General features: G+C 45.7%; 1 pseudogene; it reads right to left on the minus strand.

Annotated features, from left to right (window-relative positions):
• Positions 1-45456: 45456 nt before the first annotated feature.
• Positions 45457-45864, minus strand: LOC147726215 (cellular retinoic acid-binding protein 2 pseudogene; annotated as a pseudogene).
• Between the last annotated feature and the right edge of the window lie 26225 nt (positions 45865-72089).

Genomic DNA, 72089 nt, shown 5'->3' on the forward strand with positions numbered 1-72089 from the left:
AGGGGAGTTTGCTAGTTCCGCTCTACAAAAAGGGGGCTAGAGACCTCCCTCAGAATTATAGACAAATAGCCCTCTTAGATGCCATAGGCAAAGTTTTTTCCAAATGTTTATTGAACAGCTTAAATGACTGGGTAACAAAATCTGCCATACTCCCGTTGGAACAGACCGGATTTAGGAAACAACATGGTACGTTGGATAATCTTACTGCTCTTCAAATCCTGGTGGAAAAGTATGTTACAGTTCGTAGAGGGGGTGTATTTGGAGCTTTCATCGACTTCTCTACGGCTTTTGATAAAGTGGACAGGCCCCTGCTGTGGAGTAAGTTAACCAAATTAGAGATACCATCTAGTCTATTAAAACTAATCATCGCACTTCATACAGATACTTGGTGCAGAGTTTTAATAGGTGGCGAGTGAGGACTATCTAGGGTTATACCCACTGGTAATGGTCTGAAACAGGGCTGCCTATTGGCTCCCCTGTTGTTTTCTCTATACATCGCCGACCTCCCAAAAGCTATCATAACAACTAGTGATGGTATTGCTCCACTTTTGGGGAGAGCTCCAATAGCGTGCTTGATGTACGCTGATGATATTTTAATTTTGGACCTCACCCCAAAAGGTTTGAATAACTGCTTACAAGCCCTATCCTCTTATGCTAAGGCTCACTTTTTAAAAATAAATATCTCAAAGAGCAAAATAATGTGCTTCCAGAGAAAGAGAAATTCCAAATACGAAAATTACTATTGGTCCATTGGGGGTGAAAGATTAGAAGTAGTGAAATCTTATCCCTTCCTTGGTAAGATTGTCATGAACAATCTTAGTGAAAAAGCACACACGGATATAATAGCAGAAAAGCCCTTGTCCAAGGAAAGAGCCTCATTTCTCTTTATAAAGCGACTGGCAGAAGGCATTTTTCCACATTGCTCGAGGTTTTTCGAGCAAAAATCCCAGCATCCCTAATCTACGGATTAGAAATAGTGGATATGGCTTGCTGGAATTTTTTGGATTCCAGTGAAGGAAAAATGCTACGCAGTTTAGTCTCTGTCAATACCGCAAATTCTACGTCCTCTTTAAGACGAGAATTTGGACTGCGTAGCTCTCGGGCACAGGCATCCGCGAGTGTGGTGCGTTGGGTTTATAACATTGCAAGAGGAATGCCTGGCACATTGAGACATCTAATAAAAAGTGAGTTGTTGGGTTCTTTTAATGCTCATTCCTCTATTGTGAGAAATTTCCGACAGGCTGTTACGTTACTACAGCTTGACGAACAAAGTCTCTTTGCATTATCTGATACTCAATTGAAGTTATTGTTAAAATCTGCTTCTTGGGAGCAGAGCATTAGAGTTGATAGTGGGACAAATAAAGCGGTGAGAGGAATGCTCCCCATTGGTAAATTTTGTAAAATAAAAAACCCCCAACCATACATAAGATGGAATCTTCCTCATGGAATTAGGTGATTTATGTTACTGTTAAGGTATAATTTGCTTCCGTTAAATTGCCTTTTGTCCAAATGGTATGGTAGCTCAGATATCTGTAATCATTGCAATCTCAATACCCAGGATATGTACCATGTTGTTTTTGTTTGTCCGGTTCTTATGCCATTCAGACGTAAATGGCTAAGACCTACGTGCCTCCAACTGGGTATTCGTACTGCTTATGATTTTATTGAAGCAATGCTTAATCCTCCTAATGAACAGTTTTGTTTTAAATTATTTTACTTCTTCAAATGCTTTTTAACGTTATATTGATTTTTAAATAATATGTATAATTTCTTTGTATTTTTTGTGTGGAAATATGTTGTATGATTTTATGAACTCTTATGTGGATCTCTTTTGAGTTCCGTTATCATAATAAATAAAATTGAAAAAAATATTGAGAGCGGAACTTCACTGAAAACTCTAAAATAAATAACAAAGTGCCCCAAGGAAGACTTTAAATATGGATCCCTATTAGAGGAAAGAGTTAATCAGGAAGCCGAATCACTAGAGGAGACACCAGCCTACGGGAGCCAGGAAGGCTCTGGGCACACCACATACCCTCTCAAACTGTGGCAAACCTCTTTATAGATAATTAATTGTCTTGCTCTATCTATATTTGTCAAAACAAGAGAAAGAAAACTCATACCTTACCCTATCACCTTTTTTTCCCAACAGAATATGCACAGAGTTGTCATTGTACAAATGAACGTCTCTGGCGCTGAAACCTGGCGCTGCATCAATCAATCAGTAGATTTTGAGTCTTTGGTCTATTTTACAGTGGGTGTATCAAAGGTTATATTAGAGCGTGAGGAGGTGCATCAGATTTTCACGTGGATGATTTCATCAGTGATGTAATTTGAGATGTCATCAGTGATGTCATCAGTGATGTCACTGACCATGTCATGAATGATGTAATATGTGACATCATCAGCAGTGCATTGCAGGGGCGCGAGTTATAGTTAGCTGAACTAACTATAACGGCGTAATTTCTATGGTTTTGTACAAGTGAAATGTCCAACTAACTATAAGGTACCTGAAACCTATGTTTTTTTCAGTGAATATATATATATATATATATCTCTCTCTCTCTATATATATATATATATATATATATATATATATATCTCTATATATATATATATATATATCTATATATATATCTCTATCTATATATATATCTATCTATATATATATTTAGATAGATATATATATTGATATAGATATATAGATAATATATATATAGATATATATAATATATATATATTCCAACACTCCGCCACTCGTCCTTAGGAAAGCAAAACAGGAACGGACCACGGTAATGTGCTTTATTCCTTCTTCATTTCATTAGGGTGCAGCATCTCGCCATTACGCGTTTCAGCCCGCTAGAGGCCTTGATCATTTGTATATATATATTTTCACTGTGTTCACTGAAGATATATATATATATATATATATATATATATATATATATATATGTCCACCGCTTGGCTCCCTTTCCCTTCACTAGGCGCTCCTTTGTTCTCGGTCGCGTTACTCCTGCGGTTGAGCCAACCGCTGACAATTACAACAGGTTTTCCCTGGTCCCGGGGAGAAGTGGAGTCACTGAAAAGATGGCTCTGACACGCTTATCTCAGTGAGAATTCAAGATTTATTTTCATCAATCCATGTGGGGGATTCAAACAACAAAAAGCAACCAACGCGTTTCGACAGCGTCCGCTGTCTTGATCACGGTCAGTTTGGTTTGTGAGGCTCACAGTTTTATGAAACATGCAAAACATTGAAGTTACACCCCCTGGTCTCTAGGGCCCGCCCCTTGGTTCCGGGTGTTCTGGGACTGGTAGTTTGGGAATTACCTGCCTTGCACTGGTATAGTTATTTTAAACATTTTCATCAGCGAGCGCCTGGGGATGCATTACCTTTCTTCTTTTTGTATGGCATGCTGTCCACATTTGTTCATTTTAACATTTTAGGTAAATTAACAATTTCATCGTAAATACCATTTCGTTATGGGAAAGCCATAAAGAACCCATTAGTATTGGAATCCCGCCCTCCAGTGGGCTATGACGGATATACCGTGTGGTGCTTGATGGGACTGGTAGTCCCCAAGGGCTTACATTGTGGCTGAGTTAATCATAAACCCTGTACTGTATCCTTTGGGATTTATACAGCGTTAGCGAGTCATAGCATTTCCTATTAGTCACATTAATCAAGCAACAATACAGTGTATAAGCAGAGCACCTTTGTCCCTGTACTCGGGTTCCAGTTCACCAGTTCCCATTCTATTGTAAAAAATACTGCCCTCTGGTGGGCAAGTTAGTGTACAGTGGAACAGCAGCCAGTTTCACACGTGAGCTTTAAATCAAGTGACAATAATGGGTAAGGTAGTGAGAAATTAAATAGGGGAGAAATCAAGTTAACATTGTTCATGGTCGGCGGGAGATTACAGAAAGGTTCAAAAGTTCAATTTGGTTAAAGGTGTATATATAGTTCCTCCGACTGATTGAGCCCGAAGGGTGTCATAGTCCTGAAGCTCAAGATATGTTTTGATTCCTTTAGTCGGAGTTCTTTCTCATTGTGTCCACCCCTTGCTGAGAGACTCATGATTTCAATGCCCCAGAAACGCAGTTTTTTCCAGTCTCCTTCATGGTTCAGTTCCATGTGTTTAGCAACCGCGTTGCTTCTGTCCTTGTGTACAGTGGCCCTTACATGCTCAAGTATACGTTTTTTTAATTCGCAGATTGTGCTGCCTATATATCTTAGCTTGCATGGGCACTCAATCATGTATACCGTGTTTTTACTGTTGCATGTGATACATTCTTTGATTTTCCAGGCTTTGTTGTTGGGCATCAGTATTTCCGTGGTTGCTTTTGCTATTTCGCAAATCTTGCAGTTATAGCATTTTACAAAGCCCTTAGTTTGCAGCCATGACTTCTTACTGGAAGTTTGAAAGTGACTGTGAATCAATTGGTCCTGGAGGTTTTTCGCTCTCCTGTATGTCAATATGGGGTCGTTACCCATTTTTTCTCCTATCACTGGATCCAACTGTAAAAGCTTCCAATTCCTTTTTAGTATCTGATTTACCTGCTTGGTTCCCTGACTATAATCTGTGATGAACCTGATTGGTTCTTCTTGTGTTGGGGTTTGGATTTCCTTCAACTTTAAGCAATCTTCCCTTGCTTTTTGATTGGCCCTTTCCCAACAAAGTTGTGTGGCTCGTTGGTTGTATCGTCTTTTGCTGAAGCGCTGCTTGGCAGTGTTACTTTGTTTTTGCCACTCCTGTTCTTCACTGCAAATTCTCCTCAGACGCAGGAATTCCCCGTACGGGATACTTGATATGAGAGACTGCTGGTGGAAGCTGGTAGCTTCCAATGTTGCATTTGTTGCAGTGCTTTTGCGATGCAAAGTCGTTTCAATCTGATTATTTTTTATGTACACCTCCGTGTCTAGGAAAACTGCTGTATCTTGACTGATGTTGTGGGTGAATTTTATGCCCGGTGTGCTATTATTTAATATTTGGAAGTATTGCAAGAATTTCTCTTTTCCTCCGTCCCACACAATAAACAAATCGTCTATGAATCTTTTCTAGACTCTGATATGCTGTGTGAACGTTTGCAGGTTCTTGTCCCATGCCATTGTTTCCTCCCACCAACCCATGGCGGTGCAAGCATAGTTGGGGCTAAAGAAAAAGCCCATGGCGGCTCCATTCTTTTGTTTATACATGGTCTCCCCAAACATGAATACGTTGTTATTTAGCAGATATTTGATCATATCAAGTAGCATGATGTTATGGTGTTGGTAGTGAATATTCCGTTCCTGGAAAACACGTTTGCATGCCTCAAGGCCCATATCATTGTCTATGTTTGTATACAAGGAGATCACATCCATGGTGATCAGGATATAATCTGGTTGCCACTTTATTTGTTTCAGATTGCACAGAAAATCCGTGGTGTCTTTTATATATGACTTTAGAAGTTTCACATGTGGATTCAGGTAGAAGTCTATGAAGTTTGATAACGGTTCTAGTAAGGAACCGTTGGCCGACACGATCGGTCTCCCTGGCGGTTTTGTGGCGTTTTTATGGATCTTGGGCAGGAAATAGATTGTGGCTGTCTTTGGGAAGTCTACTGTCAGATACTTTTTCTCATCAAAGTCCAGAAGTTCCTCTCTTTCCCATTGTTCTATTTTTCTGTCCAGTTCTCTCTTTATTTGGTCCATTGGGTTTTTTTCAATTTTTTCGTAATAGTGCGAATTGCTCAGTTGATCCATTGCTTCAGCAATATATAGTTTTCGGTCCCATAGCACTATGTTTCCGCCCTTGTCGGCCGCTTTGATCTCAAAAGTATCAATGTTTCGTAGTGAGGTTAGGGCTTCCCTTTCACTTTTGGATAGGTTGTCTCTGACATGGTTTTTCATATTGATTTTGTATAAGTCATGAATGACTGCCTCCTGAAACATGTCTATTTTATTTCCAGGTGCCAGCTGGGGGTAAAACTTGGATTTTGCTTTTAATCCGCTGGTTCCGGCTCCCAGTTGTGTTATGGCCGTCTCTAAGTTAATTTCCTGGTCCTCTTGTGCATTTAAATTTAGCACGGTCAGGTATGCCTCTGATTCCTTTGCTAGAAGTGTGGATGTGGGTTTAGGCTGATTTTTCAGTATCTTTGGTTTATTGTTTCTTTCAGCGAAGAACTTCGCAAGCTTGATTTTTCGAATATATAGGTAGAGGTCAATCCTAGTTTGTGCCAGGTTAATGCGTGCTGTTGGACAAAAATTGATTCCTTTCTTTAGTAAGAAAATTTCCGCATCGGTGATTTCTTTCCCAGAGAGATTAACTATTTGGAGTTCCTCATTTACTTCCCTCTCTTTTGTTTCATTAGTCTGGTTTCTGTTCCCACTTTTTCGCTTGTAACCGTTTCGCCTTCGGCCCCTCCTTGTGTGGACTTGATGAATCTTGGTTGCCATCCTCTTCCTCTGCCTCTCGCTCGACCGCTCGATCGATATATATATATATATATATATATATATATATATATATATATATATATATATATATGTATTCAGTGGTATATATATATCTATACTACTATTATAAAGAGAGAACTGTGTCCTTTGAGCCAGGTAAACTCGAAAAGTACACCACCAATCCAAACACCCAAGGCATATTTGAAAACCTCAGAGCAATCAGAAGGACATAAGCTATACAAAAATAAAAAATATACGTTGTTTAAAAAATTTAGAAATAAAAATAAAGTGGTGCCTTGCAAGTAGCGCCGGCCGCGACGTCTGCGTGATGACAGGAGCGCGGGGAGGAGCGGCGTTCAGGAGCAACAGGAAGAGCAGAAGACATGAGCGCGAGGAGGAGCGGCGAGCGGCGGTCAAGCGGTGAGGAGCAGCGAGAAGCAGAGGAGCGGTTGAGCTGTAAAATCAGCAGCGCGGGGAGGAGCGGCGGGTGAGGTAAGTGAAGCAGCCAAGAGCCACGGGTGCGCACAGAGGGACGGGCGGAGGGACGGGCGGGAGCCATGAGTGCACACAAGCCCAAAATGCTGCCCCCAGCCCCCTACTGCCCCGGGCAATGCCGGCGGGTGAGGTAAGTGAAGCAGCCAAGAGCTGTGGGTGCGCACAGAGGGACGGGCGGAGGGACGGGCGGGAGCCATGAGTGCACGCCAGCCTGAAATGCTGCCCCCTTCTGCCCCAGGCAACGCTGGGGCGGGCTACTAGTATATATATATATATATATATATATATATATTCAGTGAATACAGTGAAAAAATATATATACAAATGATCAAGGCCTCTATTGGGCTGAAACGTGTAATGGCGAGATGCTGCACCCTAACGTAATGAAGAAGAAGTAAAGCACATTACCGTGGTCCGTTCCTGTTTTGCTTTCCTAAGGACGAGTGGCGGAGTGTTGGAATATATATATATATATATATTATATATATTCATATATATATTATCTATATATATATATATATATATATATATTTTTTATTTTTTTTTGCTAATTCCTAACTATATAAGGCCTGGAACCTATGGTTTTTTAAGTGAATATATAGATAAATATATATATATATATATATATATATATAGATAAATATATATATAGATATATAAATATATATATATATATAGATATATATATATATATATATATATATCTATATCTATATATATATATATATATATATAGATATATATATATATATATATATATATATATCTATATATATATATATATATATATAGATAGATATATATATATATATATATATATATATATATATATATATATATATATATATATATATATATATCTATCTATATATATATATATATATATATACTAGCAGCCCGTCCCGACGTTGTCCGGGTATGAATTGCTGCCGGCCAGTAGTATATTGTTTTGTAGGATTTCGTTTTAATAGCATTTCTTATCTGTGACAGGCCTGTGAAACGCTCCGATTCACAGTGCACTGCTGATGCACTTAAGAGTGCGCGTTCAGTAGTGTGTGAACTTGAGTTTCCCTACTTTATTTTTCCTTGCAATATTATATAGCGCGAACTCGACAACATGGCATGAGCACAAATTACATTACAGAAGAACACATTCATTTGTGGTAGGCATGGGGAGACAAAGCGATTTGCCTGGAATCACAGGATGTTGAGCTGATGCCGAGATTCAAACGTAGCTCCCCAGCTCTAAAGTTCGCAAATCTAGAACTTGTGGTGGGAGGTATGTCTAAAAGTGTATGTCGGTGCTGGCCATCAATGAGAGAGACCTGCGCATTTTTGGGTGGTGAAAAATATGTTGCTGGAGATGTGGGCCGCCGTGCCACCAATGTACTTACCGGGGAGGGTAAACACCGATTTTTCTTCAACTTTCTTTCCGCATACCATCACTCTGCATACTTTCATTACGAAAGTAGTATAACTCCGCAATGCCATTATAATGCATGGCATTACATTTTATATGCTTTTACCACGCATACATTTACAACGAAATTCATTGTAAATGCATGAATGGTAAAAGCATGTTTTTTTTTTAATGTTTGGATAAGGTAATTATGGGTATATGTTTTGGGGTACTGAGGTATATGTTTTGAGGTGTTTGGGTATTTTAAGGGTTCAGATGTCGTTTTAGGTTATTGGGTACAGGGGTAGTTTTAGGGTTTAGGGATAAGTATAGGTTTTGAGGTACAGGGGTATTTTTAGGGTTCAGGGCTAGGTTTGGGTTTTGGGGTACAGGGGTATTTTTAGGGTTCAGGGGTAGGTTTGGGGTTTGGAGTACAGGGGTATTTTAAGGGTTCAGGGCTAGGTTTGGGTTTTGGGGTACAGGGGCATTTTTAGGGTTCAGGGCTAGGTTTGGGTTTTGGGATACAGGGATATTTTAGGTTTCAGGGGTAGGTTTGGGTTTCGGGGTACAGGGGTATTTTAAGGGTTCAGGGCTAGGCTGGGTTTTGGGTTACAGGGGTATTTTAGGGTTCAGGGGTAGGCTTGGGCTTTGGGGTACAGTGGTTATTTTAGGGTTCAGGGCTAGGTTTGGGTTTTGGGGTACAGGGGTATTTTTAGGGTTCAGGGGTAGGTTTGGGTTTTGAGGTACAGGGGTATATATAGGGTTCAGGGCTAGGATTGGGTTTTGGCATACTGGGGTATTTTTAGGGTTTAGGGATAGGTTTGGGTTATGGGGTACAGGGTATATTTATAGGGTTAAGATGGGTTAGTGTTTAAGGGTGTTGGGGTATTTTAAGGAGTAGGAGTGGGTTATGATTATGGGGTGCAAGGGTATTTAAAGGGAGCAGGGTGGGATTAGCACACGATATGAGACATGGCATGAAGGGCGGAACGTACCACACACCCCCAGCACACGCCCACAGCACAATGCAGACACGCCCACAAGGGACTACTTTGCTGGCACTGTTCTTTTGCCTTTTAAATCTATATGGGGGCGTCTGTATATATATATATATATATATATATATGTATATACATATATATATATATATATATATCCTCTAGTGCATACTCTGAGGAGAATGTAGGTGGGGGTCTTTAACTATGCAGACAATATGCAAATTCTTTTTGCTATCGATAGCTCACCAGACTCTAATATGTTATTTTAAAATACAATGCTTTTCATCTGGGACTGGATGAATTGCAATCAATGTAAACTAAACTCTGATGAGACAGAGATTGTCCTGACTGGAGGCACACAAAATCTTTGAAACTCCAATTTCTGGCCAACTGAAATGGGTTTTTCCAAACCGAAGAACTGAGTTAAAAGTCTGGGAGTCCTTGTTGATGATAAACTCTCCTTGAAGCCCTAAGTAGGAGCACTGGTGTCATCCACTTTTCTCCAGCTCAGTATGATTAGGAAAAACAGCAGATTCCTCACACTTGAAGCCCTTATCCAATTTATTCTTGCTCTAGTGATCTCACAAAAAGATAATGCAAACTCACTCTACCTTGGTCTCCCAGACTACCTGACTAAGAAACTGCAATTGGTACAAAACCAGGTGGCAAAGCTGATCTATTGACAACCTAGGAGATGTCATATTACCCCTTTGATGAAGACATTACACTGGTTGCAGGTGAAACAGCTTGTGGCCTTTAATTCTGGATGTATCATCTTTAAGTCCCTCTATGGCAACAACCCTGAGTTTATTTCTTTCCGAATACAAAAGTACACTCAATCCCCTAGCTTAAGTTCATAGCTTCTCAATCTTCTGGCCATTCCTCCCTGTAAGAAGAAGAGACTAGGGTGTTCTAGATTCTCTGTATTGGCTCCTCGGCTCTGGAACTCCCTTCCACTCATCATCAGAATGAACGTTGATTATCTTAGATTCATGCAACTCATAGAGACCTGACTTTTTACACAAGCATACGTTTGACATTGTGCACCAGCATAGCCCTATTCCTATACTTAAATGCCAAGAAACCGACTGCTGAACATGCGCTGTATAAATAATTTTAACATAACATAACACACAACTATCATCCTTATTACAGAGCTACTAGTTGAGGGAAGTTTCTCCCTGCATTGGTAAGGCTGGCTTTTGTACCTTTTTGGAAACTACATAGTCTGCCTTAGTTAGAGACCCTGTCATTCTCCTGAATTAGAAATATATGTGGGTGTGTAGCAGGACTGTAGTGTCCATGAGGGAAGAGGGTACAAGAGAGTGGCCTGCCAAGCTATTTCTGTATGTTGTCATCCATACCTTCTTCTATATGCATGCATTGTTCCCTTTCTCTCCCTCTTATCTGCACAGGATATTTTACCTGAGCTGTTATGTGCATGGGTTGGATCATCACACAATTTAATTGAGCAGAGACAAGGCCTTTGTAATAACCAAATTGCCTTGTGCAATTTTCATCAGAACCAACTAAGGCATGCAGGAAGAAACACCTACTAAATGTAAGAGGGAAAAAATGTAGCTATTGAGCTCACCTTCAACACAGCATGATCTGTACTGTGCATACACATATTTTCTGTATCCAAGTGAGTTAAGATGAATTGCAACCCCAGCAACAGCCTCTGATTGGTTAGGTCATATCTGGACTGAATGATCATTAGATGCTGGTATTCGCAATGTATTCTGAAAGATTTTTTAGTCAGATTGCCTGGTTGCTTGGGAATCAAGGGACCGAACTGTTCGTAAAGAATGAGGCACTGCTTTTGGCTGTTTCTCTAAGAATTTCAAGCTGTACCCAAGACTTCAGAGGTTGATTGGTCTGGTACCAAATGTCACCAGCATATTAAAGAATTGGACTCTGTGAGCCAGAGCCTCATTTCATATTTTTTTTTTGGAATTGCTCTGTGTTCCAGTGCAATGGAATTGATTTGATTGGGGCAGGCAGGACATTGTTTTATTTAATTTAGGAGGAAGGATAAAGACTAGAGGTCACATGTACAACAGTTTTTAGTGATCGTAAACACAAATCCGGGCTGTTTGTGACTGCTTTATAGGGTTGCACATTTATCAACCCTATTGAGTGAGTCAGTAACCTGTTACTGACTCGCAAAAGAGGGTTTGCAAGTCACAATTGGGAAGGAGAATGCCAAAGGTGTCCCTTCCTAATAGCAAGTTGCAGGGGGATGTACAATTATTTTGCAACCGTGATGCAGTCGCAAAACAATCACAGTTCACCGCCTACTTCAAGTAGGTGGTAAGCCAGTCTCAGAGGGTAAGGGGTCCGCAGGGGACCCCTTTCCCTTTGTGCTTGGCAGCAAAAACAAGTTTTAAGAGCAGGCAGTGGTCCAAAGGACCACTAGCTACTCTTGAAAAATTAAACTGAAACATTTAATGTTTCTTTTTGAAACACATCCCGTTTTCCTTTAAACAGGCTGCAATAAAAAAAGTTGCTTTATTTAAAATGCCAACACAGACATGAGGGTTTGCTGTCCTAAGTAAGCCATCATCCCTGTGTTATTAACCATCCCAAATAGGTCACACATTTCAACCTCCTCATTACTATTGATGAGACAGGTCATTTGCGACCCCATTGGAAATCACAAAATGTGTCTGAGACATATTAGTGTGTTTCCTTTTGTGACTCACAAATTGCGAGTCGCTAAAATTCACAAATTGGTAGTTGCGAAAGGAAATGCCTCCCAAGACTGAGAAAGAATGTCTGAACGAACAAGAACAAAGTGGTAGACTATCCTGCGTTTTGCAAGTTAGACATTGGGTTTTTGGTTGAGGGGGTGTAAACCCAGCTCAAGCAAGAGCCACAACCGTTGGGAGGGTGAACACTAAAAATTACTAAATTAACCTGTGCTAAAAACTTCTGGCAGCTTGGCACAAATTCAGTCAGGCTCAACTTAAAGGCAAGTTACTTTTTGTTATCTTTGAATTTTTTTTATTAAGAGTTTTTGTCTTCATAGTACAACATAGTGCATATGCAAGTTAGCCGTTATGTCAGGTACATACAGACAAGCAAATGATATAGACACATTATATGCCCACCATCCCATTATACATCGCCCACATCGACTGAGAGTTATCCCATCGGTCAACTATATTTCTCTGTTAGAAAGACTGCATTTGATGTAGTGGGGTGGCTGGCTGAGTGGGTTTCCGCAGGGTGCGGGTTATTATGTAGTCCCCTACTCCATATTGGTGTCCCTCCTTGATTAATGACCAGTTGTGTGCTTCCAATGTGTAGGTTTCCACTCTGCAGTGTCAAAAATGTGAACACGAAACTGTGAACAAATAATGGGCATGGGGGGGTTTTGGGGACCTGGGGGAATCCGGGGAATTTGCCAAATAAAGGGGACGAGAAGCACAGAGAAATGGGGGGATATGGTGTGTCCCGTGTTTATTCTGTGGTAGGTACCAGTACATCCGTGCAATGGCTACAGTGCCAGAATCTGGATGGGGGATATCTAAAGTGAGGCTATGTTTCCCTGCAGTAGCCTGTGAGCCTATCGTGCAGGCTCCCGATACATGAGCGGCTTTTTATATGGATCAGCTATTACTCTGTGGCATGTGCTCATTCTATCAAGGGCAGGGGTGGGGGTTGGGACTGGGCTGGCGTGTCATTGGGTGAATTGACTTGTGTGCTCTCTTGCGTGAACTGGAACAGGAGTTGCGCCCACTCCACCTCGATGGGGTGTTTGCAAATCCCCTCACCTCCTCCTCTCTCAATACAGCTTCTTCTGCTGCTCCCCATTTTTTAACCCCTCAAATCCAGGCTGCCTCTGGGGGTCCTGCTGGTGCCCTCCAGTACATGGCTATCCCTCGCTTTGCCAGGAGTAGGGCTAGGGACGCAAAGCGACACTGCACTTTTACTTTCTTCCCCCTGCGGATGATCCCCAGAGCACAGGCCTCCCATGAGGTGATATGCATCAGATGGACCGTCGCCTCTAATACCCGGTGTATACAGCCCCAGTATGATTGAAGCATGGGACAGTCCTAGAACATGTGCTTGAAATTTGCAGAAGGCGTTTGGCACCTGGGGCACTCAAAATGTATGTCTGGGTAAAAACGGTGAAGCTTATGCGGTGTTAGGTAGGCACGGTGTAAAATGTTAAATTGTATGTTTTAGAATCGCGCATTCCGCGACACTTTCTTTGAGTATTCTAGGGCCTTTTCCCAGTCCTTATCGTTAAGTTCTCGACCTATCTCGTCTTCCCATTTCTGGCACAGAGCCTGTAATGGGACCACTATAATTTCCCTTCTTGGTTTATAGTGCCAGATGACTAAGTGTCTGCCTCTGCCCATTCGCAGGATGGTGTGCAGCACTGGGTGTGTCGGTGGTTACCCCCTCTAATTTAGGTCCCAATATTGCTGCACACTACCTACTATCCGTCTGTCCTGCTGAAATTGTCCTGGGGAAGATCATAGCTATCGCACATTTGAGCATAAGTTTTCAGTTGCCCGTCCTCAAACAAAGCCCCTATCTCCGTCCATACCCGAAGGGCACCAGATGTGTAGCAGTTCTCATTCTGTGGGAATCCCACTAATGGGAGCAATGGGAAGTATAGAGGAGTACCCTTTGAAAGGCAGTGTATGCGTAGCATGCATTTGCGGGCTATTGTCACTAGTAAGGGGTATGTGCACTATGGTCTGGTTCCCGGCATCAGCAGTCTCTGGATGGCCGGGAGAGGTATCCGGCCGTCATTAATAAATGTTTCCTCTATGTGGCATTCTGCCATCCAATGGGACAACCACTGGATCTGAGCCGCCAGAAAACAGGCCTCGAAGGATAGAGCTCCCAGGCCCCCCTGTGCTGTGGGCAGGTAGAGGGTTCGTAAGGCCACCCTAGGTCTGCCGACCCCATATCCATGTTGTGAGTAATATATCTAGTTCTTGGAAAAAGGCCCGGGCCGTATCACTGGGAAATTAGTAAAGGCGTAGAGTAGCCTGGTAACCATTATCATCTTCGCCAATGCAACTCGACCTATAGGAGCCAAGGGAAGCGTCTTCCAGAAGGCTACTGCCGCTCGAAGTCCTGCCAACGTCTTACGGTGGTTCCCCTCGTAGAGGTCTTCAGGCGAGTGATACAGTCTCACCCGAGGTATATGGGTGCCGCAGCTCTCCACTCAAGTGCCTGTGGTCCTATCATGATCTCCGATGGAGCAAGGTGGGGGCTGAGCGGAAAGACCGGCGATTTCTCCCATTTATCTTTAAGGCCGAAGACCTCCGCGAAGGTATGTAGTATTGTCCAGATTGATGTGAGATCACTTGTGATATCTCGCACATAAATCAACAGTTCATCAGCGTATAACGATACGCAATACATCGTATCTGCAATTGGGATACCCCAGGCTTCACACTCCCGACTCAAACAAATGGCCAAGGGTTCCACTGCCAAGGCGAAGAGCAGGGGGGGATAAGGGGCACCCCTGTCTTGTACCTCTCTCCACCGCAAGTGGGGTCAAAATGTACTTACCTACTTTCACCCTAGTGATGAGGTTCTTATAGAGAAGTTGCGTATATGCCATTAGAGTCGGGCCAACAACTATCTTATGGAGGGTTGCGAATAAATAGGGCCACGTGAGCGTATCAAAGGCTTTTTCGAGGTCTAAAATAAGGCATGCGGCTCGCGGGAAGTGGTCCTGTGCCCTGTCCTGTATACGGAAGAGCCTACGTATGTTCTGGGATACATTACGCCTGGGAAGAAAGCCATTTTGGTTCGGGTGCATCAGTCCGGGAGGACCTGGATGTCTACTAGTATTTTCCCTAGAATTTTGCAATCTGTATTAAGTAATGTGATGGGCCTGTAGAATGCCGGGAGTGTGGGATCTCTGTTAGGTTTGAGGAATGCCACCAGGGTAGAATCCCTGAGCGAGCTGGGGAGCTTGCCCCTCTTCAATGCGTTGTTGTACATGACCACTAGTTGTGGCGACAACTGTCTCGAGAAGGCAGAATAGTATTCAAGGGGAAAGCCGTCCATTCCTGGAGCTTTCCTGAATGCTAGCACTCTAATGGCACCTGTAACATCCGGGGAGGTTATCTTTGTGTCTAGTGCCTTTCCGTCTGCCGGTGAAATGCCCAGTAAGGAAGTGGATTGGAGGAACTGAGCCAACATCTGGTGCGGTAACTGTGGCGGGGCACTTTAAATGCCTGTGTAATAGTCATGGAAGATGCAAAGTATATCTGCTTGTGATTGTTTAAGAGTGCCAGACCCATCCCGTAGTGCTGTGATAGGTGGCATTTGCAAACAAAACAGGTGATGGACCGAATGTGGATCAATGTCACACATTCATCCCAGTCCAAAGATCTGGGCCCAAATCCATCGTTTTTTTGCACTCCACACCACCCTGGGTTAGACAATGGCGATATGCAATTCAGCTCTGACCCTGTGCCCCATGGGAACAGTCCAGTCCGAACTACAAAAGCCATGTCCTTCCCAGAACGGAATCAAGCATCCGAGGACCGGACCGGTTTCGAGGTAACACCTCTCATCAGCCCGGCTAGCTTGACTCCAGTGGTGTGGAGTGCCTGGGACCCCCGTCTGAGCATCCCCAGCGCACTTAGGGCGAATTTGCAAACAAAACAGGTGATGGACCGAATGTGGATCAATGTCACACATTCATCCCAGTCCAAAGATCTGGGCCCAAATCCATCGTTTTTTTGCACTCCACACCACCCTGGGTTAGACAATGGCGATATGCAAATCAGCTCTGACCCTGTGCCCCATGGGAACAGTCCAGTCTGAAATACAAAAGCCATGTCCTTCCCAGAGCGGAATCAAGCATCCGAGGACCGGACCGGTTTCGAGGAAACACCTCTCATCAGCCCGGCTAGCTTGACTCCAGTGGTGTGGAGTGCCTGGGACCCACGTCTGAGCATCCCCAGCGCACTTAGGGCGAATTTGCAAACAAAACAGGTGATGGACCGAATGTGGATCAATGTCACACATTCATCCCAGTCCAAAGATCTGGGCCCAAATCCATCGTTTTTTTGCACTCCACACCACCCTGGGTTAGACAATGGCGATATGCAAATCAGCTCTGACCCTGTGCCCCATGGGAACAGTCCAGTCCGAACTACAAAAGCCATGTCCTTCCCAGAACGGAATCAAGCATCCGAGGACCGGACCGGTTTCGAGGTAACACCTCTCATCAGCCCGGCTAGCTTGACTCCAGTGGTATGGAGTGCCTGGGACCCACGTCTGAGCATCCCCAGCGCACTTAGGGCGAATTTGCAAACAAAACAGGTGATGGACCGAATGTGGATCAATGTGACACATTCATCCCAGTCCAAAGACCTGGGCCCAAATCCATCGTTTTTTTGCACTCCACACCACCCTGGGTTAGACAATGGCGATATGCAAATCAGCTCTGACCCTGTGCCCCATGGGAACAGTCCAGTCCGAACTACAAAAGCCATGTCCTTCCCAGAACGGAATCAAGCATCCGAGGACCGGACCGGTTTCGAGGTAACACCTCTCATCAGCCCGGCTAGCTTGACTCCAGTGGTGTGGAGTGCCTGGGACCCACGTCTGAGCATCCCCAGTGCACTTAGGGCGAATTTGCAAACAAAACAGGTGATGGACCGAATGTGGATCAATGTCACACATTCATCCCAGTCCAAAGATCTGGGCCCAAATCCATCGTTTTTTTGCACTCCACACCACCCTGGCGATATGCAAATCAGCTCTGACCCTGTGCCCCATGGGAACAGTGTACTGGGGTAGCTCAGACGTGGGTCCCAGAGCCTCCACACCACTGGAGTCAAGCTAGCCGGGCTGATAAGAGGTGTTACCTCAAAACAGGTCCGGTCCTCGGATGCTTGATTCCGGTCTGGGAAAGATATGGCTGTGTAGTTCGGACTAGACTGTTCCCATGGGGCACAGGGTCAGAGCTGATTTGCATAAACCCATTATCTAACCCAGGGTGGCGTGGAGTGCAAAAAACGATGGACTTAGGCCCAGATCATTGTACTGGGGTGAATGTAAGACATTGATCTACATTCTGTCCATCAAATTGTTTTTTGTAATTTTCTCCCTGAGTGTACTGGGGTAGCTCAGACGTGGGTCCCAGAGCCTCCACACCACTGGAGTCAAGCTAGCCGGGCTGATGAGAGGTGTTACCTCGAAACCGGTCCGGTCCTCGGATGCTTGATTCCGGTCTGGGAAAGATATGGCTGTGTAGTTCGGACTGGACTGTTCCCATGGGGCACAGGGTCAGAGCTGATTTGCATAAAGCCAATATCTAACCCAGGGTGGTGTGGAGTGCAAAAAACGATGGATTTAGGCCCAGATCATTGTACTGGGGTGAATGTAAGACATTGATCTACATTCTGTCCATCAAATAGTTTTTTGTAATTTTCTCCCTGAGTGTACTGGGGTAGCTCAGACGTGGGTCCCAGAGCCTCCACACCACTGGAGTCAAGCTAGCCGGGCTGATGAGAGGTGTTACCTCGAAACCGGTCCGGTCCTCGGATGCTTGATTCCGGTCTGGGAAAGATATGGCTGTGTAGTTCGGACTGGACTGTTCCCATGGGGCACAGGGTCAGAGCTGATTTGCATAAAGCCATTATCTAACCCAGGGTGGTGTGGAGTGCAAAAACGATGGATTTAGGCCCAGATCATTGTACTGGGGTGAATGTAAGACATTGATCTACATTCTGTCCATCAAATTGTTTTTTGTAATTTTCTCCCTGAGTGTACTGGGGTAGCTCAGACGTGGGTCCCAGAGCCTCCACACCACTGGAGTCAAGCTAGCTGGGCTGATGAGAGGTGTTACCTCGAAACCGGTCCGGTCCTCGGATGCTTGATTCCGGTCTGGGAAAGATATGGCTGTGTAGTTCGGACTGGACTGTTCCCATGGGGCACAGGGTCAGAGCTGATTTGCATAAAGCCATTATCTAACCCAGGGTGGTGTGGAGTGCAAAAAAATGATGGATTTAGGCCCAGATCATTGTACTGGGGTGAATGTAAGACATTGATCTACATTCTGTCCATCAAATTGTTTTTTGTAATTTTCTCCCTGAATGTACTGGGGTAGCTCAGACGTGGGTCCCAGAGCCTCCACACCACTGGAGTCAAGCTAGCCGGGCTGATGAGAGGTGTTACCTCGAAACCGGTCCGGTCCTCGGATACTTGATTCCGGTCTGGGAAAGATATGGCTGTGTAGTTCGGACTGGACTGTTCCCATGGGGCACAGGGTCAGAGCTGATTTGCATAAAGCCATTATCTAACCCAGGGTGGTGTGGAGTGCAAAAAACGATGGATTTAGGCTCAGATCATTGTACTGGGGTGAATGTAAGACATTGATCTACATTCTGTCCATCAAATTGTTTTTTGTAATTTTCTCCCTGAGTGTAGTGGGGTAGCTCAGACGTGGGTCCCAGAGCCTCCACACCACTGAAGTCAAGCTAGCCGGGCTGATGAGAGGTGATACCTCGAAACCGGTCCGGTCCTCGGATGCTTGATTCCGGTCTGGGAAAGATATGGCTGTGTAGTTCGGACTGGACTGTTCCCATGGGGCACAGGGTCAGAGCTGATTTGCATAAAGCCATTATCTTACCCAGGGTGGTGTGGAGTGCAAAAAACAATGGATTTAGGCCCAGATCATTGTACTGGGGTGAATGTAAGACATTGATCTACATTCTGTCCATCAAATTGTTTTTTGTAATTTTCTCCCTGAGTGTACAGGGGTAGCTCAGACGTGGGTCCCAGAGCATCCACACCACTGGAGTCAAGCTAGCCGGGCTGATGAGAGGTGTTACCTCCAAACCGGTCGGGTCCTCGGATGCTTGATTCTGGTCTGGGAAAGATATGGCTGTGTAGTTCGGACTGCACTGTTCCCATAGGGCACAGGGTCAGAGCTGATTTGCATAAAGCCATTATCTAACCCAGGGTGGTGTGGAGTGCAAAAAACGATGGATTTAGGCCCAGATCATTGCACTGGGGTGAATGTAAGACATTGATCTACATTCTGTCCATCAAATTGTTTTTTGTAATTTTCTCCCTGAGTGTACTGGGGTAGCTCAGACGTGGGTCCCAGAGCCTCCACACCACTGGAGTCAAGCTAGCCGGGCTGATGAGAGGTGTTACCTCGAAACCGGTCTGGTCCTCGGATGCTTGATTCCGGTCTGGGAAAGATATGGCTGTGTAGTTCGGACTGGACTGTTCCCATGGGGCACAGGGTCAGAGCTGATTTGCATAAAGCCATTATCTAACCCAGGGTGGTGTGGAGTGCAAAAAACGATGGAATTAGGCCCAGATCATTGTACTGGGGTGAATGTAAGACATTGATCTACATTCTGTCCATCAAATTGTTTTTTGTAATTTTCTCCCTGAGTGTACTGGGGTAGCTCAGACGTGGGTCCCAGAGCCTCCACACCACTGGAGTCAAGCTAGCCGGGCTGATGAGAGGTGTTACCTCGAAACCGGTCCGGTCCTCGGATGCTTGATTCCGGTCTGGGAAAGATATGGCTGTGTAGTTCGGACTGGACTGTTCCCATGGGGCACAGGGTCAGAGCTGATTTGCATAAAGCCATTATCTAACCCAGGGTGGTGTGGAGTGCAAAAAACGATGGATTTAGGCCCAGATCATTGTACTGGGGTGAATGTAAGACATTGATCTACATTCTGTCCATCAAATTGTTTTTTGTAATTTTCTCCCTGAGTGTACTGGGGTAGCTCAGACGTGGGTCCCAGAGCCTCCACACCACTGGAGTCAAGCTAGCCGGGCTGATGAGTGGTGTTACCTCGAAACCGGTCCGGTCCTCGGATGCTTGATTCCGGTCTGGGAAAGATATGGCTGTGTAGTTCGGACTGGACTGTTCCCATGGGGCACAGGGTCAGAGCTGTTTTGCATAAAGCCATTATCTAACCCAGGGTGGTGTGGAGTGCAAAAAACGATGGATTTAGGCCCAGATCATTGTACTGGGGTGAATGTAAGACATTGATATACATTCTGTCCATCAAACTGTTTTTTGTAATTTTCTCCCTGAGTGATAGGTGGCATGTCCGTGTTTTGTCTCGCGAGCCAGGCAAGAAGTGTACCTGCTCTATTCCCCTCTCTATGTGTCCTGGCAGCATATTCTCTGAAATTACGGTTTCCGCATATGTAGTTTTCGCAGTCGCCACCTGTGCAGGGGTAGCCTCCCCGCCTTCTAGCTTTTTGGTAAGATCCGCTAATTGTAGTTCTGCGGTCCGTAGTGCCTGCTCATATACCTGCCGAACCCTTACTATGTGTTAGATACAGTGTCCAATTTGCCTCAACTTTGAATGCGTCCCATTCCACTAACCTAGATGAGCCCGTGTTTGCGTTCAGTAAGAAATATTCCTGAATATGTTCACCATGTGTGTGACTGAAAGCCTGATCTGTGAGGCATTCCCGGGACAGTTTCCACATGGACACTGGGGGATGTGGTGGCCTCCATCTAAGGACCGCGGTGTGTGCATCATGATCGGACAAAATTCTGCCTAGGTCAGTGTGTCGTATTTGAGGGAGTAATGCTGCTGAGCAGAGGAATCTGTCAAGTTGTATACCCTATGGTTGTGTGGGACGGAGTGAAATGAGTATATCTCAGCGTTTGGATTCCTGGCTCGCCAGGCATCTACTAGTGACCTCTGGGTAACCCAAGTTTTAAAAAGCTCTGTCTGTTTCCGTGCAGGGGAGTGTGTCAGAGGGGGATGCGATCTGTCCAGCCCAATGTCTAGGGTGCAATTATAGTCTTCACCCAGTAACCACGGTACTGTTGTGTATTGTGCTAATACCTCAGTGAGACGATCTCCTTCTCCACATTGGGAGCGTATATGCTTCCTATCAGTATCTCTTTGCCCTCGAGGTGCCCTGCTATTAGGGAGTATCTGCCTTCCTTGTCGACTACCCTGTATTGTTCTTGAAAGGGGATCCCAGGCCTGATCCAAATTAGGGTTCCTCTGCCAAACGACGAGTATGTTGTGACGCATATTATACTACGCCATTTTTTGCATAGGCGGTCCACCTCCGTTTTTGTAATGTGTGTCTCCTGGAGGGATACTATCTAGGCCTGCTGTCTTTTCATATATGAATAAATTGCATATTGCTTCTTTGCTGCATGCATGCCCCTGACATTTAACGTTACCACTTTCAGGTCTGTGTTAGGGAGCTTAGCTGTTATAGTACCTGATGTCTATGTGAAGTTTTACATAGTGGAGCACCCCCTTCTGCGCTCGTGTCCTCCACCCTCCTGTGTGATGACCTTTATGTCTCCTACCGGCATCTAGCGTGTCGTGTATTCGGTTCCCCGAGGACATGTATGGGAAATGAACCAGGGAGAAAGTAACACTAACAAACTGGAGACTATCCCAACTAAAAGGACATATCTCTCGGGGCGATACGTCCAAACTGCACAACATGTGCTCACTTTAGTTCGTTTCACAGGGTGCGTGGTCTTCAGCCTCCTCCAGCTGCTGTCGCTACAGCAGCCCAATCGGTGTCAATGTTGTCCTGGTGCCCAACTGAGTCTACTGCAATCAGGGTCGTGTGGTGTAGTCTGCTGCTGCTGTGGGTTGTCCAGCCATCCCAATGCGGGACCACCTGCCATAGTCCTGATGTGGTGGCCCTACAGGAGTAGGTAGTTCATGGATCTCGAATGGTTCCCTACATTTTCTTCAGAGTAGGCACTGGTGGTCCTGCAAGTCAAAGTGTCTGTAGTTTGGGGGGTAACTATTGGCGGAGTCATGGAACCATCCCCCGGTGTTCACATCGCTCCCCTCTTTTTCTGATGTGAATATGTGCGGGGCCCTTTCGCCGTCCGAGCTGTTCCCCGGGAGCCCCACCTCGGCAGCCGCTTGGAGTGCTTTTCGGCGTTCTGCGAAGATCTGGGCAGGATCTGGAGAGTTTTTATTGGAAAAATCCGAGCGTGAGTTGAGTTGGGTGAGTGTGACTCTTTTTTGCTGGTGCCGTTGGTGGCCCGGAGGGCGATTGGTTTGTGATTGTCTGGGGTTCCTCTCATTTGACAGGTATTGTTCAACCCAGTCATTGGCCGACACGGGATTTTTGAAGAAATGCGTGGTTCCGTCGTTGATGACCTTAATTCTCGCCGGGAACAGGAGCGCATATTGGACGTTCTTCTGGTGTAGGACATGTTTGACCGCTAGGAAGGTGGACCTTTGTTGTTGTACTGCCCTTGAGCAGTCCGAGAACAGCATGACCTGTTTGTCCTCCACTCTGATCATGCCTTGTTTCCTAGCCGCCCGGAGGATGGTATCTCTATCCTGATAATGCAGCAGTTTCAGTAGGAACGGTCTTGGGGATGACCCCGGTGGCGGTTATCGGGCTGGAACCCTGTATGCTTGCTCAATAGAGAAGAAAAGGGTCAATTCCCCTGCTGGGGTGAACGTCTTAATCCAGCAATGTAGCGGAGAGGATTCGTTCCCTCCACGCTGGCAGCAATCATTAGACAATGTGGCTTTTCACTCATATCATATGCCGATGATACACAGGTGGTGATCTCAGTATCAAACAACATTGATGAGATGGCTGACCGCTTTAATATCTGCATGCTACAGATTAACACGTGGATGCAGAATAATTGCCTCAAACTGAACGGCGAAAAGACAGAGGTCTTGCTACTAGGGTCTAACACCTCCTTCTGGTCCCCAAGGTGGCTGGCTGATCTGGGCGGCTGCCCAGCACCATTCTCAAAGGTTAGAAACCTAGGGGTAATATTTGACCAAAGATTGACATTTGAAGGTAAAATTAACAAGCTTACCTCCACCTTCTGGGGCATCTTAAAAATTATTAGGAAGATCAGTCCGTTTATCCCTGTGGATACTTTAAAAATGGTGGTCACTGCATTGGCTATATCTCGATTGGACTACGGAAACGCTCTATACGTGGATCTTCAGGCACTGCTCCTACTTAGATTCCAAAGGATGCAGAATGCAGCGGCAAGATTAATCCTGGATATCCCTAAACATGAACAAGTAACAAATCGATTGAGGGATCTCCACTGGTTGCCAGTGGGGAAGAGAATTGTATTTAAGGCTCAGTGTTTTGCATTTAAGGCACTAGATGGGAAAGGGCCTCTTTATCTGAGAACACGTCTCAGGAAATACCTTCCTTCTAGAAATCTAAGATCAGCACAGGCACATTTATTGGTAGTCCCGAGGTACAAGCAGTTACGCCGGGAGGGGAGGAGTTTTATTGTTGGAACTGCTAAGGTATGGAACTCCCTTCTCTTGGAGATTAAAAATAGTAACACCCTGATGTTGTTCAGAAGTCTGCTGAAAAACTGGATGTTTAAAAACTAATAAGTTCAGATAAAATCAAATCAGTTTGGAATTTTAGCTTCTAGGTAGCTCCAGCGCCAAGGCGCCCTTGGGCATACGAGTCGTGAGGTTTGCGGCATCGGGGACGGCCCTCTTGGGGGTCTCGTGACCTGTGCGGTGGCCATCACCCGTTGGCGTCCCATTCTGGTTGCGTCCTCCATGGATCACCACCGGTGAACTCCCTCAGCACCCCCTCTGCCGGACCCGTTGGCGCCATCCGGGTGCCCGTCACCATCACCACGATGTGCCAGGGGGTCCTCCTCCCAAGGTGCAGCTGCTGCCTGCCGCTCCAACCCGGATCCCTCGCAGTCCCACCCGGGGGGGCCCCGGAGCCTTGCCTCTGGGTCTTTCAAGGACGGCCGCCTATGGATATAGCAGCTATATCACGCCCACGGGCCATGCACTCAGGCTACTTAGAGAAGGGGCGTCACTGTGATCCAGGAGATGTTATAAGTTGTTGAGGGGGGTTGAAACCACAAGCTCCTGTTGTTCCCTGTATGTAAGCCTTCTCCCGAGTGGGTGATTTCCTTGTGTGTCACAGGGAGGAGGGACCCCCACCTCCCCACGGAGAAGGGTGTCACTACTGCGGTCCGTTAGACTGGTATGACATCAGCACCATGGCCTGGGGGGGCGCAGAGACGTCACACAGAGTTGTTTAAGTTCTGAACTCAGCGCCGAACTCAGCGCCCTACTAAAGAAGCCATCAGCCAACCCCACCGACCTCAAGAACTACCGCCCCATCTCGCTGCTCCCGTTTCCTGCAAAAGTCATTGAAAAGACCGTCAACAAGCAGCTGGCCACCTTCCTCGAGACGAACGGATCCCTCGACCTCTCTCAGTCTGGTTTCCGGGCCAACCACAGCACCGAGACCGCCCTGATCGCAGCCACCGATGACATCCGAGCCCTGCTCGACAACGGAGAAACAGCGGCCCTCATCATCCTAGACCTCTCTGCGGCCTTCGACACTGTCTGCCACCGCACCCTAGTGCAGCGCCTCAGCAACGTCGGAATCCAGGAGAAGGCATTGGAATGGATCATCTCGTTCCTCGCCGGAAGGACACAGAGAGTCTGCCTCCCCCCGTTCAGATCCGAGGCCACCGAAGTCATCTGCGGCGTTCCACAAGGATCCTCACTCAGCCCCACCCTCTTCAACATGTACATGAGCCCCCTCGCAGCCATCGTACGCCAACACAACCTCAACATCATCTCCTACACCGACGACACCCAGCTGATCCTCTCCCTCACCAACGACCCCGCAACCGCCAGAGCCAACCTACACGAAGGGATGACAGAAGTAGCCAAGTGGATGATGAACAGCCGCCAGAAACTGAACTCGGGCAAGACAGAAGTCCTCATCCTGGGATCCTCACCCTCAGCCTGGGACGACTCCTGGTGGCCCCTCGCCCTGGGCAGCGCACCCAAACCAACAGACCACGCACGCAACCTGGGCTTCATCCTGGACTCCTCCCTCTCCATGACCAGACAAGTCAACGCCGTCTCCTCATCGTGCTTCAACATCCTGCGCATGCTACGTAAGATCTTCCGGTGGATCCCCACCGAGACCAGGAAGACGGTCACCCAGGCCCTCATCACCAGCCGACTGGACTACAGCAACTCCCTCTACGCCGGAGCCACCACCAAACTCCAGAAGAGACTCCAGCGGATTCAGAACGTCTCAGCACGACTCATCCTGGACATCCCCCGTCGCAGCCACATCTCAGAGATCTGCACTGGCTCCCGGTCAACAAGAGAATCACCTTCCGTCTCCTCACCCACACACACAAAGCCCTGCACAACCAAGGCCCAGCATACCTCAACAGCCGCCTCAACTTCTACGCTCCCACACACCAGCTTGGATCGACCAGCCACGCCCTCGCCGCCGTCCCCCGTATCTGAAGAGCCACCACAGGAGGAAGGTCCTTCTCCTACCTGGCCGCCAAGACTTGGAACTCCCTCCCGACCCACCTCCGCCTGACCCAGGACCACCTTGCCTTCAGGAAGCAGCTCAAGACCTGGCTGTTCGAGCAGTAGCGACCCCCCCTCCCCTAGCACCTTGAGACCCTCCGGGTGAGGAGTGCGCTATATAAATGCCTTGATTGATTGATTGATTGATTGATTGAATGACTCAGGGTTCCATAGATAGGCACTGGGACACTCTCAGGTCGGCTTCCGGCACCGCTCCCATCCAGAGTGCCTCCAATAGTGGGTCGCAGGGCTCTTCTGGTCAGGTCACTGGCGGGCCTGCGATTAAATGATTTCCCCCCGGCTACCAGGAGTGTCCGCTTCACCCAGGGGGATCCGCTACATCTAGATGCCCCCTCAGATGTTCCAGAGAGTCCCGGCATGTCGTCCCATGTGGGCGCGCCCGCAGGGCCGGCCCGTTGTGCCAGTCACCTCCCCAATGCGCCTCGAGGCCCGGTGCCGCTGCGTGGGGAGGGATGACGCTAGTGCTTGGAAATTAGCGCCCGTCAGGTACGCCTGCCAGCCACCCGCCGCCGCCACTCCCCCCGCTGTGCTGCATGCTGCATTACGAGGGCTCCTGCCGCGTCGAGCAGCGCAAGCGGGTCTCTCCTGCCCGGCAGGCCGCTCCTCCACCCCTGGTTCAATCTCAGGAGCGCTCAGGCAGTAATGGCCGCCGCCATTTTGCAAGCCGGACACCGAGCCGCTCCACATGCTCCCACATGGTCATCCGAGGCTCCCCGGGCACCCTGACGGGACCGGCAGACTCTTCCTGTCATCACTTGAGCTGTGCTGGGGCTTGCTGTGCTGTATGGTAAGTTTTTTGGCATAATTGGGGCTGCCTTGCAGAGCACTAGAGGAATGCTGCCGCCATCTTGGCCTGCTTGGCCACGCCCCTTAAAGGCAAAGTACTTATGCAGCTCACAAACAATAATATAGTGAAAACAAAACACAGAAAAATCCCACACCAATTTAGAAAAATAAAGTAACATTTAATATATTATTTGACATCAAAACAACAAACATCCAATCAATAGAAACAGAGACAAGCAATTTTAATGGTTTTAGGTAAGTATAACACCTAAAAGCACAAAGTTCCACTCACAGTTATCTGGTCATGCAAAATCTCGTGCAAGTCTCAAGTTCAGGGCTTCCATTATGGAATGCATGCTGGATACAGGCACCATGTTAGTCCCACTGAAAAAGTCACCTTCTCAAATTCTGGGGCGAAAAGTCTAATTCGTGAGAGCAGGTCCTGTGCCAGCTCCCCACTCCCTGCCTTAGAGGTTAGTGCTATCTTTCGTGTTTCCCAGCCTTCGATTGCGGTTGTTTTTATGCTTTCTTCCTCCTGGGTTACGCTTTCTGTCATTCCATTACTCGTTGCTGTCTATTATTCCTTGCCTTGCTGGCTTTGTTTTGAGGTTCTTGGCCCTCCTGACTTGTTCTGTTGTTCTATGCCTTGTCGATTTGTTTCACTGTTTTTGTGCCTTGTCGATTGTCCTGTTACTTTGTGGCTGGTCTAATCCATTTTGTTATTCTGTGCCTGGTCTAATTTGTTTTGTTATTCTGTGCCTGGTTTATTCTGTTTTGTCATTCTGTGCCTGGCTTAATCTGTTTTCTGTGCCTTGTTAAGCTGTTTGTTAGTCTGCTCCTGCTCTCTGCAAACAGGCCCACGCTGCTTGCTTTCCTGCCTCCTGCATCTCACTTCTTGCCTCCCAGTGCCCCTCCCTCCTCCCAGGACCTTTATTGGAAGGCACAGCACAGGCGCCTGCAGCAGGTATGCTAAAGGCAAGCCCATCTGTGCCCATCCACACATTGACAAGCACCAGGAACCCTGGACCTCTCACCATCTGTAGCTACACCACGTCTGAGCTATCAGTCTGGGAGCGGAGATCCCCAAACAACCACTGCTGTTGCACCTAGTCTTGATCAATGTTGGACCTTTCACCTGCTAGCGCTGCCTCTTCGACTGCAACCCCAGAGCACCTGCGTATATGGCAACCACTACCACCCCAGAACATTTGCACTGCCTCCTGCTCAATGCATGATCTCTCTGCAAACATGCCACAGAGATCTGGGAAATCATATCCTCCCTCACCTTAACGGCATATTCTTCACTGAGACCTGGCACAACCAAGCATCCAACATTGACTTAGACAATTCCACCTCCTACAAGAGAACAGTTTGAGACCATGCCAATAAATACAAAGGCCGGGATCGCCATCATCAACAAGGAAGCCATCCATGGCACCACCACCAGAGAAAATGCCAGCATGATTATGGAGCCTCCCAACTTCCAACACGGCACTAATGACAAAACAACCATCAGAGGTAAGCTCGCCTACAGACTTCCAGGACTTCACTCCAGCTTCTACAAACCCATCCCAAATGTCATCGCCCCACTTGCCATTGACTCTAAGCACTACATCTTCCTCTTAGACGTCAATTTCCACCTGGATTACCCTGACGGCACCAACACAGCCAACCTCCACGAAAGCACGACGAACACCCTCGGCCTCACTCAACTAGTCACTGACCCAACGCACATCACAGGACACACATTCAACCCCATCTTCCCAGCCAGCAACAAAGCAAAGTGCAGCCTACAGCCACGTCATTGAACTCACAGGGACAGACCACGCTATCATTCACTCCACCATCGCAGGTCCCCGTGGCACCACCATCAGACAGCCCAGCATTGTTCACTGAAGCCGGTACAAAATATTCAAATCCAATGTACCAAATCTCTCAATTCCTGCTACTTGGAGGCCTCAACCAATCTAGAACAAGCTATCATGAACGTCTCTTTCTGGATTACTGATTGCACCAACACAGTTGCCCCCATCAAGACTGCAAAACCTAAGAGACCCTCCAAGAAGGCCAGCTGGTACACTGTGGAACTTAGACACACCAAACACACTCAAGCTACTATAGAAAAGGTGACAAACCAGAAAGAACACCAGTGACTGAACAGCCTACACAATGTTGCTCACCCATTACCACCAACTCTTGAAAAAGACAAAAAGCAACACCTTTGCCAACTGCATTGAGGGCAGCGCCAACCGCAGGAAAGAACTTTTTAACATCGGCAAAGAGTTCAAAGAACCCTCAGCCTCCAAAAACGTCATCACCCTCTCCCAGAACCTTTGCGACACACTGGAGGACTTTCCCACAACAGGATCTCCTATATCTACAAAACTTAGAGCCCCAACCTTCCACCGCCAACATACACAGCCTCATCGATCCCACGAAGGCTAACCCTGACCACCTGCTAACCACCTGGTACCAGCTTACCACTCAAAACACCAAAGACATCATGAAGTTTTACCACTCACGAGTACCCACAGACCCATATCCTTGCCACATTTCCAACCTCTGGAGCAAGACAATCAGTAACAAACTCACCACCATCTCCAATGTATCCATCACCAAAACCACCTTCCTTGGAAAATGGAAACACGCCGAGGTAAAACCCCTTCTCAAGAAACCGTCCACTGACCCCAGGGAACTGAAAACCTTCAGTTCAATCCTCCTACCCCCCCTTCCCCACCAAGGTCCTCAAAAAAGCTATCAACCCCCAACTCACGGACCACATGGAGTCTGGATCCCACACCAACCACAGCACCAAAATGGCCCTCATTGCTGCTGCAGAAGACATTATATCCCTCCTGAACTGAGGGGAAATGGTGGCCCTGATCCTCCTTGACCTCTCTGCAGCTTTCAACATCGTGTCCCACCACACCCGTATCAAGAAACTTCACCACAGCGGAAATCAAGGAGAGGCCCTTATGTGGATTGCCTCCTTCCTCACAAGTAGAACCCAGAGAATCCACCTACCTACCTACACCTCCAAATGCGAGAGCAGCCTCTGTGGCGTCCCTCAAGCTTCACCACTCAGCCCCACGCTGTTAAACACCTACATGACCTACCTGGCCAGAATCAACAGACTAAATATCATCTCCTACACCGTCAGCACCCATCTTATCCTCTCACTATCAGAAGAGCCCTCCACCACAAGGAACAACTTCCATAGGTGTATGACAAACATCACTGATTGAATGAAACACACCTGCCTGAAACTCAACACCAACTAAACAGAGGTACTGGTCTTCGTGAACAACACCTCCCCGTGGAATAACTACTGGTGGCCTTCAGAACTAGGATCCTCAACCACACCAGCAGACTGGGCTTGCAACCTCGGTATCATCCTGGACAGCAAACTCACTATGAAAAACCAGTTCAACGCAGTCTCCTCCACCTGTTTCCGCACTCTCCGCATGATCCTAAAGATCTTTAGGTGACTCCTGGTCAACACCAGACATACAATCACCTAAGTTGCAGTCACCAGTGACTAGACTATGGAAAAACACTCTACACAGGAATCGCCTTGTATCTCTTGAAGAGACTACAGACCATACAGAACTCCACAGCTGAACTTCTCCTCAGCGTCCCCAAGCAGACCCACACCACCCCTCTCCCCAGGAAGCTTCATTTGCTCCCCATACAGAAGAGATGCCACTTCAAGATGCTGACCTACACCTACATTGCTCTGCACTACGAAAGACCAGCATACATGAACCACTTCTAAACGTCCACCAACCCTACAGACACCTGCACTCCACCTCCCTCACACGCATTGCACACGCTAAAGCCACATCTGGGTAACTCCTTCTCTTATCTCATAGCCAAGTCCTGGTATGATCTCCCTCTTCACCTGTGGAGTGTGGACCACACCATTGCTGATGGAATTCAGGAAAGGACTGAAGACCTGGCTGTTCATCCGAGCCCCCGCAGCATGACCCTCAGTGCCTGGAGACCCTAATGGGTGATTAGCCATGCTCTACAAATTCTTCTTGATTGATTGATGGTGGAGCAGGCCATGAAGAGCAGGGAGAGAACTGTGGATGGTCGTCGCCGTAGCACAAGGAGGAGGCTGAGTACCGTGGACAGTCATCATTGTAGCAGGAAGATCCTGTCAGATGTCACAGACTATCGTTACTGGAGCTTCACATTAGCAGTCATTGCTGGCTGTCGATACTGTAGGCCCAAGTGCAGATCTCATTTTGCCAGTTGTCACTGGTGTTTTCAGTAGCATGAAGTGTTGTATTCACAGGAGCATCGTTTTGTTGGACGTCAAGATATTGGCGAAAACCGGACCACTCATTGTCACGAAGAGCTAATAACTTCAGAATGTCTTCTTTTCTTCCAGTAGGAGCTCAACTGATGCCACCAAAGGTCCAAGACCTAGGAGGCATCTTTTGAAGATCCGGAACTCACTCCAGCAAAGGCCAGCAGGTTTCCGGCAGGTTCAGTGCAGCAGGTCAGCCGATAAGTTTCATGGAGACCTCTGGATCTTGTTATGTCCATTTAAGTCAAAACAGGAGGTCAGTCAGCTGATCCTTGGAGTCACTTCAGCCTGGAATGAAGGGAATAGGTCTAGTCTTCCTTCTAGGACAGCAGAGCAGGCCTCAGTCTGGTCCAGTTGCAGGTCCAGGCAGATCTAGTGAAGTAGGGCAGCGTGGCAGTCCTTCTCAGTAGTATCCACAGGAGCCTACTGAAGGGTGGGTCTGAGAGTCCTAGTTTTATATCAGGTACCAGCTTCTGGAATTCCCCCACCCCCTAGACATGTCTGGAATTTCCTGCCTCCCTACACTGGTCCCAGGATGTCTGGCGACACAATAAGCTACTGTGGAGTTTTTTTGTGGGTGAGCTGAGGCAGTGTCTTTGAAGTGCAAATGCGACTTTACACTATTGTGTGGCTGAATTAGAGGAATGCACAAAGACCAATTGCCAACTCCACCTAGTCATGTGGACCCAGGAATAGGCTACAGACAATAAATATTTTGGACAGAAAAATGCCTAATTTTTAAAAGTGATATTTGTCATAGTTATGACTCAAAATCCAAGTTTAACACAAAAGTGGGAACCACATGTGGACGATATTTTACGGGGTCCAGTGTACATGTCCAGTAAACTATATACCACAAAAGGTACAGAGTTCCCCGGGGGAAAGATAAAAAGTGTACATTTGGAGAAGGAGAGCAAGGGCAGTGAACAGGTTGTTCCCTTATTGGAACTAGAAGACCTCACACACCCAGTAAGCTAGATGTCATGCTTCATCATTGGTCTCCTGCTCCTCGTCAGACTGGCGCTGCAATGTTCGACGGGCGCCAAATAGGCGCTCTTTGTTTGAGTTCTTTTGTTCCAGCCAATGGTTGAGTGCGTGTGAGGGGTCAAGTGGAGGTGTAGTCGTGAGGGAATAGTGGTTTAAAAAAGGTGGGTCAGTACACAGGGACCTTTATTCACGTGGCTGACTCCCTTGGTTAAAAAGGTGGGAGGGGAGATAGAGACTGTAAGGGGCACAGCAAACTAACTCAACCCTCTAATAAGGTCGACATGTTTCATGCCCAACTGGCAATTCTTCAGGACCTGTGCTGCATCAGTACTCCACGGTGAAAAAACAATATAAATAATAAAAGATACAACCTCTCTGGGTCAGTATGGGGGCAGGCCAGAAGGTCCTGCTCAAGCGGGATGACCCAAGGAGTGTCCCTAAGGGGCCCCGCAGTCTGTTCCCGTGGGGCTGCACAATAAGGTACAAGGCCTCTAGTACGTGCAGTCAGGGCTCGAAAAAACCTACCCACACATGTAGCGCTCCAAAGGTAGCGCTGAACAGCTATGTCCATTTAAGTCAAAACAGGAGGTCAGTCAGCTGATCCTTGGGGTCACTTCAGCCTGGAATGAAGGGAATAGGTCTAGTCTTCCTTCTAAGACAGCAGAGCAGGCCTCAGTCTGGTCCAGTTGCAGGTCCAGGCAGATCTAGTGCAGTAGGGCAGCGTGGCAGTCCTTCTCAGTAGTATCCACAGGAGCCTACTGAAGGGTGGGTCTGAGAGTCCTAGTTTTATATCAGGTACCAGCTTCTGGAATTGCCTCCCCCTAGACATGTCTGGAATTTCCTGCCTCCCTACACAGGTGCCAGGATGTCTGGCGACACAATAAGCTACTGTGGAGTTTTTTTGTGGGTGAGCTGAGGCAGTGTCTTTGAAGTGCAAGTGTGACTTTACACTATTGTGTGGCTGTCTTAGAGGAATACACAGAGACCAATTGCCAACTCCACCTAGTCATGTGGACCCAGGAATAGGCTACAGACAATAAATATTTTGGACAGAAAAATGCCTAATTTTTAAAACTGATATTTGTCATAGTTATGACTCAAAATCCAAGTTTACCATTAAAGAGAATTTTTGATTACAATTCCCAAAAACCTGATATTTCTACTAGTGTCCAAACAAACGTTATCACCTATTAAATGTAATAAGCTAATCCAATGTTAACCTTGGAGAGAGTTAGACCTCACAGTAGTGAAAATCAGATCCGTGCATTGTTCACTACCAGGACATGTAAAACTTAAAAATACATGTCAGCATTTTAAATATCAAGCATCCTGCCCTACGGGCTGTTCTGGGCCTACCCAAGGGTGACTTATAAGTATTTAAAAGGAAGTTTTAGGCTTTGAAATCGGTTTATTTTGTCAGGTCGAATTGGCAGCCTAAAACTGCACGTAGGCTGCAATGGCAGACATGATACCTGTTTTATGGGGCTACTTAAGTGGGCAGCACAAAATGCGGTGCAGACCCACTAGCAGCATTTAATTTACCAGCCCTAGGTATATTTACTAGGGACTTTTAAGAAAATGTAATATGGCAATCATGTGTAAGCCAATATTACCATGTTTCAGGGAGAGAGCACAAACACTTTAGCACTGGTTAGCAGTGGTAGAGTGCACAGAGCCCCAAAGCCAACAAAAACAAATGCCGCAAAACAACAGGAGGGGTGACAGGAAAACGTTTGGCAGACTATCACCCAGGGTGTCAGGTCAAACACTACGTCCTGAGACTTCCATATGACTTGAACTACTTTTTAGATTCTTCACTCAGCCCCAATACCCTTGTGCTTCAAGAGGGCTTGAATGGCCATTCTGTCACTCTTCATAGTTGTAGTAGCTGCCCTGACATAAACATAAAATACAAATGTCATCATTCTAGTCCAAGCCTCCTTGATTTATTGGTCTTGTTTAAACATTGATTTCCAGTCCTGCCTTTGCTTCTAGCACTTTGATCATCCTCCCAACATTGTCTTTATGGCAGTGTTGCCTCACCAGGTTCTGACACTCAGGTGTCAATGACATATAACAATGAAAGCCATCCTAGACATGCAACCACAATGAAAAATAAAAACACACATTTGTTTTCAGTGAAATAGAAATATTTCTTGAGTTAAGTGTGTTGCTATATAAGAGCTGGAATATTTCTTCATTGGGTAGATCCACTAAACTGTATAGATTAAAATGTTTGCTATAGTATTTAAACTATGATACATTGAAGTCCTTTAAAATTCACTGAATGAACAATGCACTTTTTGAGTGCTGCTTATGTGTTACCTATGTCTGAGCTTCTAAATTTATATCACCCTTCAAGAGTAAACCTACCCCCTCCTGGTCAGGAGGTATTTGGCAATTCTGTGTGCTCACTGTAGGATCTGGTAGTTGATATACTAAGAGTCAGGATGAAAACAGTGATCTCAAATTCTAACAGAGGCTCATTTTGCGTTGCTTATGTACTACTACGTTTCATCACTAAATGTACAGTCAGTTACACAGGATCTCAAAATGACCTGCCTGAAGAATATACATTAAGCAGGTCGTATTACCCTTCCTGTTAATGGCTTTAAACATATGGTCTGTAAGCAACCGCAGACAACCATCCCAGTGTTTGCCTTCCCAAATTGATTTTTTATAAGCAGCAAGTGTTCCCTAAAGAAAATGATGCTGCTATAAAAAAAAATCCATTTGGAAACACAGCTGAAGAGCAATGTCCCATGGACCACTGTCTGGTCATGTTAGGCTGCCTGACATCCACAGCATCCCCTCTGGCAGTGGATTTCCACCTCCTTTGAGGAGCTCTGTAACGTATCAATGGTTCATGAAGAGATGCCAGCACAAGTAACTCACACACACATATGAGGCACTACACAACGGGAGGACCCGCGTACCTTAAACAAAGCACGACCTTTCACCAGCCCACCCGGAAACTCATATCTGGATCCCTCGTCATAGCTGCCACCCGTCGCATCCACCGGACAAACAGCAAAGGCAACTTCTTCTCCCATCTCGCGGCCAAGATCTGGAATGACCTCCTCCTGCACCTCAGAGCCCCGCCATCGCTCCAGCAATTCAGGAAGGATCTCAACACATGGACGTTCAACCAATAGGAGAACAGGCAGCACTATTCGACAGCACCTCAAGACCCCTACAGGTGAAGCAGCTGTGCTTTACAAATCCCGATTGATTAATTGATTGATTCATTACTTTTTTTGTACTGATAAATACCATTATGAACTGTAATTATGAAGGCAGGCCTCCTCCTAATTGTGATTTTGAAGGATGGGTCCAAAAACCCATTATCCAAGTTGGAAATATTTTTTCTGAAGGACAAAATGGGTTTACTTAAAAAAAAATAAAAAATTTGCAGTCGCAAACCCTATGATTTTGTGAATCATAGGGTTTGCAACTGCAAATTGGTTTTGAACCATTCCCCAGGTCCTCAGCTCCTTGAGTTCCAGTCGCAATGACTGTTGTAAGGATAATGTCCCTGCTGCCCTGGGTGCTGGAGTACCAGCGCCACACCAGCTCAAAATATTACTCAGGAATAACACATTATCAAATGTATTCTAGTGTTTAAGCTACCGACTTTGGAACCTGTGGACACGGGTCTAAATCTCAGCTTTGCCAAGCCAACTGTGCTAGTCAATGGGAATCATTTAGTCTTCATCTGCCTGAAAATTGAAAAAAATCTTAAAATGTGATTGTAAATATATGAAATTGTATAATTCAAATCTACAAATACATTAATCTGTTGAGCTCCATTGCTCACCAGTGAGATTCCAACTCTGTAAATACCAATACAAACGTACATGGATAATTTCTAGTTATGCATATTTTTATCTACAAATATTTACCGATTTATACACATTTCCCACTTGCACACTCTTAAATTTTAATGTTGTGTGTAACTGTATGGTATTTCCTGACATTGCTGGCTTCCACCACAGTTTCTAACTCAATGATTGTGCCCTGTAGTTTCTATATGCAACATGTAAGAATGATGTTTTTTTGTGTCATTTTACATTTTAATGTTGAGTATCATTTACAGGAAATGTTTTTTATTTGTATATATACGCCTTGGAACCAAACATTGGTACGCTTTTCACACTCTTTGCACCACTTACTCCGGAACCTTTAAGTTTCCCATAGATTTAAGAGTAAGAAATGAATTGGGAATTTTGAATTGGAAAATTACACCTGTGTGAGAGTACACCTCATTTGCATTACACGTCTGTATCCATGCCTCTGATATTTACCTGATAATGCATCATGGTGGTAACTATTTTAAAAATGTGCACATTGAACCCAGTAATAGTGATTTGTCAATCATGTGTGTAGTGGGAATGTATAATATATTACACATAAAACTCTGCCTATTGCCTAGTAGGGAGTTTTCAATTGCCCCACAGTTGTACATGGTTCTGAAACAGCCTGTCATGTTGTAAGATGCATTTTTTTTGGTTTGTCTGTCCTGCACTGCCTTGCAGCGTTGCTCTTTCAGCTTTATGTTGAATTAATCAATAGTTGTCCTTGTACAGTTGGTGTTGGGCTTTCCATTGATTGGATTACGCTTGGTGAAAAGGTCATTATATGCTAGGATATATACTGGCAACGCTGTGCATTAGTCGAGGCTCAGGGTTTCCCCCTGTGGACTGTCTTTGGCAGTTTCTTCCGTGATAAATATGAACAGTTTTTTTTTTACATTTTCTAACTGAACCGTGTTAAACATTTGCACCTAAACACACAGTCTCTCTTTCTCCCTCTCTCTCTCTTGCGCGCGCCCACACACACACACATAATTTATTTTTCAAAATCACTGTTACCACCATTCAACCCTGCTAATGTAATTACACCTGGCGGATTTGCATTCACCAGTTTCCACTGTATCGATAGGCGCCATCCTTTTTTCTAATGTCTCTTAAATAATATGCATTCGATGCAAACCATTCCTATGTTTCTGCTCCACACATGGAAACACACACACGAAAATCACACACACACATGTGCATATACAAACAGAACCAAAAGCACAAACAAACACAAACACATTCAAGATCATATACCTTTAACATGACAAGCATAAGGCATTGTAAGGAAAAAAAAACGTATTTGCCATTTTTGGTGGCCACCTCAATTTCTTGCTAGGTTTTGCCACTGGTGTTTGGATTCTGTACACTGGATATCTGCTGCCTAGTGTATGTGCTCTGAGCCCTAACAGCATGTCAAATTGGTGTACACTTCATTGACATATTTACCTTATCTATATTTCCCCACGATATATAGTACACAGTGTACCCAGGGCAAGTAAGTTAAATGTCACTGGTGAAATGCAGCACATATTGTGCCATCACTTAAGTGAAAATGCAAATTATGACTGCAGGCCTAAAGTGCAAATCAGACTGTCAAAAGAAGCTCTTCTGACTCTTCTGAACCATCCTTATAAGCATTAATAAATCACCCTTTAAGTTAGCCTTAAATGGCAATAAAGAAGGGGGCATTGTATGTTAGAGTAGAACATGTAAAGTTTTAAAGTAAAACATGCCTTTTTAGTGAAAAGGCCTAAAAGGCAATTTTCACTGAAGCTGGGTTTACTACTCCATAGGGAAAGCATTGTGAGTTAATGAAATAATTAAATAATGTTATGCCCTGCTATGGAGTTTATAAAATATTAGTTACAAATCCATTTAAATTTGTATACTTTACTTTATTCGATATATTCATATCATAAACGTACAAACATTGCAGAGAATAAACATAAAACCAATATACAAAGTATTACATCCATTTCATGTTAAAAGGAGTTAAAATCCATATACATAAAACCAGTGTACAAAATGTTACATCCATTTCATCTTAAAAAAGGTTAAAATCCATATACAGATAAAAAAGTAATTACAGAAGCCTGTAGTGTATTCTCACTAATATTCATATATCTAGAGGTAGTGGGTGATCAATTTTAGTGTTACCTAACAGCCTGGTCCGTGTGAACCAAGCACTAGCAAGATACTTTGCAACCCCACAAACAATATACAAAGATGTTGTATCAGTTAGTAGAATTCGTAATGCAGTTCTGAAATCTCTAACACCCAACTCCCTACACACAGGTTTTAACCATTTTGATCTAGGATGCTTGTAAGCCTTACAAGCAAACAGAAAGTGGGGTAGAGAATCTTTCGTGCATGGGCAGCCTGGACAGGTGACATCATGATCCCTTGCTCCTTTCCACCCCTCCGTAAACTTTTTAAGGGGGAGTATACCATATCTCATCTTCAGGAAGAGGGATCTATCTCTTGAGATTTGAATATAATCCTAAAAGGGCTCTAACTTCCTGGTTGGCTTGTGTTCCAGGAATTGGTTAGTCAAAGGCCCCCACTTTGAACTTTTTAGATCCTCAGCCTCCACCCACTCCCAATATATCTTTTTAACAATTTGTTTATGGGGTGGGGACTGGGAAATCCAAAATTCACCATTCCTAAACTCACCACCAACTGCCTCAGTTTGTTAAGCCACTTTATCTTTTTTGAGGAATTCAATTTAATCAACTCGTCCAACACCAAGGCATATTTTGCCAATTCAGGTATCCTTCTCAGGGGCACGCAAAATAGCAAAGGGCGGAGACGTACTATATCCACAATTGGTCGTTTACCCAAGGGGTTGAGTAGGGGAGCGATACTAAGTCTCTCACAAACTTATTTTCAGCTCTTACCAAGTCCACTATGTTCTCTCCACCCCACAATTCGGAGCCATAAACCGCTGAAGCTAACGCCTTACCCTCATAAACTGCGAGGGCCGGGGCTATTGGCCTGCTAATAGACAAGCGCTGATTTCTCAGAATAACTCCGGAAACCCTTTTAAGATTTAGGAGCATTTTTGCTACGTGGGAGTCCCATTTCATGTTATTACTCATCCTGACTCCCAAGTAGTCAAATTCTTCCACCTCCAGAGCAGCCCCATTTAACGTGAGATGAACTTTCCTAGCCTTTTTTTTGGAAGATAGCACCATCAGCTTCGTTTTAGTTGTATTGACGGTTATCCCTCGCTCGTCGCAAAACAAACTAAAGCGATCAAGCAGTTTCTGTAAACGCGATGGTGTTTTGGACATCAGGAGGGTGTCATCAGCAAAGAGGAGGGTAGGTGTTTTCTCTCCGGCCAGGACTGGGGCATCCGCAGGGTCCTCCCTCAAATGGTCTACCACCTCATTGATAAAGAGGGAGAACAGTGTCGGAGCCAGCACACAGCCCTGGCGAACCCCTCTGTTGACTGGCACCCTCCCTGTCAACTGGCCTTGGCTCCCTCACCGGATTCTGGCATAATTGTCTTCATGGAGCCTAACCACAAACTCCTTTTAAATGATAAAGTACACTTTGTGACAAACATCTTACAAAAAGCTATCATTAGCCTGCCAAAACCTCCGGAATCCCTTTTGTCTGAGGTTCCACCTGTCACCCAGGATCTGAACAGCTTCCTAATTAGCTTTGAAGTGGCTACCAGTGCTGAGACAATAGGGTGTGGAGAGGTGTCATGTTCCTCTGACAAGATGTCCATCTCGGTAGTGCCCAGGAAATTAATCATCTTCAAAGGGGCCTGCTATGGCACAGGCTAATGTAAGTCACACCTAGGCCTGTCCCCTCTATTGTCCTTCTGGCCAGCCAGAAAGCAAGGAGTTCCCTTCAGAAACAGTTTTGAATGTCCAACTTGGATGGTTTGCTAATTTGTCTGGCCACACCTCTAGGTTAGTTACATGAGCTCCGAGCAGGCGAAGACAGATTCTGCCATCTTGGTTTTAGGGAGAGAGGGGCACTGAGGAAATGTTTGTAGTAGGGCACACAGAAACTGCTCAAAGTGAAAGTAGGTTCCCCCTGGGAACTTTTTCACTGTGTGTCAGGAAGGAGCCAAGTGTCACCCCCACCCATAGACTAGTGTCAGGCATAAATGTGACATTCCTGGGCACCCTTTTGAGAACACTACTGGACCTATGGAAGACAGAAGAAGTACTGCACCTGCTGTTGGGAGATGTGAAGAGAACCCCAAGGGCTGGGCTGGGCTGGTTTGACTTTAACCCAGGACAAGGAACTGGCCTTCAAGGGTCATTTGGCTGACCTCATATTAAGCGACAGGAACACAAATGCTGGAAAAAGACGAATTTTCTGAAAGAACACAGCTAACCAGCTTCAACTGGATTTGCCCTGAACCCTTCTGGTGGCTTCTGTTGGAGAGAGTCCTGACCTCCAAGTGCTGCTTTTGAGATCCTGGAACCCTTGGGTGGGGCTAGAATGTACACATACTGCCCAAACTATAAAAGCTGGGAGTTTGAAACTTTTTGTCAAACCTTCTACTGAGGCACCAGTGGGAGACAGTGAAGATAGTTGCAGCAGTGGTGAGGTGTCTACAGGAGGTTTCAACTATAATCTAGTGCGCCCAAAACCTTCAATGTGTGTGTAATATAATCAATGTGTTCCGTGCTCCTGGGAGTCACTTGCTGAACCTGAGTGAATTAAATATAAGTTGGCTGCATTCCCACTAATGTGCCATGGTTATTATTATTTGCAGACTGTCCCCAGATGAAGGTCTGTATGACCGAATTGCATCGGGTCCTATGAAATGAATGTTGGGACATGAAGTGATGAAACTACAAAAGTTTAAAATAACCACATAAAAACATCAACAATAAAGAATAGATCCATGAATTACTGGATTTAAGTTTATTCATTCACCAACGGAGACTAACATGAGTAACCTCTAAACAAGAGGTCAATAAACCAGTGCCCGGGGGACATACCCCAGGTTAGTGGGAATGCAGCATGTCTACAGGAGGGCCACAGGCCCTAATATGGTCAAAGGGTAGTGTGTCTAGCTTTATGGTGGGGGCAAAATTGACAAATACGAAAGAGCATTGAGCTTACGCACAGTGGGTCAACAGCACTGGGTAGCCTTACCACAGGAATTTTAACTTATATGAAGGATGCCTTTGTGCAGAAGTTTGTTCTCACACATGAAGAATACCAGAAGAAGTTCCCGGAGACACAGAAAGATGCATAACTGTCCTGGATTGACTTCGCAGATGTCTCACTAAAGGCACTAGAGAGAGGGGTGAAAAACAATACAGCAAGTACTTATGATGGGCTGTATATTGTAATCATGTCAGTGCACATTGTTCTTCAGAATTATACCAGCATCTAGTGGACTCCAAGCAGACTGAGCCCAAGAAGCATATAAGACCAGCTGATGTGTGGATACACACTAGGGGTCTTCTGACAAGCAGGAAACAGGAAATCCAAGGGGAAGAATTCATTTGAGAGGATTTTTAACTAGCAGTCAGGGTACAGAATGGGGGATGCCTTAGGCTCCAGACAGAAAGCAAATACCAGTGGGCACTACATAGGAGTAACTAGTATAACTTTGGTGGAATATTACCCACACGAGGCGTTAGTAGCCTTTAGTCAGTAAGTGGACTCAGAAGGTAAGGGTGAGGAATCATTTCTACAGATCACAGAGAATGGGGATCACTGTCACTGCTCAGAGGCATTGAGGTAACAGTCAGACAATGGTGTTAGACTGATTGTTTATCCCAAGGCCAGGGAAGGTTTGCAGGGTGAGGAATGCCCATGGACAGGAATGTGTCTACCCTGTGGCTATGGTACCCCTAGGATGGGAGAGGGTTTTTCCTCTCAGGAGGGTAGTTGTCAGTCCTGACCTACCTTTAGATTGCATATTTGGCAGTAAATTCGCATAGGCAGAAGAGCTCGGTGAGGGAGCCGCCCAGGGCTCTGCAAAACACACACATTTCTGGGGGTACTGTCTTCAAGTTTATTGTACAGAGGCCCCGGAGAAGGCAATGGTAGGTGGAGGAGGCCACCCATTGTAGGAGGACGAGAGAACCAGGGGTTATCTTCACTGATAGGAGAGGACCCCAAACTGGCACTGGTGAGGCCACTACTGACATAGAGGTGCGGTCACAGTGAAAGGAGACTGGGGACCTGGGTCAGCTAGACTTCCCCAAGATACCACCAGAGTGTGTCACCCTTGAGGGGGACTTACAAATCCTAGACTGCCAGGCACCTGCTAATTCTTAGGGGACAAACGCTGAGAGTGCAGAAGTTGGAGTGGAAGGGAGGTGTTTGAAACCTAAGGTTGTAGCCCCTCATCTTGACAAACCTAAGATGTCAGATGGATCTCAGGAGCAAGTGGGTGAATCCTTCCTAGCCCCACAACTAGAAGCCAGGCCTAATCCTGGCACCAGATTAGACTTTTTGCCTGTCCATCATTGGATGGCTAGGTGCCTGGTTCCTGTCATTGGCCGCTGTTGTTTACTTAAGTTTGGGGCAGCACTGGCCCTCACTTGAAGACCGAAAGCTAACCTGGATGGCAAGAAGTGCCACATCACATATTGGAAATTACAATGCAGCTCACCTCCTTGGTCGCCTCTGTGGGGCATAGTCATTTTGAGTAGAGAAAGGACAAAAAAACTAATATTACTGGTTTTTATTCATGTATGCAATGTAAGGCATGCAAACAAAGTTCTTAAGTCTTAGATTACAAAGTATCAGGAATAAAGAAAAACAAGGCTATTACAAAACTATTGAATTGTAATCCCAGTTTTGTAGTATATGGTTTGATATGTCCATGTGAGAGAAAATACATTGGAGGTACTGTACATATGGCCAAATAAAGAGTATTAGAGCATGTGCGTGAAATAGCAAATGCTGACACCACATATCCAGTGGCTAGATACTTCCAAACAGAACACCAGGGCAATAGAAATCTCCTGTAATTTTTTGTCTTGGATTAAGTTTTGAATAATGAGAGGGGCGAGATAGGGGGCGTAAATTGTAGCAACTTGAGTCCAAAATTATAATTGATATGCAAACCAAGACCCCTAGAGGACAGACAGAAGTGATTTTTGCCCATTCTTACCACAATAATGACTGGAACGTGATTATAAGGTGAGGTCTCAAAATCAATTCCTGGGCATATGCATTAGATTATGAGATGGCAGTCTTGATAAAAACATGGTATAGTTTGTGTGTAGATCTGCTGAAATTGCTGCAGACTCCAATAATTGATGAGTTCAAGTTGAACATGTATGTATTTATTGTTCACTAGCGAAAAAAAAGCATATCATATAATTATGTGAAATCCCTGTGATTTTTACCAAAGGAATGAAATGGCATACAAATATTATTATAATATTTTTAACCATTTAAAGATGGCCACCATATTCACTTTGTCATACATATTTTATAGTCTCAAACAACTGCTACAAGGGTCAGAGCTATGCAAGACCAGCACTCTCTACCACTCCTAAAGTTAACCTTTGTATTTGTCTCTATTCTCTGTGCCTGGAGTCTGGGATTTGACCCTTAAACATCCCAAATTAGTGATCAAAAGGACCACATATATTAAAGATACACACAATGACCCAGCACCAGAATACTTGTATCTGATATACATTACAGTATATTTGTATCATAAACACAATATAATATAACACTGAATGGCTTCTCGAGGATAAACAATTTCAAAGGCTTGATTGTAGGTTGATTCATTCTTTATTTTTCATAATTCATTAAAACAGAACCGGATTGCTTGCCGCCAACGCGTTTCATCCCGCTTGGGACTTCCTCAGGGCTTCGTTTATACTATTGTGACTCAAATTCACACCAGTCTTCAAATGTTCTTATTGATGTTCAAAAAAAGGGTATATGTTTTTAGAAATAAAATTGTGTCAGCGATCAAAAACAGCTTCCATTGATACAGTCCGTCGAATTATCCTCCTAATGTATGGAGCGCAAAGTATATTTGTGACCGTGGTGTGGTCCATTCGTGCAATTCCCGTCACGTATGGCCCATCGTATTCACACCAGTCCTCCGGTTGTATACCCTTTTTTTGAACATCAATAAGAACATATGAAGTTAATAGACAACATTTTAGCATTTGTTATATTTTAGTAAATGGCTTTTATATCGAACACAGCATTTTCCCGCACAAGTCAACGCAAGCTTGTCAGGTCATTGCTTTTGATGTACCGCTGGAACTGTTGCTAATTGGGTGCATCAAATTGGCCTTTCTTCCCTTATTCAGGAATTCTGGAATTTAATATTTCAGCATTTGGAGACTGAGTGGCAGATCAAATTAGCTCTCAGTATTTTGTGGAAAGTCTTCGGGCATGACCCTGCTCCTGGTCTAACCAATAATTTGATAAAATTATTACATGTAGCAATGGCAGTAGCCAGATCCCTTCTACTTCAAAAGTGGCAGACACATCTGGACCCCACAATGGGGGATTAGCTGCAAAAAAAAGAACAAGTTAAAAATAATGAATGGCTATATGCAATACGCAATGGGGATCAAGAAATCTAAAAAACTTTGGGGGGGGGGTTTGATCGAAATCGGGGGGAGGGGGGGTCAGCTTATAAGATTGGATTATGTCTTATTCCTTCTCAGCTTTTATGCACTTTTTGTACTCTATGCACTTTTGACAACACATTTAGAAGGAAAGCTGCATAGATTTATTCTTTGTATTTATCAAATGTGGAGTTTTAGGCGTTCTCGTCTTTTTTTTTATGGCCCTGAATGCATTTTGTTATGAAATGTGTTTTACTGGTGTATTTATTTCTGGTGCTTGAATGCTCTGTATCAATGTATGTGCATGGCAATTGATTGGCTCTCAATAAAAAAATATAAAAAAGAAAAAGAAAACCGGTGATGTGAGTTTGTTGTTATATGTACATATATCATGATGTGCATTGATATTGTATTTTCCAATATTAACACAGGCTCGCTAGATGGTGGCCGTCGACCGCAATGCAGATACAGATACGGTCACTTTGTGGGTTTGGCGGAGCTAGCCTGTGGGTGCTAGATCAGGAGAACAAAGTGCAAAGGGCCCACGCTGCAAAATGCAGAGAGGAGCAGTCACTGTGGATGGCCCGGCTGGGAATAGATTGCCCAACACCTAGGACTGGTGCGACATCCCCGGGAGTGGGGGATTCCATCCTTACCCCACTGAGCTTGGATTGCACCAACCTGGTGGGCTGTAGATCACAGACCGAGGAATTGATAGCCCACGCCAAAGACTGTGACTGACGGGAAAGTACCAAGAAGAGCGGCATGCTTGTGCAGCTGTTAGTGGCCCGACTACCCCTGATGTCTTGCTGGTCATACCTGTGCAGAGGGAGCTTGAACTGAGGTCTGGTGCACAGTTGGTCGAGTCAGCGGACATGGGCTATCCTGCGGATGCTGCGTGTATACAGGGTGAGTGAAGTTCATGAGGACCACGCGAGCATCAGTCATATTAGGCAAAGCCACGCACAAATATCCAATTATTTCCTACCTGTTGGATGGCCTCTTCAAAGGCCACGAAGATAAGATCATTGAGGTTGAGGCGGAGTGAGATGTAAGCAGTATTATGTGTCCACTGCAGTCACCCCTAGTGGCACCATGTGTGGCCACAGCTCTGGAAATGGATGTTCAGAATTCCATGGGTCAAGCTGGGTCAAGGGGACAGTTTTTGCAAGTGATCGGCGGGATACTGTCTGCTTTTTTGGCGATAGTGGTGTCTTGATGTTGGTGGTTTTACTACGACTGGCAGGACTGAGGTGAGAGATGGAGGGTATGCTGGCTTTCTGTGAGTTTTCTTCACTCTTGCATACAGAGCCTCATGCAAATAACATTGTCCGTTGTCATAGTCAGGATCAGCTCCCTGTCGTTCATCATCTCCATGGACCAGGAAGCTTTGGGACCCTCCCCCTTCTGCAGCCGCTGTTCACACATCATTTTGTTCTTGCTCTCCTATTTGGCCATGCTCTTGAAAGGTCAGCCATGTTTTTCAAACTCCTCCCCAATTTTGAAGTTGATCTCAGTGATATTGACTGCAGTGGAGGTTTTGATGTTAAGGGTTTCGCAGTCTTGCTCGATCTCCACAGTTGGTTTAGATGCCGCAGCCACAGCAACCTTCGGCAGCATGATATTGACATGTATTACCTTGAGTAGCTCATCAAAGTTCTCTGAGTGCTTCATCTTCCATTTCCCATTGAAGTATGGCATGTTTTCAGGACGGGTGGATCTGTGCAAGACCGAGGGCTGGTGGCAGGTGTGCCTTGAACCCCTTCTAGCTGCTTGCTGTACATATGAGCCCTGATGGATGTTGCAATCCCTCATGGGCCACGGTTGCCTGCTTATATTGTGATTCTTCAATAACGGTCTTTCTCTGAGACATTTTTGCTCCTACTAAATATTGACAGAGACTCTGAGACCTGATGATGCCCTCATTAAAGTACTCTGTGATCTGCTGTTGTCACTGCTCTGAAATTAATTCTACACTTGAGTTTCATACTACTGCTCCCCCAGGACAATGAGAAAAACCCCCTGGAGGAAGGAGGTATACACTGGAAGCCCGGCCTCAGGAGAACCTACTGTAGTCCTGCATAAAGACGGGATGACTGCTTCACAGAGCCGACCCCTTGGAGGCCCCACTCTCTGATATCCTACAAGCTATAATAGCCTCTAGAGAGGTACTGGAAACAGAGATGGACACTTCAGTGGTGGATATTGGGATCCTGAAGGATGATCACAGGTGTCTAGCTAAATGTGTCACAACAGGCAACAGAGAATTGGCTGAAGTCCCCCTGACAATGGTGACCATGAAGGAACAACTCACATCTTTGGACACCAGAATTCGGACAGTAGAACTCAGAGTGGAGGATGCCAAGCACAGATCATGTAGAAATAACATCAGGGTGAGTAAACCTTCTGAACATGTAGAGGAGGACCACATGCTGGATTACCTTGAATGCTGGTTGAAAGAGGAGGTGGCAACGGACGGACGTTCTCCCTTCTATGCCTTTGAATGGGCGCATCGGGACCTGGCGCAGCCTCTGCTTCCTGGGGCAACACTGCGTCCGGTGGTGGCCAGACTGTTGCATTATAAAGACCAGGATCAAATCCTGCATCCGGTCAGGATAAAAGGAGACCTCAGAGTTGAAGTTAAGATGTTCCCGCTTGTCACCAAGGAGATCTAGAAACATCGTCCTCCTTTTTAGAGGCAAAGCAATGCCTCCAACGATTAGGTCTATCTTACTTCATGATGTTTCCCGCCAGACTACGCATGACGAAGTGCAATTTTTTCAGAGCCCACAGGAGGCATGGGAATGGCTAGATCAACACCCACCGCCGAGTCTGGCCAAATACCCCAAAGGGTTAAGAATGCGCAGGCCCAATTGAGGCATAGAGTTAAGGAGTATAGCAGGATGCCCCCCTCCAGAGAAGAAGTCAAGCAAAAACAGCAGCAAGCAATGGAAGTGGTGGTGAAAATGAGTGGCAATGGGGCAAGCGACAATTGAAGGGGGAGAAAATGGACCTCAAGACTCAGACTCGTGAGTCAGTATTGTCTGAGAACTATGGCACAGAGTTGCCCACAGTGATCCCTGGAACTGTTGATGAGGTCCTTTGATATACCTGTTTTGGTAATATTGGAATGCTCTCTGTTTATAGTGTGATTTCCCCAGTGCTGATTTGAGAGATGAAGGCAATATTCTCTGGCCCCCTTGGCCACCGATTTCTATATACCACATGCTGCTGGATGAAAGGATGCCTGGCATCAAAACAGTCACACCCCCTCTTTGAGTAGTGCACATGGATTTGCCCACACGTGTATGAGATTAGAATGCGAGGTTGGATGGGGGAACGTTGCCTACTTGTCATGGAGTGTGGGAGTTGGGTTGAGTGTTGATTGTTTGAAAGTTAGGATTCAATGAGTTGCATCCTGTTGATACTAACGTATCTGTCCTAATCCTGGTTGAGAGTGCTGAGTCGTGTGATCTTAGTCAGCTGTTGGATGCAATTGGTGGTATGCAGATATGTCAGATGGCAGCCCCCATGAATTACAAATTTATATCCTAGAACATTAGGGGGTTGAATAATATGACTAAGCGTTATTAAGTATTTTCATACCTTAATATGCGGGGGTCCATATTGTGCTATTACAGGAGCCAAACCTAACAGCTTAGCAGGGCTCAGTACAGCAGAGTAGATGGAGGGGTCAGGCCTACTATACCATCTATTCACCTTATGAATTAGTGGTCCTTACTTCCTACAGTTACTCCACAGGTGTGCTACATGATCTTCAGGCTTATCAAGGCCATTATGCTCTTCAGACTTACTACGTTACCACCTGTTGCTGATTTATTTCCCTTAGGACTGGATATGTTTTGTCATGTACTCTACTTTTGGACAGTATATCTGGAAGCTTTATCCACAGCAGTCCAGTGTCAGTGCAAGATATCGTCTTTCCCTACAGTGAGATGTTACTATAGAGATGCCCCGTCTCTTCAGCCATTTTGGCATACTCTGTTCATTCTATGGATGCTATACGGAAATTGCTAACAGGACTGCATTTGCCCATTGCTCATTTGATAAGATATTTAGCCTTGAGAAAGTCCAATGGACAAAACACGTGTTGGCTGCTTCTGCTTGTCCCTACCAAGATATTGGACATTAAAAGGAATAAAACCACTCATAAGAAAATAAGAAAGCTATGGACTTTTCAGTTCTGGACACTTCCGTTTAGTCATTCTGATTAATTTTAATTGTGCGGACTTCTTGTGTGTGCTTCGGTACTCAATTTTTGCCTTATTTGATTGCGGCTGCAGGTCCCCTTCCAGAAAACTGGAGTACTAATTGGCCCCCTTGGCTGATTATTAGTAGTTCCTGGGTGAGTGGCTACACAGGACATATCAGTGATTAACATATACACCCTGAATGTGGACCAGGGGGCATTTTGAGAGGACTTATCCAGGTTCTTAGTCCCCCACCTGGTGCACCCAGTCTTTATGAGGGAGACTATCTCTGTGTTGCTGATCCCACCCCCCTCTTGAGGGAACTATTAGTTAGTTGGACGGCTAGGTTATTTATGGAATAACAGGATGGATGCGCATTGGTTGATACTTAGAGTTGCATGCACCCACTGACCAGGGACTACTTCTTTTTGGATCTTCATGAACTTCATGAACACATAGATGTGTTTCTATATACCCCAGGTGTACATGGCTTGGGGCATGAGGCTGAATATCGTGCTATAATCATCACATCCTGTTAAATTTGGGGGCTCTAGTAGGCAGAGGTAGGTACCTTTGACAAATAGGGACCCTTGCGTCTAGTCAGTGAAAGAGGGTACACTCCTAAAATAACCCCTGCTCACCCCCTTGGTATCTAGGCACAAGCAGACAGGCTTATCTCAGAGGCAGTGTGTAAAGCATTTGTGAACACATACGGTAACCCAGTGACAACACTACAGATGGACACCACACAAGTTGTAGTATAAAAATAAGTATTTTTATATAGACTTAACACAAGACCACAAATAACAAAAATCCACAATACTATACTTAAAAATGGTAGAATTAGCTTAGTTCTCTTAAGATGGTAAATGCGAGACATTGAGTTCAATGTACCTTAGATGCATAAAGCTATAAAATGAAAGTGTTGCAGGGAAGGTGATGCGTCAGTCCCTTAAACGCAGGGACGGTGATCTGTCGGTTTCTTACTGCGCTTCCATGGCGATGCGGCTCGCAACACTGTGATGCGATGATGATCCTGTGTGATGAAAACAAAGATGGCATCTTCTTCTTGATGCAACACTATGCGTGCATGTCTGACGGACGTGCAGCGACTCAACGATTCTTCTGAGCCGTGACATGCCCTGCGACACGCTTCTCCGGTGATGCGGGACGCTCTGGCGAGGCGATGCTACCACTGCAGTGGCAACACCCTTGTTCCGTGATGCGACAACATCGGCTGCGTCGGCAGCACTTTTCTCCGGTGAAGCGAGACGCTTCTGCGATGCGATGCAATAGCTACGGTAGCATCATCCAAGTTCAGTGATGCGACAACAGCAGCGACACTCTTCTCCGGTATTGCGAGAGGCTTCAGCAATGCGATGCGACAGCTACAGCATAAACACCCTTCTTTAGTGATGCGACGACAACGGCTGCAGTGGCAACATGCTTCTCCAGTGTTGTGAGACACTTCCGCAATGCGATGTGACAGCTACAGCAGCGACACCCTTCTTCAGTGATGCGACGACAGCGGCTGTGGTGGCAACCCGCTTCTTCTTTGTGAGTCGTGCTACCAGTTCCTTGTGACACGCAGTCCCTCAGAAAGCGAACACAACTGCAGGCACTTCCAAAAAACTCTTGGGGAGCTGTTGGGCGAAGTCTGTTGTCCCTGAGACTTCAGCAGGAGGCAAGCTCTATCTCAAGCCCTTGGAGATCTTCACAAGTTGATGAAAGTACACACAAAGTTCCTCTCTCCTCCCTTTGGCAGTCAGGCAACCACTGCAGGCCAATCTCCCAAGCAGCACTTCAGATTAGGGATAGTCTCTCCTCAGTCTCTCTGGTTCCTCTCCTCAGCAAAGGTTACTTTTTGTTTCCCATAAGTAATCTAAAGTTCTGGGGTCTGGGTTCCCCTTTTTAATCACAGTTTCTCTTTGTTCTCTGAAGGCAGAGAGGCCTTTGCCTAGTCCAAACCTGTTCTGGTCAGTCCTGGAGCACTCTGTTTACATGACTCCATCTTTCCTTTCACAGTGCAGGGCAGAGACATCAGACGTACCAAAGGAGGTGGAGCCAGCATTGTGGAGGTGCAACTCCTCCCACCCATCTACATGTAGATCTCTCTATTCAGCCCTGTGCTGACTCACCCTGTCTCCTGGAATCCCCTGTCACTCAAATTCCAGACAAGGAATACACAACCTAGCAGAGGCAGGACTGGATGGATAGTAATTAGGTATTTTAATATAGTTTGAGTTGCATCCCCGCAATGTGGGATGGTGGAGCTGAATTCTTCCATATGCTATGGAACTGCTAATCCCTGGGGAACTATTGGGAAGAGATCACACACACTGATATTACATTCCGGGAGGTTCCCTGTTCTCCAGGGCACTGCACATTTAGTGGGTTCCCACATACCACCAGAATCAAGGTGACTAGCAGATTCTAAGACTTGGCCTTTATCTTAGGGAAGAGGGAAAGTACCAGGAATTGGAAGGCGACTAGAGGACCCCGGATCACAGTTTGGTGCATAGCACTTGAAAGATGGACAGGATATAAAAGCGGTGCGCTGATACAGGAGGTGAGCAGGGGTTGTGTCTCACTGGAGGTCGCTGGGGCCTGGGAACCATTGGTGAACAGCTTGAAAGGCCATGAACCCTCTTCACAAGCGGCATTTCCTGACAGTCCGATGGACCCTTGTCTTGATAAGGCCTGCTGATGTGCTTCCAAACCTTCCTATAGGAGTGTGATCCCACTGTACTGCCCTTGTGGCACCGACTATAGCTGCAATCTGCTCTTGGTTTGCAGAGGAGAACAGATAGTAATGGAACAATAGACCTGCTTTGTAGGTTCAAGGGTGCGACTCGTGGAGGTGAGTGGGACGATCTGGTTGAGAAGTTGAGGGAGGTCGTTTTTGGATTTTTTAACAATATATGGTATGTTGTCACTCTCTGACTGATGTATGATGCTGTTTTGAAATCCAAGAAAATCTGTTTTGCAGTCAATGTGCTTTGCTTTTGCAATAGGCCTGTATGTCTTTGTTGGCAATGCCTTCACCCTTGGTGGCCACGTGGCCAGTGGACATTATGTATAGTTAGTGTGCTTTTGCCACAGACCTGCCTGTGTTCAATACTGTGCATGCCTTTGCCCTTGGTGGCCTTGTGGATGGTGGCCATTTTAGATTCAGTGTGCTATACTTTTGCCATAGGCTTCATGTGTTCTTTTTTTCCTATGCTTTCCTTCACATTTGGTGGCCTAGGGCAGGTCAGCCATTTTGTGGAGCCACTGTGATTTGCTTTTGCCATAGCCTGAATGTATTCTTAGTTGTCCCAGCCTTCACCCCTTAGTGTCCATGTGGGCAACATAAATTTTGTTTAGTTAGTATGCTTTTGTTATAGGCCTGTATGTATTCTTTGTTGTTGTTAATGCCTACAGTCTTAGTTGACATATGGCTGGCAGCCATGTTGAAGTCAGTGTGCTTTGCTTTTGCCATTGGCCTGAACGGTCTGCACGGTAATCTTGTGCAGTCAGTGTGCTTTTGCCATAAATTTGCATGTATTATTTGATGTCCGTGCCTCTACCCTTGGTGGCCGTGTGGCAAGGCAGTCATTCTGTGGCGACAGTGTGCTTTGCTTTTGGAGAACCAAACCGTATGGAACTTTCCCGGCTATCTCCGTAACCATTTCAAGGGCCATTGTGTCGAGCACACACATTTGACTTTCCCTCTATAATAAAATTTTTTGGACCATTGGAGCCAGAATTTAAGGAATCATATAAAGAATCCGATCGAAGCCCCGAGCCCCTCTTTTGTTATTAAATACAATTGAGTCTGACGTGGTACCAGAGTGCTCCTGCCTAATTTTCTGCAGCAAATAAATTGAATGATGTATCTCTAAATTACCGAAGCACATAATCGAGTGATGTATGTAAAAGGAATACATTCTTTCTGCTGTTGGATTAGATTAATAGTGGCAATCTTGATCAAGCATTAACGTTTTGAACTGGATAGTACGGGCTTGTTGAGCACTCGAAGCAGCACTAGATGCAAGGGATTCCATCGGACTGTAAAAGAATTTAATAATAGTGGCAACGTGATCACCAAACGCCAGGATTCCTTATTCCACTGGCAAGACCCATTGAGGAACCTCAATTCGTATAGAATAGCATAACCAAGAAGCTTTCACCATTAACAACACGATCCATGCGACGCAAGTCTTTTTTCGCTCTCTATCAAGCCCCGCCTCCTCTATACAAACCAGGAAGTAAGCGTGGCTACGCTGCTTGTGTCTGAGCGTGGAGAACCAAACCGTATGGAACTTTCCCAGCTATCTCCGTAACCATTTAAAGGGCCATTGTGTCGAGCACACACATTTGACTTTCCCTCTATAATAGAATTTTTGGACCATTGGAGCCAGAATTTAAGGAATCATATAAAGAATCCGATCGAAGCCCCGAGCCCCTCTTTTGTTATTAAATACAATTGAGTCTGACGTGGTACCGGAGTGCTCCTGCCTAATTTTCTGCAGCAAATAAATTGAATGTTGTATCTCTAAATTACCGAAGCACATAATCGAGTGATGTATGTAAAAGGAATACATTCTTTCTGCTGTTGGATTAGATTAATAGTGGCAATCTTGATCGAGCATTAACGTTTTGAACTGGATAGTACGGGCTTGTTGAGCACTCGAAGCAGCACTAGATGCAAGTGATTCCATCGGACTGTAAAAGAATTTACTAATAGTGGCAACGTGATCACCAAACGCCAGGATTCCTTATTCCACTGGCAAGACCCATTGAGGAACCTCAATTCGTATAGGAGGTCGCCCACCCACAACTCTTTTTGACCTGAAGAAGACCCTCCCTGTAAGGACTACTCTCCTACATGTATTTCGGGTCGAAACGTTGACTACATAACCGACTACAAATCCACGACCAACCTCCTACCCCAAGCAAGACCTTAACGGCTGAAGTGGAGTTTGGCTCTGTTCATCATTTATATTTTAGGACTCTCTCAGAGCCTTTTGTTGTGGCCTTTTGTTTAAAAGGGACCACATGTAATTTGACTTTAAATTGAGAATCACACTTGTCCCAAAGTGAATCTGACTATCCCTTTACCCTACCCTATCCATGACACTTCCTCACCCCCCCCCGTTGTGATGCTCCTGAACACTTCCCACTCACCTTCGCCTCACTCAGAACCACCTAGCATTCAGAAAACAACTTCAAACTTGGATATTCGACAAGTAATTCCCCTCCTTTCTTCAAGCGCCTTGAGACCCTCTGGGTATGTAGCGCACTATATAAATCATTTTGACTTGACTTGACTTGACTAGCAGCTGCAACGCCCTGTGTTGTAATGCCTTACTGGATCCGGCTATCATTCACAATCGGTATCGTTACTACTGCAATTGTCATCGTATTGTTTTGCCGATCTTCGAAGCATTTAAGCGTTTTTCACGCGTAGTGCCGCACTATCTGCTATACATCATAGCGCGACCTTGCTGAGGCTTTTCTGCATATTAATACAATAGACTGCACACTCGGTGCATTTGAGCATTTGCTGGCCCTGTCTCGCTTTCCCTTTGACCCTCCATTTTGTTGTTGGTTTCCCCTGGCCCGCCCCTCATCCCCGCTACCGCCTCCCTGCTGCCCCTCCCACGCTCCACCCCTCCACTCTCCATTTATGACAGATGTCCAAACGCGCAGCGTCCACGCGCTGCGGCCGTGCCGAAGGTGCGCCAAAGGTAAGCCCATCTACGCCCGTCCGCGCCAAGCCCGCGCCCAGCGCCAGACCCCCTGGCCCCCGTACCACCCACCCCACCCGCATTTCATACGACGCCTCCACCCTCTTAGCCCTAAACCCCAGCTGGCTCCCCAACTGCGCCCTAGCCGCTCCTGGACACACCCATGGACCCTTCACATGCAACTCATGCAAGTATGACGGCTCCAAAACCAACTCCTCATCCACTAACACCAAACAGATTTCTGACACCAACCACCTAAAATGCATCCTGCTCAACACCCGCTCGGTCCACAGACACGCAATCGACCTTTGGAATCTACTAGACACCATCTCCCCGGACGTCGCTTTCCTAACAGAAACTTGGATGAACGCCTCCTCAGCCCCAGACATCACCATTGCCATCCTGGAAGGCTACAAGATCATCAGAAAAGACCGCACCCACCATACAGGAGGAGGCATCGCTATCGTCCACAAGAATTCCATCCGCATCTCAACCAGCTCAGATGTCAACCTCGCTAGCGCCGAACACCTTCACTTCCAGATCCACACCGACCCCAAGACCACACTCAGAGGCACCCTCCTCTACAGGCCACCAGGACCCCGGGCACAATTCAGTGAAGACATCACTGACTTTATCACCCCACAGGCCCTCCCCTCCGAGGACTACATTCTATTGGGAGACCTCAATTTTCACCTGGAAAAGAGCAACGACCGCAACGCCACCACCCTTCTGGACAATCTCGCCAACCTCGGACTCAAACAACTTGTTATTACCTCCACTCACTACGCAGGTCACACACTCGACCCTATCTTCACCTCCAGCAAACATATCTCCTTCAGTCACACCACAGTTCTCCATTGGACGGACCACAGCTGCATTCACTTTATCTACAAAAAGACCACAACCCACAACCATCCTCAACCTACTCTGCGAAGAAACTGGAACAAAATCACCATCGACCAGATCACCTCATCGCTTCTTCAAAACCCCCCCGCCCACTCCTCGAACCCCACCCAAGCAGCCATTAACCTCACTCAATGGCTAACCAACAGCGCCGACAACCTAGCACCTTTGAAAAATCGTCAAATCAAACTAGGCAGCAAAAACGCCTCCTGGTTCAACGATGATCTTAAGAAATCCAAGAAACTCTGTCGCTCCCTTGAGAAGGCCTGGAAAAAAGACCCAAACACCAGCCCCAGGGACGCCTTCAAAAACGCCACCCGCATACACCACCAACTGATCCGGACTGCCAAGAAAGCCGCATTCAAAGACCGACTAGACAACAACGCCCACAACAGCAAGGAACTATTCAACATCGTCAAAGAGTTTACCAACCCCAATGCCAACTCCAACGACATCACTCCCTCTCGAACCCTTTGCGACTCCCTAGCTTCGTTCTTCCACGACAAAATCGCAGACATCCACAACAGCTTTGACAACCAACCCGGAGACCAACCCACACAACCTTCTGCTGTACCCTCACCCCCCTTGAACATCCTTAATGACTGGAACCCAATCTCCACTGAGGACACCATCCGCCTGATGAACTCCATCCACTCAGGATCCCCCACAGACCCATGCCCTCACCACATCTTCAACAAAGCAGACTCCATCATAGCACCACACCTCCGAGATGTCATCAACTGCTCCCTCAACTCCGCCACCTTCCCGGAAAGCTGAAAACACGCCGAACTCAGGGCCCTTCTGAAAAAACCCACAGCTGACCCCACCAAACTCAAAAACTACCGCCTCATCTCGCTCCTTCCATTCCCGGCCAAAGTCATCGAGAAAGCTGTCAACAACCAGCTCGCCGCCTTCCTCGAAACCAACAAATCCCTCGACTCCTCACAGTCCGGCTTCCGAGCCAAACACAGCACTGAGACCGCACTCATCGCAGCAACAGACGACATTCGAACTCTACTGGACAATGGAGACACAGTCGCCCTCATCCTCCTCGACCTCTCTGCAGCCTTCGACACAGTCTGTCATAGCACCCTGCTACAACGCCTCAGAAACATCGGAATCCAAGGAAAAGCACTGGAATGGATCACCTCGTTCCTTGCCGGAAGAACTCAGAGAGTCCGCCTCCCACCATTCAAGTCAGAGGCCACTGAAGTCATTTGCGGCGTGCCACAAGGATCTTCACTTAGCCCCACCCTCTTCGACGTATACATGAGCCCCCTCGCGGCCATCGCACGCCAACACAACCTCAACATCATCTCCTACGCTGATGACACTCAACTGATCCTCTCACTCACCAAAGACCCTAACACCGCCAAAACCAACCTACATGAAGGAATGAAAGAAGTAGCCGAGTGGATGAAGCACAGCCATCTGAAACTGAATTCAGACAAAACAGAAGTCCTTATCTTAGGTACCTCCCCCTCCGCCTGGGACGACTCTTGGTGGCCAGAGGCCCTTGGAAAAGCACCCATCCCGACGGACCACGCACGGAACCTGGGCGTCATCCTGGACTCCTCACTCTCGATGACCAGACAAGTCAACGCCGTTTCATCATCTTGCTTCAACATTCTCCGCATGCTCAAAAAAACATTTCGCTGGATCCCCACCGAAACTAGAAAAACGGTCACCCACGCACTGGTTACAAGCCGCCTGGACTACGGAAACACCCTATACTCAGGTACCACCGCAAAACTTCAGAAAAAACTCCAACGCATCCAGAACGCAGCAGCCAGACTCATACTAGACATCCCACGTAAAGACCACATTTCTGGTCACCTGAAAGACCTCCACTGGCTCCCCGTCAATAAGAGGATAACATTCCACCTCCAAACCCACGCACACAAAGCACTTTACGAACTTGGACCCGAATGCCTCAACACACGACTTTCCTTCTACACCCCCTCCCGCCAGCTACGCTCTTCCAACTAAGCCCTTGCCGCTGTACCTCGCATCAACAAAACCACCATGGGAGGAAGATCCTTCTCCTACCTGGCGGCTAAAACCTGGAACTCACTTCCCATTCACCTTCGCCTCACTCAGAACCACCTGGCATTCAGAAAGCAACTTAAACCTGGATATTCGACAAGTAATTCCCCACCCTTCTTCAAGCACCTTGAGACCCGCTGGGTATGTAGCGCGCTATATAAATTCATTGACTTGACTTGACTTGACTTGAATGTAATATGAATTCTAACCAGTCGAAGGAATAATGCAAATCTGAATAAAACTTTTTTGCATTCATTAGTTTTTGTTTCTTTAACTGCATAATAAGAAAAAAGTTTTTTGAAAAAAATTCTCTTTCCATCTGGGACCCCTTCCCTTTGTACTTGCTTTTGCCATAGGCCTGCATGTTTTCTTTATTTTCCATGCCTTCTTGCTTTTTGTTCTGAAAGTGTGTCCAGCGGCCATTTTGTAGTGTGCTTTGCTATTGCCAAAGGCATGCATGTGTTCTTATTGTCTATGCCTTTGCCCTTGGTAGCCCACGGTCGACATTTTTTGTACTCAGTGTACTTTTCCCATAGTTGTGCATACCTTCTTTGTTGAACATTCTTCCGCCCTTGATGACCATGTGGCAGGGTGGCCATTTTGTGGAGCCAGTGTGCTGTGCTTTTGCCATTGGCCTGAAAGTTTTCTTTTTTGTCCATGTCTTCTTGCTTGTTCTGAAAATGTGTGTAACCAGTGTGTAAATCCTTTTCTTCTACTTTCCAAAGCCATTTTCCAGAAACATTTGTAGGAGAGGCCTATGCCTTTTGTTTTTTTTGTTCATTTTACTTTTTTTCCTGATGTGAGTTTAATGTGTTTGTGGATGATTGTAGTAAGTAAGTATATTATGATTTTTTTCCATTTTCTCCTGCTCTTCTTTGCCTCCCATTGGACTTCTCATAGTCTCTATAAGACACCAGCAATATATTTTTTCAATTATTTGATTTTCCTTGCAATCTTACCTGCCATACGCTCACACCAGCAATCATTTTTTTAAAGGATTAGGCCAATGGTGCACACCATCAATAATTTGTTAATGTTTATTACATTTTCCCCTGGCCTGCACTTGACGCCTGCCATAGGCCATAGGCACACACCAGCAATAATTATTTTAAGGATTATTCCATTTTCCTCTTGCCTGCCTCAGGCGTCTGATAGGCCTCAGAGGCACATGAAGAAAACTTTTCAATAGGTATATTATTGAAATATTATGGTATTGTGGTTTAGAATGGATATACTATTGTTAATTATTTGTGCTGCAACCTCGATAAATCATATCATTGTCTGTAGATTCAAACTGCAAATGCCATGTTTCACTGAAATGTATTTCTTCTTTGTTTTTGCTTTTAGGTGCACAAGAGACATCATCACACACAGTAGAGCCAGACAGAAGGCCGTCAGCGACGCACAACAGCTGGGTCCTCTGTTGCTTCTGCAGCTACATGGAAACTGCCATAGCTAAGAAAGAGCTTAAAGATGGCCCCAAAGAAAGGTGTTCCTGCAAAGAAAGTGGCTAGGCTGGGAGCAATACTTCTGCATCATCAACAGCATCACCCCAAACTAAGGCCAAGCCCAAGCCTATGTCTCTAAGCAATTCAGCCACTGCAGTCATGGCAATGAGCAGTGACTCTGAACTGCATTTGTCTCAGCCACAAACTAGTACTCAATCATCACAGGAGAGTGGACAACAGCAGCTGCAGCCAGCAACAGTTCTTCCTGAGGTTGGAGCAAAGCAGGAGTTTTAGCTTCCTGCTGAGCAAGATGCTGCTCTATAATCATTGCCTTTACAGTCTCCAGCAAGAAAAAGAATGGGGAAACCATGATCATTTCAAAGCCCCCTTTCTGTAATCTGGAGATGAATTGGACCCCCGGCTGAGCCCAAGACATGCCCTTAGATAAAAGGGAAAAGAAAAGTTCATGAAAACATTAGAATTAGTTACAGTGATAAAGATGACACAGTGATTGTCATTATGGAGGGCAGTACAGAGAACACCGAGATGACCCCTCCTGTTGAACCTGCTCAAAGGCATGTGGTTCCACCACAACCTCAGGTTTTCATATTTGTAAGACCCCTTCGAGACCTGCATCAACCGCTATCATTGTCAAAGTACACCCTACAGAGAGGCAAATGACAAAACCACCTATAGCCAGATCTTCAGGTATTGGCAGTGGCACAATAAAAAAGTTTTTCTCCCCAGTTTGAAGGATAACATTGTAATATGCTTCATATGCTACATGAGGGTTAGTCGAGGTAAGCCTTGTCCGCACTATAGTTCTGGAGGTCATGTGTCCCTTCTGAGAAAACATTGCACAATCTACCTTAAAAGGATAGCTGTGAATGGTGGTTGTGAAGAGAAAAGGGAAACAGCTGAGTGCCAGTGATATAAGAAGAAGTCGGTCAAGAGGAAGAAGAGGATGCCAGCATTATTCAAAGCAGCCCTGCCCCCTGTAGTGTGCCAGCATCACCTGCATCACAAACAGTGATTTTCCCAAGATGCACATTGAGTTGACCAGTATCAGCGGTACCACAAAAGGAAAAAAAATCCAAGATACTATAATGGACATGTTTAGCCAGGGTGGGTCCTCTGAATGCAACCACCCAGTGGCACATTACCACAACAGAAAGCTGACTAAAAGGTTTTCACTGGACCTCCTACCTTTTGCTTTTGTGGAATGAGTGGGACTTTTAGATTTTGTGGAGCCCATCTGCTCGAAATGGAAGGTTCCCAGATGGACCTATTTTCCGGGAGTTGCTGTTCCAGCACTCCATCATGATGTGCCGCAATTAGTTGGCCAAGCTATGCAGCAGACTGCTGTTCACACTATCCATTCAAAAACAGACATCCGGCCCTGTTTTCAAACAACTGATAAGATGTGTATCACTGCACATCGGATCTCTTTGGTGGATGTTAGGCAACCCCCTCTCTGAGAGGAAGGAGCTCATGGATGTTTTATTCGTACTCTGTGAGGATATACAAAACCCTGCTGACAAGAAGAAAACTGTTTGGATCGAGGGTACAGTGCAACAAAAAAACTGTGTGGTTAGTGATGTTAAAACTAGCTAACGAGAGCAACAAAGCTAACTTTATTGACTCGTTCACAGTGCCAGGATTAGAAACAGCGCAACTGCAGTATGAATTAGTAACTGCACGTGACAGATGAAAAACAGGTCTACGTGTTTCAGCCTTGAAGATCAAAGAAGGTGTCACAGCTTTTGTCAGGACCTCAATATGTTATTGCAAAATAGCACATGATTAGTGATAAAAATAATAAGGAAATTTAAATACAACAACAGTAATCCTACAGATTTGTGTGGTTGATTTTCTGATCATTACTGTAGACAAAAAAAACACAACCAACAAGAGAAATCAAATGAGTGAGTGATTCCAAACATGTTTGTGAATGCTTTGCAAGAACAGTGTGGGATACTAGTATCGACACAGGTTTTGACTGCATTTGACACTTCTAATTACTATAAGAGTTGCTTACCGATAGTGTATGGATAAGAGGCCTCACCTCAACCTGGCAACAGCTCTGGGAAGGGGCACCGCTCTGAAAGAAAGGATCCTGGATGTATCAAACATATCAAGACTTAATCAAACACAGTTCCTTAAGGACATAGTTTGAAGAGAAATGATCATGTAAGGACCAAGTGCACATCATGCCTTTCAGTCAGATGTTAAAAGCAGTCAAGGACTTAAAGAGGTAAGTCATGTAACCACCACCAGATAAGTTTGGACATGGCCTGGGGTGGGTGATGTAGATAGAGTCAAGAGGTGAATCATTCGGTCTATCTAAAGATGCCCACTGGAGGGCTCTGCAGAAGACACAGCAGAACCACCCTAATAGGTCATGGTTATCCTTATTGTGGCTCTTCCATAGTAGAGGGCGGAAAGCACAGATTTACAGTGCCTAAAGCCAGTGTCTATGGAGATTTAAGGGCTTACAATGTGCAAGGCGCCTAGAAGCTCACTAGTGAGGTGGTGCTTACATCGTGCTAAGTCTAGAACCGGTGTCACATGGTACAACCCTAATGGCAAATAGACAGGCCAAAGCTCCAAAGGTGCTGCCGCCCGGAGCTAGTACTCAGAGATATAGCCACAATGGTGTTCAGCCAGAGCCTAAGTGACTGGCAAGGTGATGCTTCAATCATGCTTAAACTGTGACTAATGTAGCAGGGTACTGTCACTGTTAAGCCAGAGCTAAAATAGGATAGTGTAGTGTGCTGGGGCCGGTAAATTGGTGTACTGCCACAGGAGTGTAGAGACATATTTAAGAAAGGCAATCTAAGTGTGCCTCCCTTGGAAACACCAAAGAGGCAACCTCTATGAAGGTACAAGACAAGGTGGTGTTCCAATCATGTATAAACCGTGACTTATGTAGCTGGGTACTGGCCACAGATGGACAGATTGGCCAATGCTCCAATAGTGCTATAGCCCATGGCTGGTAAACTCAGGGTACAGCAAAACACACAAGATGATGGATGGAATGTTGCACATTGGCAAAACATTCACCCCCAGTCACAGATCTGGGTTTAATCCATTGTTATTTTGCTCACCACACCACCCCAGTTTAGACATGGCCATATGCAAAACAATCTTGACCCTATGCCTCATGGGGAGAGTCCAGCCCGAACTGCCAAGCCATGTCTTCCCTGGACTGGAATCAAGCATCCTAGGACCGGTTTCTGGCTTTCAGCCGTCATCAGCCAGGATAGCTTGACTCCAGTGGCGTGGTGAGCACGGGACCCACATCTGGGCATACCCTTCCCACATAGGGTGAACAGCAAAACAAACAAGATGATGGAGGGAATGTTGCACATTGGCAAAACATTCACCCCCAGTCACAGATCTGGGTTTAATCCATCGTTATTTTGCTCCACGCCACCCCAGTTCAGACATGGCCATTTGCAAATCAGTCTTGACACTGTGCCTCATGGGAATAGCCCAGCCCGAACTGCCAAGCCATGTCTTCCCTGGACCGGAATTAAGCATCCTAGGACCGGTTTCTGGCTATCAGCCGTCATCAGCCAGAATAGCTTGACTCCAGTGGCGTAGTGAGCACTGGGCACACGTCTGGGCATACTCTTCCCACATAGGGTGAACAGCAAATCACACAAGATGATGGACGGAATGTTGCACTTTGGCAAAACATTCACCCCCAGTCACAGATCTGGGTTTAATCCATTGTTAATTTGCTCACCACACCACCCCAGTTTAGACATGGCCATATGCAAATCAATCTCGACCCTGTGCGCCTCATGGGAACAGTCCAGCCCGAACTGCCAAGCCATGTCTTCCCTGGAACGGAATCAAGCATCCTAGGACCGGTTTTTGGCTATCAGCCGTCATCAGCCAGGATAGCTTGACTCCAGTGGCATAGTGAGCACGGGACCCACGTCTGGGCAAAGCCACAGGGGTGTGCAGAGATGATGAGGAAAGGCATTGCCACAACTGGAGAGTGAACTCCTTATAAAGCAGTGAGGCTCTTCATGTGTTTGGAACTAAGGTGACTATCCTTAGCGACTTTCCTGACTAAATGCCATCGCTGACTGAATTTCATACAAAGTGCTTGTGAGGGTCCCTGTAGCACAAAATAGCCAAGGACGCATGCTAATTATGCAAAAAGGAGAGTCAAACTAACAAGTAGGGTTGCGGCACGCCTCTAACCTGTCTGTCGGTCCCCTGGGCGGTCCATGAGCTGGAACGGAAAGTAGAGGTCGACCACGACCCTCATGTTTTATGGAATGGAATGGAATGGAATGGAACGCCTCAGCAACGTCGGAGTCCAGGAGAAGGCACTGGAGTGGATCATCTCCTTTCTCGGCGGAAGGACACAGAGAGTCCGTCTCCCTCTGTTCAGATCTGAAGCCACCAAAGTCATCTGCGGCGTCCCTCAAGGCTCCTCGCTCAGTCCAACCCTCTTCAACGTCTACATGAGCCCCCTCGCAGACATCGCACGCCAGCACAACCTCAACATCATCTCCTACGCCGACGACACCCAGCTGATCCTCTCCCTCACCAACGACCCCGCCACCGCCAGAGCCAACCTTCACGAAGGGATGAAAGAGGTAGCCGAATGGATGAAGAACAGCCGCCTGAAACTGAACTCAGACAAGACGGAAGTCCTCATCCTGGGATCCTCACCCGCCGCGTGGGACGACTCCTGGTGGCCCCCCGCCCTAGGCAGCGCACCCAAACCAACAGATCACGCACGCAACCTGGGCTTCATCCTGGACTCCTCCCTCTCCATGACCGACAAGTCAACGCCGTCTCCTCGTCGTGCTTCAACATACTGCGCATGCTACGTAAGATCTTCCGGTGGATCCCCACCGAGACCAGGAAGACAGTCACCCAGGCCCTCGTCACCAGCCATCTGGACTACGGCAACTCCCTCTACGCCGGAACCACCGCCAAACTCCAAAAGAGACACCAGCGGATCCAGAACGCCTCAGCGCGACTCATCCTGGACATCCCCCGTCGCAGCCACATCTCCGGACACCTGAAAGACCTGCACTGGCTCCCGGTCAGCAAGAGAATCACCTTCCGTCTCCTCACCCACGCACACAAAGCCCTACACAACCAAGGCCCAGGATACCTCAACAGCCGCCTCAACTTCTACGCTCCCAAACGCCAGCTTCGATCAACCAGCCACGCCCTCGCCGCCGTCCCCCACATCCGAAGAGCCACCACAGGGGGACGGTCCTTCTCCTACCTCGCCGCCAAGACATGGAACTCCCTCCCCACCCACCTCCGCCTGACCCAGGACCACCTCACCTTCAGGAAGCAACTCAAGACCTGGCTGTTCAAGCAGTAGCGGACCCCCCCAGCGCCTTGAGACCCTCCTGGTGAGTAGCGCGCTACATAAATGCGATGATTGATTGATTGATTGATTAAATGGAATGAGGATTTATATAGCGCGATGGCTACCCGGAGGCGTCCCAGCGCTGTTAACAGACTGAAGGGTTGTGCTATAGGGGTGGGAGTGCAGGAGGCACAGGTTAAGAACAGGTTAAGTGAAGGATTTATTGAAGAGCCAAGTCTTTAAAAGTTATCGAAATGTGAGCAGGTTGGATTCTGACCTAATTGCAAGGGGAAGACAATTCCAGATCCTGGCTAGGTTGTAGGCAAGCGAGCGGCCTCCACATCTGGCTCTTCTGATACTGGGTACGGATGTCAGGTGGGAGGTCGCGGATCTGAGGGCTCGGGAAGGACAATAGGCTTCCACCAAATGATGATTTATGGTGGGGCCTGTTCCCCAGAAGGATCGGTGTGCAACGCACATGCTCTTGAATTCTATTCTGGCTTTCACAGGGAGCCAGTGAAGGTCCTTCAATTTGGCTGTGATTGGGGATCGGTGAGGAAGATTCAAGAGGATTCTTGCCGCACAGTTTTGAATGACTTGTAGTCTGGACAGTGTGTACTGTGGGGCGCCCAGATATAAGGCGTTGCCACAGTCGAGGCGTGACAGGATTAATCCTTGGACCATGATCCGTCTGGAGTGAAACGGGAGCAGGGGGAGAATCTTACGAAGCAATCTCATTAGTCCAAAGCAGATGGCGGCTAATTTAGTGGCTTGGTAGTTGAAGGTGAGATTGTGGTCAAGCCAGATCCCAAGGCTCTTAATTTGATCCTTAGGTTGTGGGGGGCTGCCTAGACAGAGGGGCCAGATGGTGTCAATGGATTTCGGGACGTTGTTTCCAAGGAGCATCACCTCTGTTTTGTCTCCGTTAAGTTTTAGATGGGAGGCAGACATCCAGGACGCCACAGCTTTCAAGCAGTTGTGTAAGCTGTGGTCAGGGTTGAGAGAGGGATCCAGAGCTACCACCAGCTGAGTGTCGTCCGCGTTGGTGACAATTTTTACCCTGAAAGGGCGGACGACATCAGCTAGGGGGCTAAGGTAAACATTAAAAACGGTAGGACTCAGGGAGGAGCCCTGAGGCACTCCACATTTAAGAGGTTTACTCAAGGAGGTACATTCTTTTTCAAATACCTGGAAGGATCTGTCTGAGAGGAATGATTCCAACCAGGTAAGTGTTGTGCCTGACACTCCAATCATACTGAGGCGATGAAGTAAGATGCTGTGATTTACAGTGTCGAAGGCGGCACTAAGGTCAAGCAGGACTAGGGCCGTTGAACCGCCCCCGTCCAAGATCCTTCTTGCCTCCTCCGTCACTGCAATCAGGGCAGTCTCAGTTCCATGGCGGGGTCTGAACCCAGTCTGGGTGGGATCCAGTTTGTTGTTGGATTCTAGAAAGTCTGTCAGGATTGAATTGACATGCTTTTCTAGAATTTTACTAAGCCAGGGTAGAAGGGATATAGGTCGGTAATTGGAGGGGTTGGAATGCTCAAGGGTGGGTTTCTTTAGAAGCGCTTTGACCATGGCTTTCTTCCATAAGGGTGGGACAATGCCAGTGTCAAGGGAAGAATTAAGCAGGTCTTGAATGGTAAATGATATTTGGCTGGTTATTTGGGTGAGCGCCCTAGGAGGAGCTGGGTCGGTCGGGCCGGTGCACGCGATGTCACTGCGGCATCATGTGACACCAAAAGGCTGCCAGGAAACGTAGTTCATGAACTGCTGAGACAAGATCATTGGTTCAGCTTGCTCACAATTGCGGGACTGCGAATGCCTTGGTAGGCAGTGGAGGACAATAAAGAACACATAGGTACAGGTTGTTCCAAAGAATTGTCCTGCCAAAGTGCAACAATAAAGTTATATATTGATGGCTTGAAGAGCATGAATGTGTGAGAAAATGGTGCACACTGGAAGGAGAAGTTTCTCAATAAATCTAGATGATCAGGCGAGTAAGATGAAACATGTGGGTTGAATCCTGAGTAGACAGGCGCTCAAGTGGGTGCACTCAAATAGTTGCTGGGTGTGACCCTAATTATAATAAATCTTGTATAGGATTTTGCTAAAATGGGTTTGGTTTTGCTAACCCAGTGTCGCTGTAGAGAGTTGTTGAGGTGTCCTATCTAGTAAACTGGTGTCATGGCAAATGTGAAGATGTAATGCTTGTATAAAGCAAGCTTGAGTGGTACAGGTTTGGCTGTGGATATGCCTGTCTCAAGGCTAATGCACCTAGCCAGACAGAGTCCAGGATAGGGCGTGTGAGTGTGAGGGTGTAGCCCTTTAATGCTGTCCAAGGGATGTCATGTCACTAGCCACAGTGGTTCATTTACTGTTTGACATAGGATTTCTAGCATATGGATATGCCCCACCCACCTGTCTCACAGCTAAAGAGGGGTGACAAATATTCTATGACCATGTAGCGATGCTAAAGATATACAGAGTAAATGTTTTGTGCGATTTACTAAATGTGACATTTTCCCTGGTGGCCATAGCCAGACCAAACGTGATGTAGATGATAAAGTTCTGATTGTAGATCTCGCTAATACACCTAGAACTGCAGATAGCATGGTAGTGTGTACTAGCGTAAAGTAAAGGCTTATATTGCAGGCCAAGTGATATCGTCATTTAACCCTGTGCTATCACTCTGTAGTTTATGGGCCCATCTTTTCTCGCCGTAACAGGTATTTTGGAATGTCAGATATGTGAGAAGGGATATATGGTTGTTCCAGCACTGTCCAACTCAATTCATCTGCTGAGGGTTTTTTTTCTCTAAAAAATGGTTCTTGAATTTGGTAGACTATTTCTTACAGCAGATAGTGCTCTTGCACTCCATTATCCTTGTTTTAATCTTACGCCTGATCATGCCCAAGCACTGTAGTCCGCATGGACAGTTGACTAGGTAAGCCTTTCACTGTTACAATTAGTATGGCGGGATAGTACCCAAGGCCTGTCAGTGCCGATATCAATCAAGGTGATATGTCTAGTTTGTGGTCACTCAGCACAGACTTCGCATTGAAAATGAGCTTTAATTGCTGGCATGCTCCATAATGTTTCTAGATTGGTGGATCTCTTGATTTTTGGTCTCGTATGAACTGAGGTTTTTGCTCCTCTTGAAAGCAAACAAGGGTCAAGGAATGGAGGTAGTTCCAATATTCAGGTTCTTCCAATTCTTTTGGATGCTCTTCTTAATGTGGTTTGAGAAGGTGCAAAAAGTGTTGACACATGTGATCCTCGGAGGCTCCTCTTTGGGTGCAGCAATCTGAATTGACGCTTCTCAGTTGTTGTTAATTGCCCTTTTCATAGACCGCCAGACCTATTTGGCTGGATAATGTCTATTTTTGAGTTGTGTGGATAGTGTCCTGGCATGTTCATTGTATTTTTCCTTAGAGAAACAGTTCCTTCTCATTTGTAAAAATTGCCTTTAAGGCAGGTTGTCGCGAAGCGATTTGGGGTGGTAACTCTTATAGGATAGTAGGGAGGTTCTGGCCATCGGTTTTCTTGATATGTTTGATCCTTTCGTTCAGAGCGGTGCCCCTTTTCTGAGCTGTTGCCAGGTTGAGGTGAGGCCTCTTATCCGTACACTATGGGTAAGAAACTCTTATAGGTGTCGATAATAGTATCCCACAAGGTCCTTGAAAAGTATTCACAAACATATTTAGAGTCACTTACTCATTTGATTTCTCTTGTTTCTTGTGTTTGTTTCTCCACAGGTACGACCAGCAAACCAACCACACAAATCTGTAGGATTACTGCTGTTGTCTTTAAATTTAATTATTTTTTTTATCATTTATCCTATTCTGTTTCGCAGTAGCATATCAAGGTCATGACGAAAGCTGTGACACCTTCTTGGGCCTTCAAGGCTGAAACATGTAAACCTGTTTTTTGTCTGACACATGCAGCTATAAATTCATACTACAGGTACCCTGCTTTTAATCCTGGCACCAAGAACAAGTCAATAAAGGTAGCTTTGTCGCTCTCGTTAGCTAGTTTTAACATCACTACCCACACAGTTATTTTTTTGTTGCACTGCGCCCTCGCTCCAACCAGTTTTCTTCTTGTCTGCAGGATTTGGTATATCTTAATAGAGTAGGAATAAAACATCCCTGAGCTCCTTTCTCTAAGAGAAGGAGTTGTAGCCCTTGCCGGGGCAAGGTGTTCCCACCAAGAGGAGACTCCCAGGTGATGAAGCATGCCACCTAGGGTGGGTGAGGGTTTTCTTCCTGAAAGGAATTCTCCATAAGCTCCCTGAGATAATCTCTATTTTCTCTTCCTTGTTTTTATTGGCACCCTAATCGCAAGGATTTCTTTGTAGTTTATCAGTAATTCTTTTGAGGATCTAATCCTCGCTGGTCTTTAAACTCCTATTGGACCCCCTCTTCGGTTTTGTTTTAAGCAAAGTAGTTGTGTAGCCTTTTTTAAATTAAAGATGTCTTGAAAGTCCTGGTATTTGGAAGGCAGCTGGGTCAAGGAAGCTTAGGGCTGCACAAGTGAAGAGAGTTGGAGTTTCCTGTGCATTATTTTACAATACGTTCGGCAGGTATCCAAGATGACCATATAGGTGATAGGATTGTGCAGTTACATTCAAGAGATTCCTAATACAACGCCAAAGATAGGCGTGTCAATGAGATCAAAGGTCAATGTCTCAGTATGTTGATTCTCGCATACTAACTATAGTGGAATAGTTTGGTACACAATCATCTCAGAAGAGCGCCTTGAGCCATCCACAGCTCTAACATGCTTTGGTTCACGTTTCTTAACCTGTAGGATATATTGAGAACTGGCTAAAGCTAAATGTAAAAAGTTTCCTGTAGCTCCAAAATTTACAAACATTGGCAGGACCTTCCTCTGCTGGGGTGGGTAACAGATATATCGTGAGGTGCTAGCAAGACTATGGGAGGTCAGTTCAAGAACCACACCAGACTGATTGACCCCTATGCCAGCCTGGCTCTTTAGTTTTCCTGCACCTGGTCAGATGCCAAGGAGCTAGCCTTCTGAAATTCCCTTCGGTTTGGCAAACACTTTCTCATACAAAATGCTCTGCTTTTCTGCTATACAAACACAGGCTTAATTGCTTTCTACTTTACTTTTCCTCAACAGCCAAAGGACTGCACGAAACCATAATCTGCCTGGGCTCTGTATTATCCGGAATCTTAGACTCAGACTTTTTTCGCTCAGACCGCATAACCATCAGCCTGGGTTCCCTCTGGGGATGTTCTCCCTCCAGTTTCATTGACCTGTGGTCAAGCCAGAAAACTGAGTTAAGGAACTCAGAGCAGTCTGATTGTAAATCTATAGGTTCTTTTTTTCCGCTGTCTTCTGAGTTTCCATCACCAGTTTACAGAAAGCAGTAATGTAGGTATGGAGATTCTTATTGCTCTAATGAAGTTTTAACAAATCATTTTCACTGGCCTGAAAAAAGTGTGCTTAGCTAAGAAACATTGAATCGTCTCTTTAAACCTTCCAAAATCATGTAGAACTAGGTCATTATTTTCAACTAGTGTAATAGCCCAATTAGCCGCTGTTTTCTCGAGATAGGATATGATAAAGGCAATCCTAGCTGTATCAGAAGCAAAGGCTCCTGGTTTACAAGGACATTCCAACTGGCACTGACTCCAGAATGCATAAAATGTGTCACTATCCCTAAAACAACATTTGGGCGGGGTCAAAGGCACTGGTGCTGGAGTGGTAACAGTGACATGAACCGGATTTGCGTTTCCGGTTGCGGAGGTGCTTGTCTGATTTATTAAGTCGCCAAAGTGTGAAGGTTGCAGAATGGGATGTGTACCCTTGTGAACTCCCCCAGCTCCCACCTCAGATAATCATGGCAAGTGGCAGGGTGATATCAAACCAGTTCATCCCTGAGTGACTGATTTTCCTGTTGCAAGGATTGAGCCTTGTGTTGTACATCCCCTAAAGTCCTTGATAGGTCTAAAATACTCAAGGTGTCCTTGGACAGGGCCTGGGCTACATCCTGCCAGTGTATCTGGTCATCTTTATCATCCGAGCGGTGGAAGCATGCAAGGCTTAGCCTTCTGTCATGGGCTCGCATGGCCCCAACTGTGGAGCCTATCCTGTATACAATACTGGTCCGTCTATCTCTCTCGGGGCTGTGCCAGATCAAGGAGCCAGACTCCTTAAATCAAGCACGGCCACAGGTGAGGGCACGTTGGGATGAAATAAGAAAAGAGAGACTTGCAATACTGATTCAGGTTCAAAAACCTTTATTCGCCATAAAAGCAATTCAGAAACATTTTTGGGTATATAATGATCTTAGAGGAAATGTACATATACAATTAAGGTAACCTTTATAAAGGAAGTTCATCTCATTCAACACAAAAGATCACAATGCATAAAATACAAGTGAGGAAAGTCATAAACCTATCGAATGCATGCAGCTTCCTCAAAATGCATAACAACTTGTGAGTTTCATAGAAATTGAAGCAGTACTTAAAAAAATATCTCAATCTCAAGTATACCGCATAGATTCTGTAGAGTGATATCATCTCATATGTGTAGAACTTCATAGCGTTTTCTAACAGTTAAGGCACTTTGTTGAGACTTAACACCGCATGGCAGATATCTAGAGAAGGCAGTTTTTGTACATATTCCAGACCTAACCAAAAGTGTCTGGTATTTGCTTTAAGCAGCACATGAATTAAAAAGGAAGATCTTAGGGCTGAGTATAAAGGACAGAACAGTATAAAGGACAGAACAGTATAAAGTGACATATGCTTTTTTTACAGTATTATTACAATGACAAGGACATAAATCATACTGCCTGACACATTGAGATGGAAAAGTGACTTTAAAATGAATAGAATTTTTTCTAAATAGCGGAAGGTACGACCTATAAATAGGTTTATCAACCTTCAATAAATAGAGTTCAATATCAGTCGATAATTATTGACAGTCTGCATTGTCTGAGTTCTCAATAATCTTTCATTCAGACGGGACTCAGAGAAGCGTTGCATTACAGACTCCTTACTGTTTCTTCCAAGATTTTTAAAACTTTGTCCCATAAGTCCAATTGTTAAAAGTTATTTTTTAAGTTTGCAAACCATGGTATGCTAATTGCCACATCTATAGAGAGGCAGTCGATGACACATGACCTTACTAATGTCGCCTCTGGATTGTGTCAACATTTGATCTACAAGAGAAGTCGGGCTATGCCAATCTGTTCCTCTATGTAGCGTTAACCCAGTGCCGCATGCCATACAAAAATTAGCTTAATTTTTGGGGATTGCTGACGATCTGCGCGTGAAACCATTTTCTATGCATTGGAGTACCTCTACTTTATTATTCCCCCAAACTCCTGGCAAGTACATGGTTGCTGAGATACATTTTGTTTTACAAATGCTTATCATCTCGGCTAGGGGTTTATGTTTAAGTTTCCTTGCAGATGGAGAGAGTGCCTAAATGGACTTGCCAAATTGTTGTGTTTTCGCCAGGAGGAGGAATTTCCACAAGAGGGGTGAGCTAAAGGTAACATTTTTCGTCATCTGTAGGGGAGTTCCTCCATATTCAAGGACTTTGTTATGGTATAAATGAGCCAACTGGTCATTACATAGCTCGTGACTTTCAAGTCTAACTCATTCATAAAACTCTCAAAATTATCCAATAAACCTTACAGGCTTAGTTGTGAGTGCAATCAATACAGCATCATCTGCGTAAAGGAGGATCAGTATTGATTTGTCCTCAATTTTTAGGAGGTCTCTTCCTAACCTTTTTAAGTGGTCACTTATTTTATTTATATAAAATAAAAACAAGAAAGGGGCTAAAATGCAGCCCTGTCCCTTGTCAAACCTATTTGAGAAGTGTTTTCACCTTGTGGGCCAAAATGCAGCAAGACTTTTACATGATGGTGTAATCATCAAATTAGAATGAGAAGTTCTGCATCAACACCCATGTCCTCCATTATTTTCCATAATATTTCAAGATTGAAAAATCAAAAGCACTTTTTAAGTCAATAAAGCCATGCACAGGGCCCTCTTTTTTGAATTGCATATTTACTTGCAATGAGGTGGAGATTTAGTGGCAGCTGTACCACCATTTATAATGTCGCTAATGGGAAATCGGCCTATTTGCGACAGTTAAAAAGTGGTGCAGCATGTACCAAACCTATTTTGCAAGCTGCAATTAGGAAAGGGCATGCCAAGAGTGTCCCTTCCTAATAGAGAGCCGCAGG

The sequence above is a fragment of the Lissotriton vulgaris genome, chromosome 3_1, assembly GCF_964263255.1.
Source record: "Lissotriton vulgaris chromosome 3_1, aLisVul1.2, whole genome shotgun sequence".
Taxonomy (NCBI): domain Eukaryota; kingdom Metazoa; phylum Chordata; class Amphibia; order Caudata; family Salamandridae; genus Lissotriton; species Lissotriton vulgaris.